This window comes from Phaseolus vulgaris, chromosome 1 (assembly GCF_051622355.1).
Source record: "Phaseolus vulgaris cultivar YP4 chromosome 1, ASM5162235v1, whole genome shotgun sequence".
NCBI lineage: Eukaryota > Viridiplantae > Streptophyta > Magnoliopsida > Fabales > Fabaceae > Phaseolus > Phaseolus vulgaris.
Window position 1 is genome coordinate 1031333 of NC_143498.1, and position 72089 is coordinate 1103421.

Genomic DNA, 72089 nt, shown 5'->3' on the forward strand with positions numbered 1-72089 from the left:
CCTTCCTTTCAGCCCTGGCAGTGATCAATAAAAAATTTATTGCCAATCTTGTGGGACGAATCTGGGCCTCAAACCTCAGCCAAAACTCAATAGACACAGTGAGGAACGTCTGGTAAAAATTTCAGACCAAAACACCCAGGGAGTAAGGCGTAGTAAGTCCCGGACCGAGAGTGAACAAAACTGGTTTTCCGAAAACAAAACGTCCTGGATTTTCTTACCCGTATCTCCTTTTTGTGATTCTTTTATGGACGTGCCTCCTTACCTGGGTGCAAACAGCATAGGGAAGTACTTGTGTGAACCTTTTCAGCGCAATACGGACCCATAATTAAAATTGCCGAAAGTAGGGCGAAATTTCACAAGTTTCGGTAGAGGATAGCCTTGGTTTGGACAAAATTTCCGAAAAATTCTCCCGAAATAGTTTTTTCCTGAAATCCCACGTAAGAATCTCCACTGAATTTGGGACAAAACGCGACAAATTTCAGGTCAAACGGATGAGTATTCACCCACGAAAAAAATCAAACAGCTTCGCACGCAAACGAACCTTCCTTTCAGCCCTTGCAGTGATCAATAAAAAATTTATTGCCAATCTTGTGGGACGAATCTGGGCCTCAAACCTAAGCCAAAACTCAATAGACACAGTAACGAACGTCTGGTAAAAATTTCTGACCAAAACACCCAGGGAGTAAGGCGTAGTAAGTCCCAGTCCGAGAGTGAACAAAACTGGTTTTCCGAAAACAAAACGTCCTGGACTTTCTTCCCCGTATCTCCTTTTTGTGATTCTTTTATGGATGTGCCTCCTTACCTGGGTGCAAACAACATAGGGAAGTACTTGTGTGAACCTTTTTAGCGCAATACGGACCCAGAATAAAAATTGCCGAAAGTAGGGCGAAATTTCACAAGTTCCGGTAGAGGATAGCCTTGGTTTGCACAAAATTTCCGAAAAATTCTCCCAAAATAGTTTTTTCCTGAAATCCCACGTAAGAATCTCCACTGAATTTGGGACAAAACGCGACAAATTTCAGGTCAAACGGATGAGTATTCACCCACGAAAAAAATCAAACAGCTTCGCACGCAAACGAACCTTCCTTTCAGCCCTGGCAGTGATCAATAAAAAATTTATTGCCAATCTTGTGGGACGAATCTGGGACTCAAACCTCAGCCAAAACTCAATAGACACAGTGACGAACGTCTGGTAAAAATATCAGGCCAAAACACCCAGGGAGTAAGGCGTAGTAAGCCCCAGACCGAGAGTGAACAAAACTGGTTTTCCGAAAACAAAACGTCCTGGATTTTCTTCCCCGTATCTCCTTTTTGTGATTCTTTTATGGACGTGCCTCCTTACCTGGGTGCAAACAGCATAGGGAAGTACTTGTGTGAACCTTTTCAGCGCAATACGGACCCAGAATAAAAATTGCCGAAAGTAGGGCGAAATTTCACAAGTTTCGGTAGAGGATAGCCCTGGTTTGCACAAAATTTCCAAAAAATTCTCCCGAAATAGTTTTTTCTGAAATCCCACGTGAGAATCTCCACTGAATTTGGGACAAAACGCGACAAATTTCAGGTCAAACGGATGAGTATTCGCCCACGAAAAAAATCAAACAGCTTCGCACACAAACGAACCTTCCTTTCAGCCCTGGCAGTGATCAATAAAAAATTTATTGCCAATCTTGTGGGACGAATCTGGGCCTCAAACCTCAGCCAAAACTCAATAGACACAGTGACGAACGTCTGGTAAAAATTTCTGACCAAAACACCCGGGGAGTAAGGCGTAATAAGTCCCAGTCCGAGAGTGAACAAAACTGGTTTTCCGAAAACAAAAAGTCCTGGACTTTCTTCCCCGGATCTCCTTTTTGTGATTCTTTTATGGACGTGCCTCCTTACCTGGGTGCAAACAACATAGGGAAGTACTTGTGTGAACCTTTTTAGCGCAATACGGACCCAGAATAAAAATTGCCGAAAGTAGGGCGAAATTTCACAAGTTCCGGTAGAGGATAGCCTTGGTTTGCACAAAATTTCCGAAAAATTCTCCCGAAATAGTTTTTTCCTGAAATCCCACGTAAGAATCTCCACTGAATTTGGGACAAAACGCGACAAATTTCAGGTCAAACGGATGAGTATTCACCCACGAAAAAAATCAAACAGCTTCGCACACAAACGAACCTTCCTTTCAGCCCTGGCAGTGATCAATAAAAAATTTATTGCCAATCTTGTGGGACGAATCTGGGCCTCAAACCTCAGCCAAAACTCAATAGACACAGTGACGAACGTCTGGTAAAAATTGCAGACCAAAACACCCAGGGAGTAAGGCGTAGTAAGTCCCAGACCGAGAGTGAACAAAACTGGTTTTCCGAAAACAAAACGTCCTGGATTTTCTTCCCCGTATCTCCTTTTTGTGATTCTTTTATGGACGTGCCTCCTTACTTGGGTGCAAACAGCATAGGGAAGTACTTGTGTGAACCTTTTCAGCGCAATACGCACCCAAAATAAAAATTGCCGAAAGTAGGGCGAAATTTCACAAGTTTCGGTAGAGGATAGCCTTGGTTTGCACAAAATTTTCGACAAATTCTCCCGAAATAGTTTTTTCCTGAAATCCCACGTAAGAATCTCCACTGAATTTGGGACAAAACGCGACAAATTTCAGGTCAAACGGATGAGTATTCGACCACGAAAAAAATCAAACAGCTTCGCACACAAACGAACCTTCCTTTCAGCCCTGGCAGTGATCAATAAAAAATTTATTGCCAATCTTGTGGGACGAATCTGGGCCTCAAACCTAAGCCAAAACTCAATAGACACAGTCACGAACGTCTGGTAAAAATTTCTGACCAAAACACCCAGGGAGTAAGGCGTAATAAGTCCCAATCCGAGAGTGAACAAAACTGGTTTTCCGAAAACAAAACGTCCTGGACTTTCTTCCCCGTATCTCCTTTTTGTGATTCTTTTATGGATGTGCCTCCTTACCTGGGTGCAAACAACATAGGGAAGTACTTGTGTGAACCTTTTTAGCGCAATACGGACCCAGAATAAAAATTGCCGAAAGTAGGGCGGAATTATCAAGTTTCGGTAGAGGATAGCCTTGGTTTTTACAAAATTTCTGAAAAATTCTTCCGGAATGGTTTTTTCCTGAAATTCCACCCAAGAATCTCCACTGAATTTGGGACAAAACGGGACAAATTTCAGGTCAAACGGATGAGTATTCACCCACGAAAAAAATCAAACAGTTTCACACACAGACGAACCTTCCTTTCAGTCCTGGCAGTGACAAATAAAAAATTTATTGCCAATCTTGTGGGACGAATCTGGGGCTCAAACCTCAGCCAAAACTCAATAGACACAGTGACGAGTGTCTGGTAAAAATTTCAGACCAATATACCCAAGGAGTAAGGCGCAGTAAGTCCCAGACCGAGAGTGAACAAAACCGGTTTTCCGAAAACAAAACGTCCTGACTTTTCTTCCCCGTATCTTCATTTAGGGGTTCGTTTATGGACGTTCCTCCTTGCCTGGGTGCAAACAACATACGAAAGTGCTTTTGTGAATTTTTTTCAGTGCAGTACGGACCCAGAATGAAATTGCAGAAATTAGGCCGGAATTTCACAAGTTTCGGTAGGGGATAGCCTTGGTTTTTACAAAATTTCTAAAAAATTCTTCCGGAATGGTTTTTTCCTGAAATTCCACCCAAGAATCTCCACTGAATTTGGGACAAAACGGGACAAATTTCAGGTCAAACGGATGAGTATTCACCCACGAAAAAAATCAAACAGTTTCACACACAGACTAACCTTCCTTTCAGCCCTGGCAGTGACAAATAAAAAATTTATTGCCAATCTTGTGGGACGAATCTGGGGCTCAAACCTCAGCCAAAACTCAATAGACACAGTGACGAGTGTATGGTATAAATTTCAGACCAAAATACCCAAGGAGTAAGGCGCAGTAAGTCCCAGACCGAGAGTGAACAAAACCGGTTTTCCGAAAACAAAACGCTTTTCTTCCCCGTATCTTCTTTTTGTTGTTCGTTTATGGACGTTCCTCTTTGCCTGGGTGGAAACAACATACCAAAGTGCTTGTGTGAATTTTTTTCAGCGCAGTACGGACCTAGAATGAAATTGCAGAAATTAGGCCGGAATTTCACAAGTTTCGGTAGAGGATAGTCTTGGTTTTTACAAAATTTCTGAAAAATTCTTCCGGAATGGTTTTTTGCTGAAATTCCACCCAAGAATCTCCACTGAATTTGGGACAAAATGGGACAAATTTTAGGTCAAACGGATGAGTATTCACTCACGAAAAAAATCAAACAGTTTCACCCACAGACGAACCTTCCTTTCAGCCCTGGCAGTGACGAATAAAAAATTTATTGCCAATCTTGTGGGACGAATCTGGGGCTCATACCTCAGCCAAAACTCAATAGACACAGTGACGAGTGTCTGGTAAAAATTTCAGACCAATATACCCAAGGAGTAAGGCGCAGTAAGTCCCAGACCGAGAGTGACCAAAACCGGTTTTCCGAAAACAAAACGTCCTGGCTTTTCTTCCCCGTATCTTCATTTAGTGGTTCGTTTATGGACGTTCCTCCTTGCCTGGGTGCAAACAACATACGAAAGTGCTTGTGTGAATTTTTTTCAGCGCAGTACGGACCCAGAATGAAATTGCAGAAATTCGGCCGGAATTATCAAGTTTCGGTAGAGGATAGCCTTGGTTTTTACAAAATTTCTGAAAAATTCTTCCGGAATGGTTTTTTCCTGAAATTCCACCCAAGAATCTCCACTGAATTTGGGACAAAACGGGACAAATTTCAGGTCAAACGGATGAGTATTCACCCACGAAAAAAATCAAACAGTTTCACACACAGACGAACCTTCCTTTCAGCCCTGGCAGTGACGAATAAAAAATTTATTGCCAATCTTGTGGGACGAATCTGGGGCTCAAACCTCAGCCAACACTCAATAGACACAGTGACGAGTGTCTGGTAAAAATTTCAGACCAAAATACCCAAGGAGTAAGGCGCAGTAAGTCTCAGACAGAGAGTGAACAACAACGGTTTTCCGAATACAAAACGTCCTGGCTTTTCTTCCCCGTATCTTCATTTAGTGGTTCGTTTATGGACGTTCCTCCTTGCCTGGGTGCAAACAACATACGAAAGTGCTTGTGTGAATTTTTTTCAGCGCAGTACGGACCCAGAATGAAATTGCAGAAATTCGGCCGGAATTATCAAGTTTCGGTAGAGGATAGCCTTGGTTTTTACAAAATTTCTGAAAAATTCTTCCGGAATGGTTTTTTCCTGAAATTCCACCCAAGAATCTCCACTGAATTTGGGACAAAACGGGACAAATTTCAGGTCAAACGGATGAGTATTCACCCACGAAAAAAATCAAACAGTTTCACACACAGACGAACCTTCCTTTCAGCCCTGGCAGTGACGAATAAAAAATTTATTGCCAATCTTGTAGGACGAATCTGGGGTTCAACCCTCAGCCAAAACTCAATAGACACAGTGACGAGTGTCTGGTAAAAATTTCAGACCAAACTACCCAAGGAGTAAGGCGCAGTAAGTCCCAGACCGAGAGTGAACAAAACCAGTTTTCCGAAAACAAAACGTCCTGGCTTTTCTTCCCCGTATCTTCATTTAGTGGTTCGTTTATGGACGTTCCTCCTTGCCTGGGTGCAAACAACATACGAAAGTGCTTGTGTGAATTTTTTTCAGCGCAGTACGGACCCAGAATGAAATTGCAGAAATTAGGCCGGAATTTCACAAGTTTCGGTAGAGGATAGCCTTGGTTTTTACAAAATTTATGAAAAATTCTTCTGGAATGGTTTTTTCCTGAAATTCCACCCAAGAATCTCCACTGAATTTGGGAAAAAACGGGACAAATTTCAGGTCAAACGGATGAGTCTTCACCCACGAAAAAAATCAAACAGTTTCACACACAGACGAACCTTCCTTTCAGCCCTGGCAGTGACGAATAAAAAATTTATTGCCAATCTTGTGGGACGAATCTGGGGCTCAAACCTCAGCCAAAACTCAATAGACACAGTGACGAGTGTCTGGTAAACATTTCAGACCAAACTACCCAAGGAGTAAGGCGCAGTAAGTCCCAGACCGAGAGTGAACAAAACCGGTTTTCTGAAAACAAAACGTCCTGGCTTTTCTTCCCCGTATCTTCATTTAGTGGTTCGTTTATGGACGTTCCTCCTTGCCTGGGTGCAAACAACATACGAAAGTGCTTGTGTGAATTTTTTTCAGCGCAGTACGGACCCAGAATGAAATTGCAGAAATTAGGCCGGAATTTCACAAGTTTCGGTAGAGGATAGCCTTGGTTTTTACAAAATTTCTGAAAAATTCTTCCGGAATGGTTTTTTCCTGAAATTCCACCCAAGAATCTCCACTGAATTTGGGACAAAACGGGACAAATTTCAGGGCAAACGGATGAGTATTCACCCACGAAAAAATCCAAACAGTTTCACACACTGACGAACCTTCCTTTCAGCCCTGGCAGTGACGAATAAAAAATTTATTGCCAATCTTGTGGGACGAATCTGGGGTTCAACCCTCAGCCAAAACTCAATAGACACAGTGAGGAGTGTCTGGTAAAAATTTCAGACCAAAATACCCAAGGAGTAAGGCGCAGTAAGTCCCAGACCGAGAGTGAACAAAACCGGTTTTCCGAAAACAAAACTTCCTGGCTTTTCTTCCCCGTATCTTCATTTAGTGGTTCGTTTATGGACGTTCCTCCTTGCCTGGGTGCAAACAACATACCAAAGTGCTTGTGTGAATTTTTTTCAGCGCAGTACGGACCCAGAATGAAATTGCAGAAATTAGGCCGGAATTTCACAAGTTTCGGTAGAGGATAGACTTGGTTTTTACAAAATTTCTGAAAAATTCTTCCGGAATGGTTTTTTCCTGAAATTCCACCCAAGAATCTCCTCTGAATTTGGGACAAAACGGTACAAATTTCAGGTCAAACGGATGAGTCTTCACCCACGAAAAAAATCAAACAGTTTCACACACAGACGAACCTTCCTTTCAGCCCTGGCAGTGACGAATAAAAAATTTATTGCCAATCTTGTGGGACGAATCTGGGGCTCAAACCTCAGCCAAAACTCAATAGACACAGTGACGAGTGTCTGGTAAAAATTTCAGACCAAACTACCCAAGGAGTAAGGCGCAGTAAGTCCCAGACCGAGAGTGAACAAAACCGGTTTTCTGAAAACAAAACGTCCTGGCTTTTCTTCCCCGTATCTTCATTTAGTGGTTCGTTTATGGACGTTCCTCCTTGCCTGGGTGCAAACAACATACGAAAGTGCTTGTGTGAATTTTTTTCAGCGCAGTACGGACCCAGAATGAAATTGCAGAAATTAGGCCGGAATTTCACAAGTTTCGGTAGAGGATAGCCTTGGTTTTTACAAAATTTCTGAAAAATTCTTCCGGAATGGTTTTTTCCTGAAATTCCACCCAAGAATCTCCTCTGAATTTGGGACAAAACGGGACAAATTTCAGGTCAAACGGATGAGTATTCACCCACGAAAAAATCCAAACAGTTTCACACACAGACGAACCTTCCTTTTAGCCCTGGCAGTGACGAATAAAAAATTTATTGCCAATCTTGTGGGACGAATCTGGGGCTCAAACCTCAGCCAAAACTCAATAGACACAGTGACGAGTGTCTGGTAAAAATTTCAGACCAAAATACCCAAGGAGTAAGGCGCAGTAAGTCCCAGACCGAGAGTGAAGAAAACTGGTTTTCCGAAAACAAAACTTCCTGGCTTTTCTTCCCCGTATCTTCTTTTTGTGGTTCGTTTATGGACGTTCCTCCTTGCCTGGTTGCAAACAACATACGAAAGTGCTTGTGTGAATTTTTTTCAGCGCAGTACGAACCCAGAATGAAATTGCAGAAATTAGGCCGGAATTTCACAAGTTTCGGTAGAGGATAGCCTTGGTTTTTACAAAATTTCTGAAAAATTCTTCCGGAATGGTTTTTTCCTGAAATTCAACCCAAGAATCTCCACTGAATTTGGGAAAAAACGAGACAAATTTCAGGTCAAACGGATGAGTGTTCACCCACGAAAAAAATCAAACAGTTTAACACACAGACGAACCTTCCTTTCAGCCCTGGCAGTGACGAATAAAAAATTTATTTCCAATCTTGTGGGACGATTCTGGGGCTCAAACCTCAGCCAAAACTCAATAGACACAGTGACGAGTGTCTGGTAAAAATTTCAGACCAAAATACCCAAGGAGTAAGGCGCAGTAAGTCCCAGACCGAGACTGAACAAAACCAGTTTTCCGAAAACAAAACGTCCTGGCTTTTCTTCCCCGTATCTTCTTTTTGTGGTTCGTTTATGGACGTTCCTCCTTGCCTGGGTGCAAACAACATACGAAAGTGCTTGTGTGAATTTTTTTCAGCGCAGTACGGACCCAGAATGAAATTGCAGAAATTAGGCTGGAATTTCACAAGTTTCGGTAGAGGATAGCCTTGGTTTTTACAAAATTTATGAAAAATTCTTCCGGAATGGTTTTTTCATGAAATTCCACCCAAGAATCTCCACTGAATTTGGGACAAAACGGGACAAATTTCAGGTCAAACGGATGAGTCTTCACCCACGAAAAAAATCAAACAGTTTCACACACAGACGAACCTTCCTTTCAGCCCTGGCAGTGACGAATAAAAAATTTATTGCCAATCTTGTGGGACGAATCTGGGGCTCAAACCTCAGCCAAAACTCAATAGACACAGTGACGAGTGTCTGGTAAAAATTTCAGACCAAACTACCCAAGGAGTAAGGCGCAGTAAGTCCCAGACCGAGAGTGAACAAAACCGGTTTTCTGAAAACAAAACGTCCTGGCTTTTCTTCCCCGTATCTTCATTTAGTGGTTCGTTTATGGACGTTCCTCCTTGCCTGGGTGCAAACAACATACGAAAGTGCTTGTGTGAATTTTTTTCAGCGCAGTACGGACCCAGAATGAAATTGCAGAAATTAGGCCGGAATTTCACAAGTTTCGGTAGAGGATAGCCTTGGTTTTTACAAAATTTATGAAAAATTCTTCCGGAATGGTTTTTTCCTGAAATTCCACCCAAGAATCTCCACTGAATTTGGGACAAAACGGGACAAATTTCAGGTCAAACGGATGAGTCTTCACCCACGAAAAAAATCAAACAGTTTCACACACAGACGAACCTTCCTTTCAGCCCTGGCAGTGACGAATAAAAAATTTATTGCCAATCTTGTGGGACGAATCTGGGGCTCAAACCTCAGCCAAAACTCAATAGACACAGTGACGAGTGTCTGGTAAAAATTTCAGACCAAACTACCCAAGGAGTAAGGCGCAGTAAGTCCCAGACCGAGAGTGAACAAAACCGGTTTTCTGAAAACAAAACGTCCTGGCTTTTCTTCCCCGTATCTTCATTTAGTGGTTCGTTTATGGACGTTCCTCCTTGCCTGGGTGCAAACAACATACGAAAGTGCTTGTGTGAATTTTTTTCAGCGCAGTACGGACCCAGAATGAAATTGCAGAAATTAGGCCGGAATTTCACAAGTTTCGGTAGAGGATAGCCTTGGTTTTTACAAAATTTCTGAAAAATTCTTCCGGAATGGTTTTTTCCTGAAATTCCACCCAAGAATCTCCTCTGAATTTGGGACAAAACGGGACAAATTTCAGGGCAAACGGATGAGTATTCACCCACGAAAAAATCCAAACAGTTTCACACACAGACGAACCTTCCTTTCAGCCCTGGCAGTGACGAATAAAAAATTTATTGCCAATCTTGTGGGACGAATCTGGGGTTCAACCCTCAGCCAAAACTCAATAGACACAGTGAGGAGTGTCTGGTAAAAATTTCAGACCAAAATACCCAAGGAGTAAGGCGCAGTAAGTCCCAGACCGAGAGTGAACAAAACCGGTTTTCCGAAAACAAAACTTCCTGGCTTTTCTTCCCCGTATCTTCATTTAGTGGTTCGTTTATGGACGTTCCTCCTTGCCTGGGTGCAAACAACATACGAAAGTGCTTGTGTGAATTTTTTTCAGCGCAGTACGGACCCATAATGAAATTGCAGAAATTAGGCCGGAATTTCACAAGTTTCGGTAGAGGATAGACTTGGTTTTTACAAAATTTCTGAAAAATTCTTCCGGAATGGTTTTTTCCTGAAATTCCACCCAAGAATCTCCTCTGAATTTGGGACAAAACGGTACAAATTTCAGGTCAAACGGATGAGTCTTCACCCACGAAAAAAATCAAACAGTTTCACACACAGACGAACCTTCCTTTCAGCCCTGGCAGTGATGAATAAAAAATTTATTGCCAATCTTGTGGGACGAATCTGGGGCTCAAACCTCAGCCAAAACTCAATAGACACAGTGACGAGTGTCTGGTAAAAATTTCAGACCAAACTACCCAAGGAGTAAGGCGCAGTAAGTCCCAGACCGAGAGTGAACAAAACCGGTTTTCTGAAAACAAAACGTCCTGGCTTTTCTTCCCCGTATCTTCATTTAGTGGTTCGTTTATGGACGTTCCTCCTTGCCTGGGTGCAAACAACATACGAAAGTGCTTGTGTGAATTTTTTTCAGCGCAGTACGGACCCAGAATGAAATTGCAGAAATTAGGCCGGAATTTCACAAGTTTCGGTAGAGGATAGCCTTGGTTTTTACAAAATTTATGAAAAATTCTTCCGGAATGGTTTTTTCCTGAAATTCCACCCAAGAATCTCCACTGAATTTGGGACAAAACGGGACAAATTTCAGGTCAAACGGATGAGTCTTCACCCACGAAAAAAATCAAACAGTTTCACACACAGACGAACCTTCCTTTCAGCCCTGGCAGTGACGAATAAAAAATTTATTGCCAATCTTGTGGGACGAATCTGGGGCTCAAACCTCAGCCAAAACTCAATAGACACAGTGACGAGTGTCTGGTAAAAATTTCAGACCAAACTACCCAAGGAGTAAGGCGCAGTAAGTCCCAGACCGAGAGTGAACAAAACCGGTTTTCTGAAAACAAAACGTCCTGGCTTTTCTTCCCCGTATCTTCATTTAGTGGTTCGTTTATGGACGTTCCTCCTTGCCTGGGTGCAAACAACATACGAAAGTGCTTGTGTGAATTTTTTTCAGCGCAGTACGGACCCAGAATGAAATTGCAGAAATTAGGCCGGAATTTCACAAGTTTCGGTAGAGGATAGCCTTGGTTTTTACAAAATTTCTGAAAAATTCTTCCGGAATGGTTTTTTCCTGAAATTCCACCCAAGAATCTCCTCTGAATTTGGGACAAAACGGGACAAATTTCAGGGCAAACGGATGAGTATTCACCCACGAAAAAATCCAAACAGTTTCACACACAGACGAACCTTCCTTTCAGCCCTGGCAGTGACGAATAAAAAATTTATTGCCAATCTTGTGGGACGAATCTGGGGTTCAACCCTCAGCCAAAACTCAATAGACACAGTGAGGAGTGTCTGGTAAAAATTTCAGACCAAAATACCCAAGGAGTAAGGCGCAGTAAGTCCCAGACCGAGAGTGAACAAAACCGGTTTTCCGAAAACAAAACTTCCTGGCTTTTCTTCCCCGTATCTTCATTTAGTGGTTCGTTTATGGACGTTCCTCCTTGCCTGGGTGCAAACAACATACGAAAGTGCTTGTGTGAATTTTTTTCAGCGCAGTACGGACCCATAATGAAATTGCAGAAATTAGGCCGGAATTTCACAAGTTTCGGTAGAGGATAGACTTGGTTTTTACAAAATTTCTGAAAAATTCTTCCGGAATGGTTTTTTCCTGAAATTCCACCCAAGAATCTCCTCTGAATTTGGGACAAAACGGTACAAATTTCAGGTCAAACGGATGAGTCTTCACCCACGAAAAAAATCAAACAGTTTCACACACAGACGAACCTTCCTTTCAGCCCTGGCAGTGATGAATAAAAAATTTATTGCCAATCTTGTGGGACGAATCTGGGGCTCAAACCTCAGCCAAAACTCAATAGACACAGTGACGAGTGTCTGGTAAAAATTTCAGACCAAACTACCCAAGGAGTAAGGCGCAGTAAGTCCCAGACCGAGAGTGAACAAAACCGGTTTTCTGAAAACAAAACGTCCTGGCTTTTCTTCCCCGTATCTTCATTTAGTGGTTCGTTTATGGACGTTCCTCCTTGCCTGGGTGCAAACAACATACGAAAGTGCTTGTGTGAATTTTTTTCAGCGCAGTACGGACCCAGAATGAAATTGCAGAAATTAGGCCGGAATTTCACAAGTTTCGGTAGAGGATAGCCTTGGTTTTTACAAAATTTCTGAAAAATTCTTCCGGAATGGTTTTTTCCTGAAATTCCACCCAAGAATCTCCTCTGAATTTGGGACAAAACGGGACAAATTTCAGGTCAAACGGATGAGTATTCACCCACGAAAAAATCCAAACAGTTTGACACACAGACGAACCTTTCTTTTAGCCCTGGCAGTGACGAATAAAAAATTTATTGCAAATCTTGTGGGACGAATCTGGGGCTCAAACCTCAGCCAAAACTCAGTAGACACAGTGACGAGTGTCTGGTAAAAATTTCAGACCAAAATACCCAAAGAGTAAGGCGCAGTAAGTCCCAGACCGAGAGTAAACAAAACCGGTTTTCCGAAAACAAAACTTCCTGGCTTTTCTTCCCCGTATCTTCATTTAGTGGTTCGTTTATGGACGTTCCTCCTTGCCTGGGTGCAAACAACATACCAAAGTGCTTGTGTGAATTTTTTTCAGCGCAGTACGGACCCAGAAGGAAATTGCAGAAATTAGGCCGGAATTTCACAAGTTTCGGTAGAGGATAGCCTTGGTTTTTACAAAATTTCTGAAAAATTCTTCCGGAATGGTTTTTTCCTGAAATCCCACCCAAGAATCTCCACTGAATTTGGGACAAAACGGGACAAATTTCAGGTCAAACGGATGAGTATTCACCCACGAAAAAAATCAAACAGTTTCACACACAGACGAACCTTCCTTTCAGCCCTGGCAGTGACGAATAAAAAATTTATTGCCAATCTTGTGGGACGAATCTGGGGCTCAACCCTCAGCCAAAACTCAATAGACACAGTGAGGAGTGTCTGGTAAAAATTTCAGACGAAAATACCCAAGGAGTAAGGCGCAGTAAGTCCCAGAACGAGACTGAACAAAACCGGTTTTCCGAAAACAAAACGTCCTGGCTTGTCTTCCCCGTATCTTCTTTTTGTGGTTCGTTTATGGACGTTCCTCCTTGCCTGGGTGCAAACAACATACCAAAGTGATTGTGTGAATTTTTTTCAGCGCAGTACGGACCCAGAATGAAATTGCAGAAATTAGGCCGGAATTTCACAAGTTTCGGTAGAGGATAGCCTTGGTTTATACAAAATTTCTGAAAAATTCTTCCGGAATGGTTTTTTCCTGAAATCCCACCCAAGAATCTCCACTGAATTTGGGACAAAACGGGACAAATTTCAGGTCAAACGGATGAGTATTCACCCACGAAAAAAATCAAACAGTTTCACACAGAGACGAACCTTCCTTCCAGCCCTGGCAGTGACGAATAAAAAATTTATTGCCAATCTTGTGGGACGAATCTGGGGCTCAACCCTCAGCCAAAACTCAATAGACACAGTGAGGAGTGTCTGGTAAAAATTTCAGACGAAAATACCCAAGGAGTAAGGCGCAGTAAGTCCCAGACCGAGAGTGAACAAAACCGGTTTTCCGAAAACAAAACTTCCTGGCTTTTCTTCCCCGTATCTTCATTTAGTGGTTCGTTTATGGACGTTCCTCCTTGCCTGGGTGCAAACAACATACCAAAGTGCTTGTGTGAATTTTTTTCAGCGCAGTACGGACCCAGAATGAAATTGCAGAAATTAGGTCGAAATTTCACAAGTTTCGGTAGAGGATAGCCTTGGTTTTTACAAAATTTCTGAAAAATTCTTCCGGAATGGTTTTTTCCTGAAATTCCACCCAAGAATCTCCTCTGAATTTGGGACAAAACGGGACAAATTTCAGGTCAAACGGATGAGTATTCACCCACGAAAAAATCCAAACAGTTTGACACACAGACGAACCTTCCTTTTAGCCCTGGCAGTGACGAATAAAAAATTTATTGCAAATCTTGTGGGACGAATCTGGGGCTCAAACCTCAACCAAAACTCAGTAGACACAGTGACGAGTGTCTGGTAAAAATTTCAGACCAAAATACCCAAGGAGTAAGGCGCAGTAAGTCCCAGACCGAGAGTGAACAAAACCGGTTTTCCGAAAACAAAACGTCCTGGCTTTTCTTCCCCGTATCTTCATTTAGTGGTTCGTTTATGGACGTTCCTCGTTGCCTGGGTGCAAACAACATACGAAAGTGCTTGTGTGAATTTTTTTCAGCGCAGTACGGACCCAGAATGAAATTGCAGAAATTAGGCCGGAATTTCACAAGTTTCGGTAGAGGATAGCCTTGGTTTTTACAAAATTTCTGAAAAATTCTTCCGGAATGGTTTTTTCCTGAAATTCCACCCAAGAATCTCCTCTGAATTTGGCACAAAACGGGACAAATTTCAGGTCAAACGGATGAGTATTCACCCACGAAAAAAATCAAATAGTTTCACACACAGACGAACCTTCCTTTCAGCCCTGGCAGTGACGAATAAAAAATTTATTGCCAATCTTGTGGGACGAATCTGGGGCTCAAACCTCAGCCAAAACTCAATAGACACAGTGACGAGTGGCTGGTAAAAATTTCAGACCAAAAGACCCAAGGAGTAAGGCGCAGTAAGTCCCAGACCGAGAGTGAACAAAACCGGTTTTCCGAAAACAAAACGTCCTGGCTTTTCTTCCCCGTATCTTCATTTAGTGGTTCGTTTATGGACGTTCCTCCTTGCCTGGGTGCAAACAACATACGAAAGTGCTTGTGTGAATTTTTTTCAGCGCAGTACGGACCCAGAATGAAATTGCAGAAATTAGGCCGGAATTTCACAAGTTTCGGTAGAGGATAGCCTTGGTTTTTACAAAATTTCTGAAAAATTCTTCCGGAATGGTTTTTTCCTGAAATTCCACCCAAGAATCTCCACTGAATTTGGGACAAAACGGGACAAATTTCAGGTCAAACGGATGAGTATTCACCCACGAAAAAATCCAAACAGTTTCACACACAGACGAACCTTCCTTTCAGCCCTGGCAGTGACGAATAAAAAATTTATTGCCAATCTTGTGGGACGAATCTGGGGCTCAAACCTCAGCCAAAACTCAGTAGACACAGTGACGAGTGTCTGGTAAAAATTTCAGACCAAAATACCCAAGGAGTAAGGCGCAGTAAGTCCCAGACCGAGAGTGAACAAAACCGGTTTTCCGAAAACAAAACTTCCTGGCTTTTCTTCCCCGTATCTTCATTTAGTGGTTCGTTTATGGACGTTCCTCCTTGCCTGGGTGCAAACAATATACCAAAGTGCTTGTGTGAATTTTTTTCAGCGCAGTACGGACCCAGAATGAAATTGCAGAAATTAGGCCGGAATTTCACAAGTTTCCGTAGATGATAGCCTTGGTTTCTACAAAATTTCTGAAAAATTCTTCCGGAATGGTTTTTTCCTGAAATCCCACCCAAGAATCTCCACTGAATTTTGGACAAAACGGGACAAATTTAAGGTCAAACAGTTTCACACACAGACGAACCTTCCTTTCAGCCCTGGCAGTGACGAATAAAAAATTTATTGCCAATCTTGTGGGACGAATCTGGGGCTCAAACCTCAGCCAAAACTCAATAGACACAGTGAGGAGTGTCTGGTAAAAATTTCAGACCAAAATACCCAAGGAGTAAGGCGCAGTAAGTCCCAGACCGAGAGTGAACAAAACCGGTTTTCCGAAAACAAAACGTCCTGGCTTTTCTTCCCCGTATCTTCATTTAGTGGTTCGTTTATGAACGTTCCTCCTTGCCTGGGTGCAAACAACATACGAAAGTGCTTGTGTGAATTTTTTTCAGCGCAGTACGGACCCAGAATGAAATTGCAGAAATTAGGCCGGAATTTCACAAGTTTCGGTAGAGGATAGCCTTGGTTTTTACAAAATTTCTGAAAAATTCTTCCGGAATGGTTTTTTCCTGAAATTCCACCCAAGAATCTCCACTGAATTTGGGAAAAAACGGGACAAATTTCAGGTCAAACGGATGAGTATTCACCCACGAAAAAATCCAAACAGTTTGACACACAGACGAACCTTCCTTTTAGCCCTGGCAGTGACGAATAAAAAATTTATTGCAAATCTTGTGGGACGAATCTGGGGCTCAAACCTCAACCAAAACTCAGTAGACACAGTGACGAGTGTCTGGTAAAAATTTCAGACCAAAATACCCAAGGAGTAAGGCGCAGTAAGTCCCAGACCGAGAGTGAACAAAACCGGTTTTCCGAAAACAAAACGTCCTGGCTTTTCTTCCCCGTATCTTCATTTAGTGGTTCGTTTATGGACGTTCCTCCTTGCCTGGGTGCAAACAACATACCAAAATGCTTGTGTGAATTTTTGTTAGCGCAGTACGGACCCAGAATGAAATTGCAGAAATTAGGCCGGAATTTCACAAGTTTCGGTAGAGGATAGCCTTGGTTTTTACAAAATTTCTGAAAAATTCTTCCGGAATGGTTTTTTCCTTAAATTCCACCCAAGAATCTCCACTGAATTTGGGAAAAAACGGGACAAATTTCAGGTCAAACGGATGAGTATTCACCCACGAAAAAAATCAAACAGTTTCACACACAGCCGAACCTTCCTTTCAGCCCTGGCAGTGACGAATACAAAATTTATTGCCAATCTTGTGGGACGAATCTGGGGCTCAAACCTCAGCCAAAACTCAATAGACACAGTGACGAGTGTCTGGTAAAAATTTCAGACCAAAATACCCAAGGAGTAAGGCGCAGTAAGTCCCAGACCGAGACTGAAATAAACCGGTTTTCCGAAAACAAAACGTCCTGGCTTTTCTTCCCCGTATCTTTATTTAGTGGTTCGTTTATGGACGTTCCTCCTTGCCTGGGTGCAAACAACATACGAAAGTGCTTGTGTGAATTTTTTTCAGCGCAGTACGGACCCAGAACGAAATTGCAGAAATTAGGCCGGAATTTCACAAGTTTCGGTAGAGGATAGCCTTGGTTTTTACAAAATTTCTGAAAAATTCTTCCGGAATGGTTTTTTCCTGAAATTCCACCCAAGAATCTCCACTGAATTTGGGACAAAACGGGACAAATTTCAGGTCAAACGGCCCACGAAAAAAATCAAACAGTTTCACACACAGACGAACCTTACTTTCAGCCCTGACAGTGACGAATAAAAAATTTATTGCCAATCTTGTGGGACGAATCTGGGGTCAAACCTCAGCCAAAACTCAATAGACACAGTGACGAGTGTCTGGTAAAAATTTCAGACCAAAATACCCAAGGAGTAAGGCGCAGTAAGTCCCAGACCGAGAGTGAACAAAACCGGTTTTCCGAAAACAAAACTTCCTGGCTTTTCTTCCCCGTATCTTCATTTAGTGGTTCGTTTATGGACGTTCCTCCTTGCCTGGGTGCAAACAACATACGAAAGTGCTTTTGTGAATTTTTTTTCAGCGCAGTATGGACCCAGAACGAAATTGCAGAAATTAGGCCGGAATTTCACAAGTTTCGGTAGGAAATAGCCTTGGTTTTTACAAAATTTCTGAAAATTTTTTCTGGAATGGTTTTTTCCTGAAATTCCACCCAAGAATCTCCACTGAATTTGGGACAAAACGGGACAAATTTCAGGTCAAACGGATGAGTATTCACCCACGAAAAAAATCAAACAGTTTCACACACAGACGAACTTTCCTTTCAGCCCTGGCAATAACGAATAAAAAATTTATTGCCAATCTTGTGGGACGAATCTGGGGCTCAACCCTCAGCCAAAACTCAATAGACACAGTGACTAGTGTCTGGTAAAAATTTCAGACCAAAATACCCAAGGAGTAAGGCGCAGTAAGTCCCAGACCGAGACTGAACAAAACCGGTTTTCCGAAAACAAAACGTCCTGGCTTTTCTTCCCCTTATCTTCATTTAGTGGTTCGTTTATGGACGTTCCTCCTTGCCTGGGTGCAAACAACATACGAAAGTGCTTGTGTGAATTTTTTTCAGCGCAGTACGGACCCAGAATGAAATTGCAGAAATTAGGCCGGAATTTCACAAGTTTCGGTAGAGGATAATAGCCTTGGTTTTTACAAAATTTCTGAAAAATTTTTCCGGAATGGTTTTTTCCTGAAATTCCACCCAAGAATCTCCACTGAATTTGGGACAAAACGGGACAAATTTCAGGTCAAACGGATGAGTATTCACCCACGAAAAAAATCAAACAGTTTCACACACAGACGAACCTTCCTTTCAGCCCTGGCAATGACGAATAAAAAATTTATTGCCAATCTTGTGGGACGAATCTGGGGTCAAATCTCAGCCAAAACTCAATAGACACAGTGAGGAGTGTCTGGTAAAAATTTCAGACCAAAATACCCAAGGAGTAAGGCGCAGTAAGTCCCAGACCGAGAGTGAACAAAACCGATTTTCCGAAAACAAAACTTCCTGGCTTTTCTTCCCCGTATCTTCTTTTTGTGGTTCGTTTATGGACGTTCCTCCTTGCCTAGGTGCAAACAACATACGAAAGTGCTTGTGTGAATTTTTTTCAGCGCAGTACGGACCCAGAATGAAATTGCAGAAATTAGGCCGGAATTTCACAAGTTTCGGTAGAGGATAGCCTTGGTTTTTACAAAATTTCTGAAAAATTCTTCCGGAATGGTTTTTTCCTGAAATTCCACCCAAGAATCTCCACTGAATTTGGGACAAAACGGGACAAATTTCAGGTCAAACGGCCCACGAAAAAAATCAAACAGTTTCACACACAGACGAACCTTACTTTCAGCCCTGACAGTGACGAATAAAAAATTTATTGCCAATCTTGTGGGACGAATCTGGGGCTCAAACCTCAGCCAAAACTCAATAGACACAGTGACGAGTGTCTGGTAAAAATTTCAGACCAAAATACCCAAGGAGTAAGGCGCAGTAAGTCCCATACCGAGACTGAACAAAACTGGTTTTCCGAAAACAAAACGTCCTGGCTTTTCTTCCCCGTATCTTCTTTTTGTGGTTCGTTTATGGACGTTCCTCCTTGCCTGCGTGCAAACAACATACGAAAGTGCTTGTGTGAATTTTTTCAGCGCAGTACGGACCCATAATGAAATTGCAGAAATTAAGCCGGAATTTCACAAGTTTCGGTAGAGGATAGCCTTGGTTTTTACAAAATTTCTGAAAAATTCTTCCGGAATGGTTTTTTCCTGAAATTCTACCCAAGAATCTCCACTGAATTTGGGACAAAACGGGACAAATTTCAAGTCAAACGGATGAGTATTCACCCACGAAAAAAATCAAACAGTTTCACACACAGACGAACCTTCCTTTCAGCCCTGGCAGTGACGAATAAAAAATTTATTGCCAATCTTGTGGGACGAATCTGGGGCTCAAACCTCAACCAAAACTCAATAGACACAGTGAGGAGTGTCTGGTAAAAATTTCAGACCAAAATACCCAAGGAGTAAGGCGCAGTAAGTCCCAGACTGAGAGTGAACAAAACCGGTTTTCCGAAAACAAAACGTCCTGGCTTTTCTTCCCCGTATCTTCATTTAGTGGTTCGTTTATGGACGTTCCTCCTTGCCTGGGTGCAAACAACATACCAAAGTGCTTGTGTGAGTTTTTTTCAACGCAGTACGGACCCAGAATGAAATTGCAGAAATTAGGCCGGAATTTCACAAGTTTCGGTAGAGGATAGCCTTGGTTTTTACAAAATTTTTGAAAAATTCTTCCGGAATGGTTTTTTCCTGAAATTCCACCCAAGAATCTCCACTGAATTTGGGACAAAACGGGACAAATTTCAGGTCAAACGGATGAGTATTCACCCACGAAAAAAATCAAACAGTTTCACACACAGACGAAACTTCCTTTCAGCCCTGGCAGTGACGAATAAAAAATTTATTGCCAATCTTGTGGGACGAATCTGGGGCTCAAACCTCAGCCAAAACTCAATAGACACAGTGAGGAGTTTCTGGTAAAAATTTCAGACCAAAATACCCAAGGAGTAAGGCGCAGTAAGTCCCAGACTGAGAGTGAACAAAACCGGTTTTCCGAAAACAAAACGTCCTGGCTTTTCTTCCCCGTATCTTCATTTATTGGTTCGTTTATGGACGTTCCACCTTGCCTGGGTGCAAACAACATACGAAAGTGCTTGTGTGAATTTTTTTCAGCGCAGTACGGACCCAGAATGAAATTGCAGAAATTAGGCCGGAATTTCACAAGTTTCGGTAGAGGATAATAGCCTTGGTTTTTACAAAATTTCTAAAAAATTCTTCCGGAATGGTTTTTTCCTGAAATTCCACCCAAGAATCTCCACTGAATTTGGGACAAAACGGGACAAATTTCAGGTCAAACGGATGAGTATTCACCCACGAAAAAAATCAAACAGTTTCACACACAGACGAACCTTCCTTTCAGCCCTGGCAGTGACGAATAAAAAATTTATTGCCAATCTTGTGGGACGAATCTGGGGTCAAACCTCAGCCAAAACTCAATAGACACAGTGAGGAGTGTCTGGTAAAAATTTCAGACCAAAATACCCAAGGAGTAAGGCGCAGTAAGTCCCAGACCGAGTGTGAGCAAAACCGGTTTTCCGAAAACAAAACTTCCTGGCTTTTCTTCCCCGTATCTTCTTTTTGTGGTTCGTTTATGGACGTTCCTCCTTGCCTGGGTGCAAACAACATACCAAAGTGCTTGTGTGAATTTTATTCAGCGCAGTACGAACCCAGAATGAAATTGCAGAAATTAGGCCGGAATTTCACAAGTTTCGGTAGAGGATAGCCTTGGTTTTTACAAAATTTCTGAAAAATTCTTCCGGAATGGTTTTTTCCTGAAATTCCACCCAAGAATCTCCACTGAATTTGGGACAAAACGGGACAAATTTCAGGTCAAACGGATGAGTATTCACCCACGAAAAAAATCAAACAGTTTCACACACAGACGAACCTTCCTTTCAGCCCTGGCAGTGACGAATAAAAAATTTATTGCCAATCTTGTGGGACGAATCTGGGGCTCAAACCTCAGCCAAAACTCAATAGACACAGTGAGGAGTGTCTGGTAAAAATTTCAGACCAAAATACCCAAGGAGTAAGGCGCAGTAAGTCCCAGACCGAGAGTGAACAAAACCGGTTTTCCGAAAACAAAACGTCCTGGCTTTTCTTCCCCGTATCTTCATTTAGTGGTTCGTTTATGGACGTTCCTCCTTGCCTTGGTGCAAACAACATACGAAAGTGCTTGTGTGAATTTTTTTCAGCGCAGTACGGACCCAGAATGAAATTGCAGAAATTAGGCCGGAATTTCACAAGTTTCGGTAGAGGATAATAGCCTTGGTTTTTACAAAATTTCTGAAAAATTCTTCCGGAATGGTTTTTTCCTGAAATTCCACCCAAGAATCTCCACTGAATTTGGGACAAAACGGGACAAATTTCAGGTCAAACGGATGAGTATTCACCCACGAAAAAAATCAAACAGTTTCACACACAGACGAACCTTCCTTTCAGCCCTGGCAGTGACGAATAAAAAATTTATTGCCAATCTTGTGGGACGAATCTGGGGCTCAAACCTCAGCCAAAACTCAATAGACACAGTGAGGAGTGTCTGGTAAAAATTTCAGACCAAAATACCCAAGGAGTAAGGCGCAGTAAGTCCCAGACCGAGAGTGAACAAAACCGGTTTTCCGAAAACAAAACAACCTGGCTTTTCTTCCCCGTATCTTCATTTAGTGGTTCGTTTATGGATGTTCCTCCTTGCCTGGGTGCAAACAACATACGAAAGTGCTTGTGTGAATTTTTTTCAGCGCAGTACGGACCCAGAATGAAATTGCAGAAATTAGGCCGGAATTTCACAAGTTTCGGTAGAGGGCCTTGGTTTTTACAAAATTTCTGAAAAATTCTTCCGGAATGGTTTTTTCCTGAAATTCCACCCAAGAATCTCCACTGAATTTGGGACAAAACGGGACAAATTTCAGGTCAAACGAATGAGTATTCACCCACGAAAAAAATCAAACAGTTTCACACACAGACGAACCTTCCTTTCAGCCCTGGCAGTGACGAATAAAAAATTTATTGCCAATCTTGTGGGACGAATCTGGGACTCAAACCTCAGCCAAAACTCAATAGACACAGTGAGGAGTGTCTGGTAAAAATTTCAGACCAAAATACCCAAGGAGTAAGGCGCAGTAAGTCCCAGACCGAGAGTGAACAAAACCGGTTTCCCGAAAACAAAACGTCCTGGCTTTTCTTCCCCGTATCTTTATTTAGTGGTTCGTTTATGGACGTTCCTCCTTGCCTGGGTGGAAACAACATACCAAAGTGCTTGTGTGAATTTTTTTCAGTGCAGTACGGACCCAGAATGAAATTGCAGAAATTAGGCCGGAATTTCACAAGTTTCGGTAGATATCGCCTTGGTTTTTACAAAATTTCTGAAAAATTCTTCCGGAATGGTTTTTTCCTGAAATTCCACCCAAGAATCTCCACTGAATTTGGGACAAATTTCAGGTCAAACGGATGAGTATTCACCCACGAAAAAAATCAAACAGTTTCACACACAGACGAACCTTCCTTTCAGCCCTGGCAGTGACGAATAAAAAATTTATTGCCAATCTTGTGGGACGAATCTGGGGCTCAAACCTCAGCCAAAACTCAATAGACACAGTGAGGAGTGTCTGGTAAAAATTTCAGACCAAAATACCCAAGGAGTAAGGCGCAGTAAGTCCCAGACCGAGAGTGAACAAAACCGGTTTTCCGAAAACAAAACGTCCTGGCTTTTCTTCCACGTATCTTCATTTAGTGGTTCGTTTATGGACGTTCCTCCTTGCCTGGGTGCAAACAACATACGAAAGTGCTTGTGTGAATTTTTTTCAGCGCAGTACGGACGGACCCAGAATGAAATTGCAGAAATTAGGCCGGAATTTCACAAGTTTCGGTAGAGGATAGCCTTGGTTTTTACAAAATTTCTGAAAAATTCTTCCGGAATGGTTTTTTCCTGAAATTCCACCCAAGAATCTCCACTGAATTTGGGACAAAACGGGACAAATTTCAGGTCAAACAGATAAGTATTCACCCATGAAAAAAATCAAACAGTTTCACACACAGACGAACCTTCCTTTCAGCCCTGGCAGTGACGAATAAAAAATTTATTGCCAATCTTGTGGGACGAATCTGGGGCTCAAACCTCAGCCAAAACTCAATAGACACAGTGAGGAGTGTCTGGTAAAAATTTCAGACCAAAATACCCAAGGAGTAAGGCGCAGTAAGTCCCAGACCGAGAGTGAACAAAACCGGTTTTCCGAAAACAAAACGTCCTGGCTTTTCTTCCACGTATCTTCATTTAGTGGTTCGTTTATGGACGTTCCTCCTTGCCTGGGTGCAAACAACATACGAAAGTGCTTGTGTGAATTTTTTTCAGCGCAGTACGGACCCAGAATGAAATTGCAGAAATTAGGCCGGAATTTCACAAGTTTCGGTAGAGGATAGCCTTGGTTTTTACAAAATTTCTGAAAAATTCTTCCGGAATGGTTTTTTCCTGAAATTCCACCCAAGAATCTCCACTGAATTTGGGACAAAACGGGACAAATTTCAGGTCAAACGGATGAGTATTCACCCACGAAAAAAATCAAACAGTTTCACACACAGACGAACCTTCCTTTCAGCCCTGGCAGTGACGAATAAAAAATTTATTGCCAATCTTGTGGGACGAATCTGGGGCTCAAACCTCAGCCAAAACTCAATAGACACAGTGAGGAGTGTCTGGTAAAAATTTCAGACCAAAATACCCAAGGAGTAAGGCGCAGTAAGTCCCAGACCGAGAGTGAAAAAAACCGGTTTTCCGAAAACAAAACGTCCTGGCTTTTCTTCCACGTATCTTCATTTAGTGGTTCGTTTATGGACGTTCCTCCTTGCCTGGGTGCAAACAACATACGAAAGTGCTTGTGTGAATTTTTTTCAGCGCAGTACGGACCCAGAATGAAATTGCAGAAATTAGGCCGGAATTTCACAAGTTTCGGTAGAGGATAGCCTTGGTTTTTACAAAATTTCTGAAAAATTCTTCCGGAATGGTTTTTTCCTGAAATTCCACCCAAGAATCTCCACTGAATTTGGGACAAAACGGGACAAATTTCAGGTCAAACGAATGAGTATTCACCCACGAAAAAAATCAAACAGTTTCACACACAGACGAACCTTCCTTTCAGCCCTGGCAGTGACGAATAAAAAATTTATTGCCAATCTTGTGGGACGAATCTGGGGCTCAAACCTCAGCCAAAACTCAATAGACACAGTGAGGAGTGTCTGGTAAAAATTTCAGACCAAAATACCCAAGGAGTAAGGCGCAGTAAGTCCCAGACCGAGAGTGAAAAAAACCGGTTTTCCGAAAACAAAACGTCCTGGCTTTTCTTCCACGTATCTTCATTTAGTGGTTCGTTTATGGACGTTCCTCCTTGCCTGGGTGCAAACAACATACGAAAGTGCTTGTGTGAATTTTTTTCAGCGCAGTACGGACCCAGAATGAAATTGCAGAAATTAGGCCGGAATTTCACAAGTTTCGGTAGAGGATAGCCTTGGTTTTTACAAAATTTCTGAAAAATTCTTCCGGAATGGTTTTTTCCTGAAATTCCACCCAAGAATCTCCACTGAATTTGGGACAAAACGGGACAAATTTCAGGTCAAACGAATGAGTATTCACCCACGAAAAAAATCAAACAGTTTCACACACAGACGAACCTTCCTTTCAGCCCTGGCAGTGACGAATAAAAAATTTATTGCCAATCTTGTGGGACGAATCTGGGACTCAAACCTCAGCCAAAACTCAATAGACACAGTGAGGAGTGTCTGGTAAAAATTTCAGACCAAAATACCCAAGGAGTAAGGCGCAGTAAGTCCCAGACCGAGAGTGAACAAAACCGGTTTCCCGAAAACAAAACGTCCTGGCTTTTCTTCCCCGTATCTTTATTTAGTGGTTCGTTTATGGACGTTCCTCCTTGCCTGGGTGCAAACAACATACCAAAGTGCTTGTGTGAATTTTTTTCAGTGCAGTACGGACCCAGAATGAAATTGCAGAAATTAGGCCGGAATTTCACAAGTTTCGGTAGATATCGCCTTGGTTTTTACAAAATTTCTGAAAAATTCTTCCGGAATGGTTTTTTCCTGAAATTCCACCCAAGAATCTCCACTGAATTTGGGACAAATTTCAGGTCAAACGGATGAGTATTCACCCACGAAAAAAATCAAACAGTTTCACACACAGACGAACCTTCCTTTCAGCCCTGGCAGTGACGAATAAAAAATTTATTGCCAATCTTGTGGGACGAATCTGGGGCTCAAACCTCAGCCAAAACTCAATAGACACAGTGAGGAGTGTCTGGTAAAAATTTCAGACCAAAATACCCAAGGAGTAAGGCGCAGTAAGTCCCAGACCGAGAGTGAACAAAACCGGTTTTCCGAAAACAAAACGTCCTGGCTTTTCTTCCACGTATCTTCATTTAGTGGTTCGTTTATGGACGTTCCTCCTTGCCTGGGTGCAAACAACATACGAAAGTGCTTGTGTGAATTTTTTTCAGCGCAGTACGGACGGACCCAGAATGAAATTGCAGAAATTAGGCCGGAATTTCACAAGTTTCGGTAGAGGATAGCCTTGGTTTTTACAAAATTTCTGAAAAATTCTTCCGGAATGGTTTTTTCCTGAAATTCCACCCAAGAATCTCCACTGAATTTGGGACAAAACGGGACAAATTTCAGGTCAAACAGATGAGTATTCACCCAAGAAAAAAATCAAACAGTTTCACACACAGACGAACCTTCCTTTCAGCCCTGGCAGTGACGAATAAAAAATTTATTGCCAATCTTGTGGGACGAATCTGGGGCTCAAACCTCAGCCAAAACTCAATAGACACAGTGAGGAGTGTCTGGTAAAAATTTCAGACCAAAATACCCAAGGAGTAAGGCGCAGTAAGTCCCAGACCGAGAGTGAACAAAACCGGTTTTCCGAAAACAAAACGTCCTGGCTTTTCTTCCACGTATCTTCATTTAGTGGTTCGTTTATGGACGTTCCTCCTTGCCTGGGTGCAAACAACATACGAAAGTGCTTGTGTGAATTTTTTTCAGCGCAGTACGGACGGACCCAGAATGAAATTGCAGAAATTAGGCCGGAATTTCACAAGTTTCGGTAGAGGATAGCCTTGGTTTTTACAAAATTTCTGAAAAATTCTTCCGGAATGGTTTTTTCCTGAAATTCCACCCAAGAATCTCCACTGAATTTGGGACAAAACGGGACAAATTTCAGGTCAAACAGATGAGTATTCACCCAAGAAAAAAATCAAACAGTTTCACACACAGACGAACCTTCCTTTCAGCCCTGGCAGTGACGAATAAAAAATTTATTGCCAATCTTGTGGGACGAATCTGGGGCTCAAACCTCAGCCAAAACTCAATAGACACAGTGAGGAGTGTCTGGTAAAAATTTCAGACCAAAATACCCAAGGAGTAAGGCGCAGTAAGTCCCAGACCGAGAGTGAACAAAACCGGTTTTCCGAAAACAAAACGTCCTGGCTTTTCTTCCACGTATCTTCATTTAGTGGTTCGTTTATGGACGTTCCTCCTTGCCTGGGTGCAAACAACATACGAAAGTGCTTGTGTGAATTTTTTTCAGCGCAGTACGGACCCAGAATGAAATTGCAGAAATTAGGCCGGAATTTCACAAGTTTCGGTAGAGGATAGCCTTGGTTTTTACAAAATTTGTGAAAAATTCTTCCGGAATGGTTTTTTCCTGAAATTCCACCCAAGAATCTCCAATGAATTTGGGACAAAACGGGACAAATTTCAGGTCAAACGGATGAGTATTCACCCACGAAAAAAATCAAACAGTTTCACACACAGACGAACCTTCCTTTCAGCCCTGGCAGTGACGAATAAAAAATTTATTGCCAATCTTGTGGGACGAATCTGGGGCTCAAACCTCAGCCAAAACTCAATAGACACAGTGAGGAGTGTCTGGTAAAAATTTCAGACCAAAATACCCAAGGAGTAAGGCGCAGTAAGTCCCAGACCGAGAGTGAACAAAACCGGTTTTCCGAAAACAAAACGTCCTGGCTTTTCTTCCCCGTATCTTCATTTAGTGGTTCGTTTATGGACGTTCCTCCTTGCCTGGGTGCAAACAACATACGAAAGTGCTTGTGTGAATTTTTTTCAGCGCAGTACGGACCCAGAATGAAATTGCAGAAATTAGGCCGGAATTTCACAAGTTTCGGTAGAGGATAGCCTTGGTTTTTACAAAATTTCTGAAAAATTCTTCCGGAATGGTTTTTTCCTGAAATTCCACCCAAGAATCTCCACTGAATTTGGGACAAATTTCAGGTCAAACGGATGAGTATTCACCCACGAAAAAAATCAAACAGTTTCACACACAGACGAACCTTCCTTTCAGCCCTGGCAGTGACGAATAAAAAATTTATTGCCAATCTTGTGGGACGAATCTGGGGCTCAAACCTCAGCCAAAACTCAATAGACACAGTGAGGAGTGTCTGGTAAAAATTTCAGACCAAAATACCCAAGGAGTAAGGCGCAGTAAGTCCCAGACCGAGAGTGAACAAAACCGGTTTTCCGAAAACAAAACGTCCTGGCTTTTCTTCCCCGTATCTTCATTTAGTGGTTCGTTTATGGACGTTCCTCCTTGCCTGGGTGCAAACAACATACGAAAGTGCTTGTGTGAATTTTTTTCAGCGCAGTACGGACCCAGAATGAAATTGCAGAAATTAGGCCGGAATTTCACAAGTTTCGGTAGAGGATAGCCTTGGTTTTTACAAAATTTCTGAAAAATTCTTCCGGAATGGTTTTTTCCTGAAATTCCACCCAAGAATCTCCACTGAATTTGGGACAAAACGGGACAAATTTCAGGTCAAACGGATGAGTATTCACCCACGAAAAAAATCAAACAGTTTCACACACAGACGAACCTTCCTTTCAGCCCTGGCAGTGACGAATAAAAAATTTATTGCCAATCTTGTGGGACGAATCTGGGGCTCAAACCTCAGCCAAAACTCAATAGACACAGTGAGGAGTGTCTGGTAAAAATTTCAGACCAAAATACCCAAGGAGTAAGGCGCAGTAAGTCCCAGACCGAGAGTGAACAAAACCGGTTTTCCGAAAACAAAACTTCCTGGCTTTTCTTCCCCGTATCTTCTTTTTGTGGTTCGTTTATGGACGTTCCTCCTTTCCTGGGTGCAAACAACATACGAAAGTGCTTGTGTGAATTTTTTTCAGGGCAGTACGGACCCATAATGAAATTGCAGAAATTAGGCCGGAATTTCACAAGTTTCGGTAGAGGATAGCCTTGGTTTTTACAAAATTTCTGAAAAATTCTTCCAGAATGGCTTTTTCCTGAAATTCCACCCAAGAATCTCCACTGAATTTGGGACAAAACGGGACAAATTTCAGGTCAAACGGATGAGTATTCACCCACGAAAAAAATCAAACAGTTTCACACACAGAAGAACCTTCCTTTCAGCCCTGGCAGTGACGAATAAAAAATTTATTGCCAATCTTGTGGCACGAATCTGGGGCTCAAACCTCAGCCAAAACTCAATAGACACAGTGAGGAGTGTCTGGTAAAAATTTCAGACCATAATACCCAAGGAGTAAGGCGCAGTAAGTCCCAGACCGAGAGTGAACAAAACCGGTTTTCCGAAAACAAAACTTCCTGGCTTTTCTTCCCCGTATCTTCTTTTTGTGGTTCGTTTATGGACGTTCCTCCTTGCCTGGGTGCAAACAACATACGAAAGTGCTTGTGTGAATTTTTTTCAGGGCAGTACGGACCCAGAATGAAATTGCAGAAATTAGGCCGGAATTTCACAAGTTTCGGTAGAGGATAGCCTTGGTTTTTACAAAATTTCTGAAAAATTCTTCCGGAATGGTTTTTTCCTGAAATTCCACCCAAGAATCTCCACTGAATTTGGGACAAAACGGGACAAATTTCAGGTCAAACGGATGAGTATTCACCCACGAAAAAAATCAAACAGTTTCACACACAGACGAACCTTCCTTTCAGCCCTGGCAGTGACGAATAAAAAATTTATTGCCAATCTTGTGGGACGAATCTGGGGCTCAAACCTCAGCCAAAACTCAATAGACACAGTGAGGAGTGTCTGGTAAAAATTTCAGACCAAAATACCCAAGGAGTAAGGCGCAGTAAGTCCCAGACCGAGAGAGAACAAAACCGGTTTTCCGAAAACAAAACGTCCTGGCTTTTCTTCCCCGTATCTTCATTTAGTGGTTCGTTTATGGACGTTCCTCCTTGCCTGGGTGCAAACAACATACGAAAGTGCTTGTGTGAATTTTTTTCAGCGCAGTACGGACCCAGAATGAAATTGCAGAAATTAGGCCGGAATTTCACAAGTTTCGGTAGAGGATAGCCTTGCTTTTTACAAAATTACTGAAAAATTCTTCCGGAATGGTTTTTTCCTGAAATTCCACCCAAGAATCTCCACTGAATTTGGGACAAAACGGGACAAATTTCAGGTCAAACGGATGAGTATTCACCCACGAAAAAAATCAAACAGTTTCACACACAGACGAACCTTCCTTTCAGCCCTGGCAGTGACGAATAAAAAATTTATTGCCAATCTTGTGGGACGAATCTGGGGCTCAAACCTCAGCCAAAACTCAATAGACACAGTGAGGAGTGTCTGGTAAAAATTTCAGACCAAAATACCCAAGGAGTAAGGCGCAGTAAGTCCCAGACCGAGAGTGAACAAAACCGGTTTTCCGAAAACAAAACGTCCTGGCTTTTCTTCCCCGTATCTTCATTTAGTGGTTCGTTTATGGACGTTCCTCCTTGCCTGGGTGCAAACAACATACCAAAGTGCTTGTGTGAATTTTTTTCAGCGCAGTACGGACCCAGAATGAAATTGCAGAAATTAGGCCGGAATTTCACAAGTTTCGGTAGATATCGCCTTGGTTTTTACAAAATTTCTGAAAAATTCTTCCGGAATGGTTTTTTGCTGAAATTCCACCCAAGAATCTCCACTGAATTTGGGACAAAACGGGACAAATTTCAGGTCAAACGGATGAGTATTCACCCACGAAAAAAATCAAACAGTTTCACACACAGACGAACCTTCCTTTCAGCCCTGGCAGTGACGAATAAAAAATTTATTGCCAATCTTGTGGGACGAATCTGGGGCTCAAACCTCAGCCAAAACTCAATAGACACAGTGAGGAGTGTCTGGTAAAAATTTCAGACCAAAATACCCAAGGAGTAAGGCGCAGTAAGTCCCAGACCGAGAGTGAACAAAACCGGTTTTCCGAAAACAAAACTTCCTGGCTTTTCTTCCCCGTATCTTCTTTTTGTGGTTCGTTTATGGACGTTCCTCCTTGCCTGGGTGCAAACAACATACGAAAGTGCTTGTGTGAATTTTTTTCAGGGCAGTACGGACCCAGAATGAAATTGCAGAAATTAGGCCGGAATTTCACAAGTTTCGGTAGAGGATAGCCTTGGTTTTTACAAAATTTCTGAAAAATTCTTCCGGAATGGTTTTTTCCTGAAATTCCACCCAAGAATCTCCACTGAATTTGGGACAAAACGGGACAAATTTCAGGGCAAACGGATGAGTATTCACCCACGAAAAAAATCAAACAGTTTCACACACAGACGAACCTTCCTTTCAGCCCTGGCAGTGACGAATAAAAAATTTATTGCCAATCTTGTGGGACGAATCTGGGGCTCAAACCTCAGCCAAAACTCAATAGACACAGTGAGGAGTGTCTGGTAAAAATTTCAGACCAAAATACCCAAGGAGTAAGGCGCAGTAAGTCCCAGACCGAGAGAGAACAAAACCGGTTTTCCGAAAACAAAACGTCCTGGCTTTTCTTCCCCGTATCTTCATTTAGTGGTTCGTTTATGGACGTTCCTCCTTGCCTGGGTGCAAACAACATACGAAAGTGCTTGTGTGAATTTCTTTCAGCGCAGTACGGACCCAGAATGAAATTGCAGAAATTAGGCCGGAATTTCACAAGTTTCGGTAGAGGATAGCCTTGGTTTTTACAAAATTTCTGAAAAATTCTTCCGGAATGGTTTTTTCCTGAAATTCCACCCAAGAATCTCCACTGAATTTGGGACAAAACGGGACAAATTTCAGGTCAAACGGATGAGTATTCACCCACGAAAAAAATCAAACAGTTTCACACACAGACGAACCTTCCTTTCAGCCCTGGCAGTGACGAATAAAAAATTTATTGCCAATCTTGTGGGACGAATCTGGGGCTCAAACCTCAGCCAAAACTCAATAGACACAGTGAGGAGTGTCTGGTAAAAATTTCAGACCAAAATACCCAAGGAGTAAGGCGCAGTAAGTCCCAGACCGAGAGTGAACAAAACCGGTTTTCCGAAAACAAAACGTCCTGGCTTTTCTTCCCCGTATCTTCATTTAGTGGTTCGTTTATGGACGTTCCTCCTTGCCTGGGTGCAAACAACATACCAAAGTGCTTGTGTGAATTTTTTTCAGCGCAGTACGGACCCAGAATGAAATTGCAGAAATTAGGCCGGAATTTCACAAGTTTCGGTAGATATCGCCTTGGTTTTTACAAAATTTCTGAAAAATTCTTCCGGAATGGTTTTTTGCTGAAATTCCACCCAAGAATCTCCACTGAATTTGGGACAAAACGGGACAAATTTCAGGTCAAACGGATGAGTATTCACCCACGAAAAAAATCAAACAGTTTCACACACAGACGAACCTTCCTTTCAGCCCTGGCAGTGACGAATAAAAAATTTATTGCCAATCTTGTGGGACGAATCTGGGGCTCAAACCTCAGCCAAAACTCAATAGACACAGTGAGGAGTGTCTGGTAAAAATTTCAGACCAAAATACCCAAGGAGTAAGGCGCAGTAAGTCCCAGACCGAGAGTGAACAAAACCGGTTTTCCGAAAACAAAACTTCCTGGCTTTTCTTCCCCGTATCTTCTTTTTGTGGTTCGTTTATGGACGTTCCTCCTTGCCTGGGTGCAAACAACATACGAAAGTGCTTGTGTGAATTTTTTTCAGGGCAGTACGGACCCAGAATGAAATTGCAGAAATTAGGCCGGAATTTCACAAGTTTCGGTAGAGGATAGCCTTGGTTTTTACAAAATTTCTGAAAAATTCTTCCGGAATGGTTTTTTCCTGAAATTCCACCCAAGAATCTCCACTGAATTTGGGACAAAACGGGACAAATTTCAGGTCAAACGGATGAGTATTCACCCACGAAAAAAATCAAACAGTTTCACACACAGACGAACCTTCCTTTCAGCCCTGGCAGTGACGAATAAAAAATTTATTGCCAATCTTGTGGGACGAATCTGGGGCTCAAACCTCAGCCAAAACTCAATAGACACAGTGAGGAGTGTCTGGTAAAAATTTCAGACCAAAATACCCAAGGAGTAAGGCGCAGTAAGTCCCAGACCGAGAGTGAACAAAACCGGTTTTCCGAAAACAAAACGTCCTGGCTTTTCTTCCCCGTATCTTCATTTAGTGGTTCGTTTATGGACGTTCCTCCTTGCCTGGGTGCAAACAACATACCAAAGTGCTTGTGTGAATTTTTTTCAGCGCAGTACGGACCCAGAATGAAATTGCAGAAATTAGGCCGGAATTTCACAAGTTTCGGTAGATATCGCCTTGGTTTTTACAAAATTTCTGAAAAATTCTTCCGGAATGGTTTTTTGCTGAAATTCCACCCAAGAATCTCCACTGAATTTGGGACAAAACGGGACAAATTTCAGGTCAAACGGATGAGTATTCACCCACGAAAAAAATCAAACAGTTTCACACACAGACGAACCTTCCTTTCAGCCCTGGCAGTGACGAATAAAAAATTTATTGCCAATCTTGTGGGACGAATCTGGGGCTCAAACCTCAGCCAAAACTCAATAGACACAGTGAGGAGTGTCTGGTAAAAATTTCAGACCAAAATACCCAAGGAGTAAGGCGCAGTAAGTCCCAGACCGAGAGTGAACAAAACCGGTTTTCCGAAAACAAAACTTCCTGGCTTTTCTTCCCCGTATCTTCTTTTTGTGGTTCGTTTATGGACGTTCCTCCTTGCCTGGGTGCAAACAACATACGAAAGTGCTTGTGTGAATTTTTTTCAGGGCAGTACGGACCCAGAATGAAATTGCAGAAATTAGGCCGGAATTTCACAAGTTTCGGTAGAGGATAGCCTTGGTTTTTACAAAATTTCTGAAAAATTCTTCCGGAATGGTTTTTTCCTGAAATTCCACCCAAGAATCTCCACTGAATTTGGGACAAAACGGGACAAATTTCAGGTCAAACGGATGAGTATTCACCCACGAAAAAAATCAAACAGTTTCACACACAGACGAACCTTCCTTTCAGCCCTGGCAGTGACGAATAAAAAATTTATTGCCAATCTTGTGGGACGAATCTGGGGCTCAAACCTCAGCCAAAACTCAATAGACACAGTGAGGAGTGTCTGGTAAAAATTTCAGACCAAAATACCCAAGGAGTAAGGCGCAGTAAGTCCCAGACCGAGAGTGAACAAAACCGGTTTTCCGAAAACAAAACTTCCTGGCTTTTCTTCCCCGTATCTTCTTTTTGTGGTTCGTTTATGGACGTTCCTCCTTGCCTGGGTGCAAACAACATACGAAAGTGCTTGTGTGAATTTTTTTCAGGGCAGTACGGACCCAGAATGAAATTGCAGAAATTAGGCCGGAATTTCACAAGTTTCGGTAGAGGATAGCCTTGGTTTTTACAAAATTTCTGAAAAATTCTTCCGGAATGGTTTTTTCCTGAAATTCCACCCAAGAATCTCCACTGAATTTGGGACAAAACGGGACAAATTTCAGGTCAAACGGATGAGTATTCACCCACGAAAAAAATCAAACAGTTTCACACACAGACGAACCTTCCTTTCAGCCCTGGCAGTGACGAATAAAAAATTTATTGCCAATCTTGTGGGACGAATCTGGGGCTCAAACCTCAGCCAAAACTCAATAGACACAGTGAGGAGTGTCTGGTAAAAATTTCAGACCAAAATACCCAAGGAGTAAGGCGCAGTAAGTCCCAGACCGAGAGTGAACAAAACCGGTTTTCCGAAAACAAAACTTCCTGGCTTTTCTTCCCCGTATCTTCTTTTTGTGGTTCGTTTATGGACGTTCCTCCTTGCCTGGGTGCAAACAACATACGAAAGTGCTTGTGTGAATTTCTTTCAGCGCAGTACGGACCCAGAATGAAATTGCAGAATTTCTGAAAAATTCTTCCGGAATGGTTTTTTCCTGAAATTTCACCCAAGAATCTCCACTGAATTTGGGACAAAACGGGACAAATTTCAGGTCAAACGGATGAGTCTTCACCCACGAAAAAAATCAAACAGTTTCACACACAGACGAACCTTCCTTTCAGCCCTGGCAGTGACGAATAAAAAATTTATTGCCAATGTTGTGGGACGAATCTGGGGCTCAAACCTCAGCCAAAACTCAATAGACACAGTGAGGAGTGTCTGGTAAAAATTTCAGACCAAAATACCCAAGGAGTAAGGCGCAGTAAGTCCCAGACCGAGAGTGAACAAAACCGGTTTTCCGAAAACAAAACGTCCTGGCTTTTCTTCCCCGTATCTTCATTTAGTGGTTCGTTTATGGACGTTCCTCCTTGCCTGGGTGCAAGCAACATACGAAAGTGCTTGTGTGAATTTTTTTCAGCGCAGTACGGACCCAGAATGAAATTGCAGAAATTAGGCCGGAATTTCACAAGTTTCGGTAGAGGATAGCCTTGGTTTTTACAAAATTTCTGAAAAATTCTTCAGGAATGGTTTTTTCCTGAAATTCCACCCAAGAATGATGGAGATCAAGCCCAAGAGAACATGGAGGCCACTCATCAAGCTCAAGAAGAGGTGGAGGCACAAATGGAGGACGCCCGTGGAGGTCAAAGTCCACCTCAAAGGATTACAAGAAGCATGTTCAAAGCTTTGGGAGCTAGAGGACATTTATTTTCTCTTTTTGTAGTTTCTTTAGTTGAAGGTGCTTAGAGGGAAACCTTAGAAACCTCTTTTGTTATAGCATCTTTTAGGCTTTAGTTAGGAGCTTTAGGGGGGTGTATTAGTAGATAGGTGTAGGAGTAGAATAGGGGGTGCCAAAGTGAAGGAAAGGATCACACCTTCCTTGCTTTGCAAATAGGCGCCGGTTCTAGTTTGATTTGGAGGGAATTTTGAATTGTTTTAGCTTTCATTTTTCAGCACCTTAGGCTATAAATAGAGGTGCCTTCCTTGTAAATTTCAGATTTGAATTTATCTAAAGAAACTATACTCAAAATTGGAGTGAGCATTTGGAGAGCTTTTGAGCCTTCTACTCTAGTCTTATCTTGAAGGACCATGGTTTCCTCAAGTGGCGGCTTGCACACTCCTCTAGGAGCATCCATACTTCTAGTGGCGTGATCATCCAACCATTCTTCCATCTTCATGAGCATTCTCTTCTCCTTCCTTTCTTCTTCTTCCATTGTTCATGTTGCCTTGTGTTTTGAGTTGTTGTTAGTTTCGGTTCTTCCAATTTCCAGCACCTATATTCTGTTTTTGTTTCTTAATTCTGTTCGGTACAATTGTTTGTGGTTTATTTCTGTTCGGTCTTCTCTTTTTTAGTTTCCTTTGTTGATTCAATTTGACAATATTTGGTTCATCCAAATGAGTTTGGGATTTGCTACTTGTTATTGGTGAGTTCTTGACTTAGAACCATGATCCAACTCTAAGAAAGTGCCTCTATATTTTCCAGCTCAAGGTGATTCCTAAAAATGTCAAGAATCTTGTTCTATGTGGCTATTGGAATCACATCAAAGAATCTCCACTGAATTTGGGACAAAACGGGACAAATTTCAGGTCAAACGGATGAGTATTCACCCACGAAAAAAATCAAACAGTTTCACACACAGACGAACCTTCCTTTCAGCCCTGGCAGTGACGAATAAAAAATTTATTGCCAATCTTGTGGGACGAATCTGGGGCCCAAACCTCAGCCAAAACTCAATAGACACAGTGACGAGTGTCTGGTAAAAATTTCAGACCAAAATACCCAAGGAGTAAGGCGCAGTAAGTCCCAGACCGAGAGTGAACAAAACCGGTTTTCCGAAAACAAAACGTCCTGGCTTTTCTTCCCCGTATCTTCATTTAGTGGTTCGTTTATGGACGTTCCTCCTTGCCTGGGTGCAAACAACATACGAAAGTGCTTGTGTGAATTTTTTTCAGCGCAGTACGGACCCAGAATGAAATTGCAGAAATTAGGCCGGAATTTCACAAGTTTCGGTAGAGGAGATAGCCTTGGTTTTTACAAAATTTCTGAAAAATTCTTCCGGAATGGTTTTTTCCTGAAATTCCACCCAAGAATCTCCACTGAATTTGGGACAAAATGGGACAAATTTCAGGTCAAACGGATGAGTATTCACCCACGAAATAAATCAAACAGTTTCACACACAGACGAACCTTCCTTTCAGCCCTGGCAGTGACGAATAAAAAATTTATTGCCAATGTTGTAGGACGAATCTGGGGCTCAAACCTCAGCCAAAACTCAATAGACACAGTGACGAGTGTCTGGTAAAAATTTCAGACCAAAATACCCAAGGAGTAAGGCGCAGTAAGTCCCAGACCGAGAGTGAACAAAACCGGTTTTCCGAAAACAAAACTTCCTGGCTTTTCTTCCCCGTATCTTCTTTTTGTCGTTCGTTTATGGACGTTCCTCCTTGCCTGGGTGCAAACAACAAACGAAAGTGCGTGTGTGAATTTCTTTCAGCACAGTACGGACCCAGAATGAAATTGCAGAAATTAGGCCGGAATTTCACAAGTTTCGGTAGAGGATAGCCTTGGTTTTTACAAAATTTCTGAAAAATTCTTCCGGAATGGTTTTTTCCTGATATTCCACCGAAGAATCTCCACTGAATTTGGGACAAAACGGGACAAATTTCAGGTCAAACGGATGATTATTCACCCACGAAAAAAATCAAACAGTTTCACACACAGACGAACCTTCCTTTCAGCCCTGGCAGTGACGAATAAAAAATTTATTGCCAATCTTGTGGGACGAATCTTGGGCCCAAACCTCAGCCAAAACTCAATAGACACAGTGACGAGTGTCTGGTAAAAATTTCAGACCAAAATACCCAAGGAGTAAGGCGCAGTAAGTCCCAGACCGAGAGTGAACAAAACCGGTTTTCCGAAAACAAAACGTCCTAGCTTTTCTTCCCCGTATCTTCATTTAGTGGTTCGTTTATGGACGTTCCTCCTTGCCTGGGTACAAACAACATACGAAAGTGCTTGTGTGAATTTTTTTCAGCGCAGTACGGACCCAAAATGAAATTGCGGAAATTAGGCCGGAATTTCACAAGTTTCGGTAGAGGAGATAGCCTTGGTTTTTACAAAATTTCTGAAAAATTCTTCTGGAATGATTTTTTCCTGAAATTCCACCCAAGAATCTCCACTGAATTTGGGACAAAACGGGAGAAATTTCAGGTCAAACGGATGAGTATTCACCCACGAAATAAATCAAACAGTTTCACACACAGACGAACCTTCCTTTCAACCCTGACAGTGACGAATAAAAAATTTATTGCCAATCTTGTGGGACGAATCTAGGGCTCAAACCTCAGCCAAAACTCAATAGACACAGTGAGGAGTGTCTGGTTAAAATTTCAGACCAAAATACCCAAGGAGTAAGGCGCAGTAAGTCCCAGACCGAGAGTGAACAAAACCGGTTTTCCGAAAACAAAACTTCCTGGCTTTTCTTCCCCGTATCTTCATTTAGTGGTTCGTTTATGGACGTTCCTCCTTGCCTGGGTGCAAACAACATACGAAAGTGCTTGTGTGAATTTTTTTCAGCGCAGTACGGACCCAGAATGAAATTGCAGAAATTAGGCTGGAATTTCACAAGTTTCGGTAGAGGATAGCCTTGGTTTTTACAAAATTTCTGAAAAATTCTTCCGGAATGGTTTTTTCCTGAAATTCCACCCAAGAATCTCCACTGAATTTGGGACAAAACGGGACAAATTTCAGGTCAAACGGATGAGTATTCACCCACGAAAAAAATCAAACAGTTTCACACACAGACGAACCTTCCTTTCAGCCCTGGCAGTGACGAATAAAAAATTTATTGCCAATCTTGTGGGACGAATCTGGGGCTCAAACCTCAGCCAAAACTCAATAGACACAGTGACGAGTGTCTGGTAAAAATTTCAGACCAAAATACCCAAGGAGTAAGGCGCAGTAAGTCCCAGACCGAGAGTGAACAAAACCGGTTTTCCGAAAACAAAACGTCCTGGCTTTTCTTCCCCGTATCTTCATTTAGTGGTTCGTTTATGGACGTTCCTCCTTGCCTGGGTGCAAACAACATACGAAAGTGCTTGTGTGAATTTTTTTCGCGCAGTACGGACCCAGAATGAAATTGCAGAAATTAGGCCGGAATTTCACAAGTTTCGGTAGAGGAGATAGCCTTGGTTTTTACAAAATTTCTGAAAAATTCTTCCGGAATGGTTTTTTCCTGAAATTCCACCCAAGAATCTCCACTGAATTTGGGACAAAACGGGACAAATTTCAGGTCAAACGGATGAGTATTCACCCACGAAAAAAATCAAACAGTTTCACACACAGACGAACCTTCCTTTCAGCCCTGGCAGTGACGAATAAAAAATTTATTGCCAGTCTTGTGGGACGAATCTGGGGCTCAAACCTCAGCCAAAACTCAATAGACACAGTGACGAGTGTCTGGTAAAAATTTCAGACCAAAATACCCAAGGAGTAAGGCGCAGTAAGTCCCAGACCGAGAGTGAACAAAACCGGTTTTCCGAAAACAAAACGTCCTGGCTTTTCTTCCCCGTATCTTCATTTAGTGGTTCGTTTATGGACGTTCCTCCTTGCCTGGGTACAAACAACATACGAAAGTGCTTGTGTGAATTTTTTTCAACGCAGTACGGACCCATTATGAAATTGCAGAGATTAGGCCGGAATTTCACAAGTTTCGGTAGAGGAGATAGCCTTGGTTTTTACAAAATTTCTGAAAAATTCTTCCGGAATGGTTTTTTCCTGAAATTCCACCCAAGAATCTCCACTGAATTTGGGACAAAACGGGACAAATTTCAGGTCAAACGGATGAGTATTCACCCACGAAAAAAATCAAACAGTTTCACACACAGACGAACCTTCCTTTCAGCCCTTGCAGTGACGAATAAAAAATTTATTGCCAATCTTGTGGGACGAATCTGGGGCTCAAACCTCAGCCAAAACTCAATAGACACAGTGAGGAGTGTCTGGTAAAAATTTCAGACCAAAATACCCAAGGAGTAAGGCGCAGTAAGTCCCAGACCGAGAGTGAACATAACCGGTTTTCCGAAAACAAAACGTCCTAGCTTTTCTTCCCCGTATCTTCATTTAGTGGTTCGTTTATGGACGTTCCTCCTTGCCTGGGTGCAAACAACATACGAAAGTGCTTGTGTGAATTTTTTTCAGCGCAGTACGGACCCAGAATGAAATTGCAGAAATTAGGCCGGAATTTCACAAGTTTCGGTAGAGGATAGCCTTGGTTTTTACAAAATTTCTGAAAAATTCTTCCAGAATGGTTTTTTCCTGAAATTCCACCCAAGAATCTCCACTGAATTTGGGACAAATATGGGCAAATTTCAGGTCAAACGGATGAGTATTCACCCACGAAAAAAATCAAACAGTTTCACACACAGACGAACCTTCCTTTCAGCCCTGGCAGTGACGAATAAAAAATTTATTGCCAATCTTGTGGGACGAATCTGGGGCTCAACCCTCAGCCAAAACTCAATAGACACAGTGAAGAGTGTCTGGTAAAAATTTCAGACCAAAATACCCAAGGAGTAAGGCGCAGTAAGTCCCAGACCGAGAGTGAACAAAACCAGTTTTCCGAAAACAAAACGTCCTGGCTTTTCTTCCCCGTATCTTCATTTAGTGGTTCGCTTATGGACGTTCTTCCTTGCCTGGGTGCAAACAACATACGAAAGTGCTTGTGTGAATTTTTTTCAGCGCAGTACGGACCCAGAATGAAATTGCAGAAATTAGGCCGGAATTTCACAAGTTTCGGTAGTGGATAGCCTTGGTTTTTACAAAATTTCTGAAAAATTCTTCCGAAATGGTTTTTTCCTGAAATTCCACCCAAGAATCTCCACTGAATTTGGGACAAAACGGGACAAGTTTCAGGTCAAACGGATGAGTATTCACCCACGAAAAAAATCAAACAGTTTCACACACAGACGAACCTTCCTTTCAGCCCTGGCAGTGACGAATAAAAAATTTATTGCCAATCTTGTGGGACGAATCTGGGGCTCAAACCTCAGCCAAAACTCAATAGACACAGTGAAGAGTGTCTGGTAAAAATTTCGGACCAAAATACCCAAGGAGTAAGGCGCAGTAAGTCCCAGACCGAGAGTGAAGCAAACCGGTTTTCCGAAAACAAAACGTCCTGGCTTTTCTTCCCCGTATCTTCATTTAGTGGTTCGCTTATGGACGTTCTTCCTTGCCTGGGTGCAAACAACATACGAAAGTGCTTGTGTGAATTTTTTTCAGCGCAGTACGGACCCAGAATGAAATTGCAGAAATTAGGCTGGAATTTCACAAGTTTCAGTAGAGGATAGCCTTGGTTTTTACAAAATTTCTGAAAAATTCTTCCAGAATGGTTTTTTCCTGAAATTCCACCCAAGAATCTCCACTGAATTTGGGACAAAATGGGACAAATTTCAGGTCAAACAGATGAGTATTCACCCACGAAAAAAATCAAACAGTTTCACACACAGACGAACCTTCCTTTCAGCCCTGGCAGTGACGAATAAAAAATTTATTGCCAATCTTGTGGGACGAATCTGGGGCTCAACCCTCAGCCAAAACTCAATAGACACAGTGAAGAGTGTCTGGTAAAAATTTCAGACCAAAATACCCAAGGAGTAAGGCGCAGTAAGTCCCAGACCGAGAGTGAAGCAAACCGGTTTTCCGAAAACAAAACGTCCTGGCTTTTATTCCCCGTATCTTCATTTAGTGGTTCGTTTATGGACGTTCCTCCTTGCCTGGGTGCAAACAACATACGAAAGTGCTTGTGTGAATTTTTTTCAGCGCAGTACGGACCCAGAATGAAATTGCAGAAATTAGGCTGGAATTTCACAAGTTTCGGTAGAGGATAGCCTTGGTTTTTACAAAATTTCTGAAAAATTCTTCCAGAATGGTTTTTTCCTGAAATTCCACCCAAGAATCTCCACTGAATTTGGGACAAAACTGGGCAAATTTCAGGTCAAACGGATGAGTATTCACCCACGAAAAAAATCAAACAGTTTCACACACAGACGAACCTTCCTTTCAGCCCTGGCAGTGACGAATAAAAAATTTATTGCCAATCTTGTGGGACGAATCTGGGGCTCAACCCTCAGCCAAAACTCAATAGACACAGTGAAGAGTGTCTGGTCAAAATTTCAGACCAAAATACCCAAGGAGTAAGGCGCAGTAAGTCCCAGACCGAGAGTGAACAAAACCAATTTTCCGAAAACAAAACGTCCTGGCTTTTCTTCCCCGTATCTTCATTTAGTGGTTCGCTTATGGACGTTCTTCCTTGCCTGGGTGCAAACAACATACGAAAGTGCTTGTGTGAATTTTTTTCAGCGCAGTACGGACACATAATGAAATTGCAGAAATTAGGCCGGAATTTCACAAGTTTCGGTAATGGATAGCCTTGGTTTTTACAAAATTTCTGAAAAATTCTTCCGAAATGGTTTTTTCCTGAAATTCCACCCAAGAATCTCCACTGAATTTGGGACAAAACGGGACAAGTTTCAGGTCAAATGGATGAGTATTCACCCACGAAAAAAATCAAATAGTTTCACACACAGACGAACCTTCCTTTCAGCCCTGGCAATGACGAATAAAAAATTTATTGCCAATCTTGTGGGACGAATCTGGGGCTCAAACCTCAGCCAAAACTCAACAGACACAGTGAAGAGTGTCTGGTAAAAATTTCGGACCAAAATACCCAAGGAGTAAGGCGCAGTAAGTCCCAGACCGAGAGTGAACCAAACCGGTTTTCCGAAAACAAAACGTCCTGGCTTTTATTCCCCGTATCTTCATTTAGTGGTTCGTTTATGGACGTTCCTCCTTGCCTGGGTGCAAACAACATACGAAAGTGCTTGTGTGAATTTTTTACAGCGTAGTACGGACCCAGAATGAAATTGCAGAAATTAGGCAGGAATTTCACAAGTATCGGTAGAGGATAGCCTTGGTTTTTACAAAATTTTTGAAAAATTCTTCCAGAATGGTTTTTTCCTGAAATTCCACCCAAGAATCGCCACTGAATTTGGGACAAAACGGGACAAATTTCAGGTCAAACGGATGAGTATTCACCCACGAAAAAAATCAAACAGTTTCACACACAGACGAACCTTCCTTTCAGCCCTGGCAGTGACGAATAAAAAATTTATTGCCAATCTTGTGGGACGAATCTGGGCTCAACCCTCAGCCAAAACTCAATAGACACAGTGAAGAGTGTCTGGTAAAAATTTCGGACCAAAATACCCAAGGAGTAAGGCGCAGTAAGTCCCAGACCGAGAGTGAACAAAACCGGTTTTTCGAAAACAAAACGTCCTGGCTTTTCTTCCCCGTATCTTCATTTAGTGGTTCGTTTATGGACGTTCCTCCTTGCCTGGGTGCAAACAACATACGAAAGTGCTTGTGTGAATTTTATTCAGCGCAGTACGGACCCAGAATGAAATTGTAGAAATTAGGCCGGAATTTCACAAGTTTCGGTAGAGGATAACCTTGGTTTTTTCAAAATTTCGGACACAGTGAACAGTGTCTGGTAAAAATTTCGGACCAAAATACCCAAGGAGTAAGGCGCAGTAAGTCCCAGACCGAGAGTGAACAAAACCGGTTTTCCGAAAACAAAACGTCCTGGCTTTTCTTCCCCGTATCTTCATTTAGTGGTTCGTTTATGGACGTTCCTCCTTGCCTGGGTGCAAACAACATACGAAAGTGCTTGTGTGAATTTTATTCAGCGCAGTACGGACGCAGAATGAAATTGTAGAAATTAGGCCGGAATTTCACAAGTTTCGGTAGAGGATAACCTTGGTTTTTTCAAAATTTCTGAAAAATTCTTCCGGAATGGTTTTTTCCTGAAATTCCACCCAAGAATCTCCACTGAATTTGGGACAAAACGGGACAAATTTCAGGTCAAACGGATGAGTATTCACCCACGAAAAAAATCAAACAGTTTCACACACAGACGAACCTTCCTTTCAGCCCTGGCAGTGACGAATAAAAAATTTATTCCCAATCTTGTCGGACGAATCTGGGGCTCAAACCTCAGCCAAAACTCAATAGACACAGTGAAAAGTGTCTGGTAAAAATTTCGGACCAAAATACCCAAGGAGTAAGGCGCAGTAAGTCCCAGACCGAGAGTGAACCAAACCGGTTTTCCGAAAACAAAACGTCCTGGCTTTTATTCCCCGTATCTTCATTTAGTGGTTCGTTTATGGACGTTCCTCCTTGCCTGGGTGCAAACAACATACGAAAGTGCTTGTGTGAATTTTTTTCAGCGCAGTACGGACCCAGAATGAAATTGCAGAAATTAGGCTGGAATTTCACAAGTATCGGTAGAGGATAACCTTGGTTTTTACAAAATTTCTGAAAAATTCTTCCAGAATGGTTTTTTCCTGAAATTCCACCCAAGAATCGCCACTGAATTTGGGACAAAACGGGACAAATTTCAGGTCAAACGGATGAGTATTCACCCACGAAAAAAATCAAACAGTTTCACACACAGACGAACCTTCCTTTCAGCCCTGGCAGTGACGAATAAAAAATTTATTGCCAATCTTGTGGGACGAATCTGGGGCTCAACCCTCAGCCAAAACTCAATAGACACAGTGAAGAGTGTCTGGTAAAAATTTCGGACCAAAATACCCAAGGAGTAAGGCGCAGTAAGTCCCAGACCGAGAGTGAACAAATCCGGTTTTCCGAAAACAAAACGTCCTGGCTTTTCTTCCCCGTATCTTCATTTAGTGGTTCGCTTATGGACGTTCTTCCTTGCCTGGGTGCAAACAACATACGAAAGTGCTTGTGTGAATTTTTTTCAGCGCAGTACGGACCCAGAATGAAATTGCAGAAATTAGGCCGGAATTTCACAAGTTTCGGTAGTGGATAGCCTTGGTTTTTACAAAATTTCTGAAAAATTCTTCCGAAATGGTTTTTTCCTGAAATTCCACCCAAGAATCTCCACTGAATTTGGGACAAAACGGAACAAATTTCATGTCAAACGGATGAGTATTCACCCACGAAAAAAATCAAACAGTTTCACACACAGACGAACCTTCCTTTCAGCCCTGGCAGTGACGAATAAAAAATTTATTGTCAGTCTTCTGGGACGAATCTGGGGCTCAACCCTCAGCCAAAACTCAATAGACACAGTGACGAGTGTCTGGTAAAATTTCAGACCAAAATACCCAAGGAGTAAGGCGCAGTAAGTCCCAGACCGAGAGTGAACAAAACCGGTTTTCCGAAAACAAAACGTCCTGGCTTTTCTTCCCCGTATCTTCATTTAGTGGTTCGTTTATGGACGTTCCTCCTTGCCTGGGTGCAAACAACATACGAAAGTGCTTGTGTGAATTTTTTTCAGCGCAGTACGGACCCATAATGAAATTGGAGAAATTAGGCCGGAATTTCACAAGTTTCGGTAGAGGATAGCCTTGGTTTTTACAAAATTTCTGAAAAATTCTTCCGAAATGGTTTTTTCCTGAAATTCCACCCAAGAATCTCCACTGAATTTGGGACAAAACGGGACAAATTTCAGGTCAAACGGATGAGTATTCACCCACGAAAAAAATCAAACAGTTTCACACACAGACGAACCTTCCTTTCAGCCCTGGCAGTGACGAATAAAAAATTTATTGCCAATCTTGTGGGACGAATCTGGGGCTCAAACCTCAGCCAAAACTCAGCAGACACAGTGACGAATGTCTGGTAAAAATTTCAGACCAAAATACCCAAGGAGTAAGGCGCAGTAAGTCCCAGACCGAGAGTGAACAAAACCGGTGTTCCGAAAACAAAACGTCCTGGCTTTTCTTCCCCGTATCTTCTTTTTGTGATTCGTTTATGGAAGTTCCTCCTTGCCTGAGTGCAAACATCATACGAAAGTTCTTGTGCTAATTTTTTTCAGCGCAGTACGGACCCAGAATGAAATTGCAGAAATTAGGCCGGTATTTCACAAGTTTCGGTAGAGGATAGCCTTGGTTTTTAAAAAATTTCTGAAATATTTTTCCGGAATGGTTTTTTCCTGAAATTCCACCCAAGAATCTCCACTGAATTTGGGACAAAACGGGACAAATTTCAGGTCAAACGGATGAGTATTCACCCACGAAAAGAACCAAACAGTTTCACACACACACGAACCTTCCTTTCAGCCCTGGCAGCGACGAATAAAAAATTTATTGCCAATCCTGTGGGACGAATCTGGGGCTCAAACCTCAGCCAAAACTCAGCAGACACAGTGACGAATGTCTGGTAAAAATTTCAGACCAAAATACCCAAGGAGTAAGGCGCAGTAAGTCCCAGACCGAGAGTGAACAAAACCGGTGTTCCGAAAACAAAACGTCCTGGCTTTTCTTCCCCGTATCTTCTTTTTGTGATTGGTTTATGGACGTTCCTCCTTGCCTGGGTGCAAACAACATACGAAAGTGGTTGTGTGAATTTTTTTCAGCGCAGTACGGAGCCAGAATGAAATTGCAGAAATTAGGCCGGAATTTCATAAGTTTCGGTAGAGGATAGCCTTGGTTTTCACAAAATTTCTGAAAAATTCTTCCGGAATGGTTTTTTCCTGAAATTCCACCCAAGAATCTCCACTGAATTTGAGACAAAACGGGACAAATTTCAGGTCAAACGGATGAGTATTCACCCACGAAAAGAACCAAACAGTTTCACACACAAACGAACCTTCCTTTCAGCCCTGGCAGTGACGAATAAAAAATTTATTGCCAATCCTGTGGGACGAATCTGGGGCTCAAACCTCAGGCAAAACTCAGCAGACACAGTGACGAATGTCTGGCAAAAATTTCAGACCAAAATACCCAAGGAGTAAGGCGCAGTAAGTCCCAGACCGAGAGTGAACAAAACCGGTTTTCCGAAAACAAAACGTCCTGGCTTTTCTTCCCCGTATCTTCTTTTTCTGATTCGTTTATGGACGTTCCTCCTTGCCTGGGTGCAAACAACATACGAAAGTTCTTGTGCTAATTTTTTTCAGCGCAGTACGGACCCAGAATGAAATTGCAGAAATTAGGCCGGAATTTCACAAGTTTCGGTAGAGGATAGCCTTGGTTTTTAAAAAATTTCTGAAATATTCTTCCAGAATGGTTTTTTCCTGAAATTCCACCCAAGTATCACCACTGAATTTGGGACAAAACGGGACAAATTTCAGGTCAAACGAATGAGTATTCACCCACGAAAAGAATCAAACAGTTTCACACAGAAACGAACATTCCTTTCAGCCCTGGCAGTGACGAATAAAAAATTTATTGCCAATCCTGTGGGACGAATCTGGGGCTCAAACTTCAGCCAAAACTCAGCAGACACAGTGACGAATGTCTGGTAAAAATTTCAGACCAAAATACCCAAGGAGTAAGGCGTAGTAAGTCCCAGACCGAGAGTGAACAAAACCGGTGTTCCGAAAACAAAACGTCCTGGCTTTTCTTCCCCGTATCTTCTTTTTGTGATTGGTTTATGGACGTTCCTCCTTGCCTGGGTGCAAACAACATACGAAAGTGGTTGTGTGAATTTTTTTCAGCGCAGTACGGACCCAGAATGAAATTGCAGAATTTAGGCCGGAATTTCACAAGTTTCGGTAGAGGATAGCCTTCGTTTTTACAAAATTTCTTAAAAATCCTTCCGGAATGGTTTTTTCCTGACATTCCACACAAGAATCTCCACTGAATTTGGGACAAAACAGGACAAATTTCAGGTCAAACGGATGAGTATTCACCCACGAAAAGAACCAAACAGTTTCACACACAAACGAACCTTCCTTTCAGCCCTGGCAGTGACGAATAAAAAATTTATTGGCAATCCTCTGGGACGAATCTGGGGCTCAAACCTCAGCCAAAACTCAGCAGACACAGTGACGAATGTCTGGTAAAAATTTCAGACCAAAATACCCAAGGAGTAAGGCGCAGTAAGTCCCAGACCGAGAGTGAACAAAACCGGTTTTCCGAAAACAAAACGTCCTGGCTTTTCTTCCCCGTATCTTCTTTTTCTGATTCGTTTATGGACGTTCCTCCTTGCCTGGGTGCAAACAACATACGAAAGTTCTTGTGCTAATTTTTTTCAGCGCAGTACGGACCCAGAATGAAATTGCAGAAATTAGGCCGGAATTTCACAAGTTTCGGTAGAGGATAGCCTTGGTTTTTAAAAAATTTCTGAAATATTCTTCCAGAATGGTTTTTTCCTGAAATTCCACCCAAGTATCACCACTGAATTTGGGACAAAACGGGACAAATTTCAGGTCAAACGAATGAGTATTCACCCACGAAAAGAATCAAACAGTTTCACACAGAAACGAACATTCCTTTCAGCCCTGGCAGTGACGAATAAAAAATTTATGGCCAATCCTGTGGGACGAATCTGGTGCTCAAACCTCAGCCAAAACTCAGCAGACACAGTGACGAATGTCTGGTAAAAATTTCAGACCAAAATACCCAAGGAGTAAGGCGCAGTAAGTCCCAGACCAAGAGTGAACAAAACCGGTTTTCCAAAAACAAAACGTCCTGGCTTTTCTTCCCCGTATCTTCTTTTTGTGATTCGTTTATGGACGTTCCTCCTTGCCTGGGTGCAAAGAACATACGAAAGTTCCTGTGCTAATTTTTTTCAGCACAGTACGGACCCAGAATGAAATTGCAGAAATTAGGCCGGAATTTCACAAGTTTCGGTAGACGACAGCCTTGATTTTTATAAAATTTCTGAAAAATTCTTCCGGAATGGTTTTTTCCTGAAATTCCACCCAAGAATCTCCACTGAATTTGGGACAAAACGGGACAAATTTCAGGTCAAACGGATGAGTATTCACCCACGAAAAGAACTAAACAGTTTCACACACAAACGAACCTTCCTTTCAGCCCTGGCAGTGACGAATAAAAAATTTATTGCCAATCCTGTGGCACGAATCTGGGGCTCAAACCTCAACCAAAACTCAGCAGACACAGTGACGAATGTCTGGTAAAAATTTCAGACCAAAATACCCAAGGAGTAAGGCGCAGTAAGTCCCAGACCGAGAGTGAACAAAACCGGTTTTCCGAAAACAAAACGTCCTGGCTTTTCTTCCCCGTATCTTCTTTTTGTGATTCGTTTATGGACGTTCCTCCTTGCCTGGGTGCAAACAACATACGAAAGTTCCTGTGCTAATTTTTTTCAGCACAGTACGGACCCAGAATGAAATTGCAGAAATTAGGCCGGAATTTCACAAGTTTCGGTAGAGGATAGCCTTGGATTTCAAAAAATTTCTGAAAAATTCTTCCGAAATGGTTTTTTCCTGAAATTCCACCCAAGAATCTCCACTGAATTGGGGACAAAACGGGACAAATTTCAGGTCAAACGGATGAGTATTCACCCACGAAAAGAACCAAACAGTTTCATACACAAACGAACCTTCGTTTCAGCCCTGGCAACGACGAATAAAAAATTTATTGCCAATCCTGTGGGAGGAATCTGGGGCTCAAACCTCAGCCAAAACTCAGCAGACACAGTGACGAATGTCTGGTAAAAATTTCAGACCAAAATACCCAAGGAGTAAGGCGCAGTAAGTCCCAGACCGAGAGTGAACAAAACCGGTTTTCCAAAAACAAAAACTTCCTGGCTTTTCTTCCCCGTATCTTCTTTTTGTGATTCGTTTATGGACGTTCCTCCTTGCCTGGGTGCAAACAACATACGAAAGTTCCTGTGCTAATTTTTTTCAGCACAGTACGGACCCAGAATGAAATTGCATAAATTAGGCCGGAATTTCACAAGTTTCGGTAGAGGATAGCCTTGGTTTTTACAAAATTTCTGAAAAATTCTTCTGGAATGGTTTTTTCCTGAAATTCCACCCAAGAATCTCAACTGAATTTGGGACAAAACGGGACAAACTTCAGGTCAAACGGATGAGTATTCCCCCACGAAAAGAACCAAACAGTTTCACACACAAACGAACCTTCCTTTCAGCCCTGGCAGTGACGAATAAAAAATTTATGGCCAATCCTGTGGGACGAATCTGGGGCTCAAACCTCAGCCAAAACTCAGCAGACACAGTGACGAATGTCTGGTAAAAATTTCAGACCAAAATACCCAAGGAGTAAGGCGCAGTAAGTCCCAGACCGAGAGTGAACAAAACCGGTTTTCCGAAAACAAAACGTCCTGGCTTTTCTTCCCCGTATCTTCTTTTTCTGATTCGTTTATGGACGTTCCTCCTTGCCTGAGTGCAAACATCATACGAAAGTTCCTGTGCTAATTTTTTTCAGCACAGTACGGACCCAGAACGAAATTGCAGAAATTAGGCCGGAATTTCACAAGTTTCGGTAGAGGATAGCCTTGGTTTTTAAAAAATTTCTGAAAAATTCTTCCGGAATGGTTTTTTCCTGAAATTCCACCCAAGAATCTCCACTGAATTGGGGACAAAACGGGACAAATTTCAGGTCAAACGGATGAGTATTCACCCACGAAAAGAACCAAACAGTTTCAGACACAAACGAACCTTCGTTTCAGCCCTGGCAGTGACGAATAAAAAATTTATTGCCAATCCTGTGGGACGAGTCTGGGGCTCAAACCTCAGCCAAAACTCAGCAGACACAGTGACGAATGTCTGGTAAAAATTTCAGACCAAATTACCCAAGGAGTAAGGCGCAGTAAGTCCCAGACCGAGAGTGAACAAAACCGGTTTTCCGAAAACAAAACGTCCTTGCTTTTCTTCCCCGTATCTTCTTTTTGTGATTCGTTTATGGACGTTCCTCCTTGCCTGGGTGCAAACAACATACGAAAGTGGTTGTGTGAATTTTTTTCAGCGCAGTACGGAGCCAGAATGAAATTGCAGAAATTAGGCCGGAATTTCATAAGTTTCGGTAGAGGATAGCCTTGGTTTTTACAAAATTTCTGAAAAATTCTTCCGGAATGGTTTTTTTCTGAAATTCCACCCAAGAATCTCCACTGAATTTGAGACAAAACGGGACAAATTTCAGGTCAAACGGATGAGTATTCACCCACGAAAAGAACCAAATAGTTTCACACACAAACGAACCTTCCTTTCAGCCCTGGCAGTGACGAATAAAAAATTTATTGCCAATCCTGTGGGACGAATCTGGGGCTCAAACCTCAGCCAAAACTCAGCAGACACAGTGACGAATGTCTGGCAAAAATTTCATACCAAAATACCCAAGGAGTAAGGCGCAGTAAGTCCCAGACCGAGAGTGAACAAAACTGGTTTTCCGAAAACAAAACGTCCTGGCTTTTCTTCCCCGTATCTTCTTTTTCTGATTCGTTTATGGACGTTCCTCCTTGCCTGGGTGCAAACAACATACGAAAGTTCTTGTGCTAATTTTTTTCAGCGCAGTACGGACCCAGAATGAAATTGCAGAAATTAGGCCGGAATTTCACAAGTTTCGGTAGAGGATAGCCTTGGTTTTTAAAAAATTTCTGAAATATTCTTCCGGAATGGTTTTTTCCTGAAATTCCACCCAAGAATCTCCACTGAATTTGGGACAAACGGGACAAATTTCAGGTCAAACGGATGAGTATTCACCCACGAAAAGAATCAAACAGTTTCAAACACAAACGAACCTTCCTTTCAGCCCTGGCAGTGACGAATAAAAAATTTATTGCCAATCCTGTGGGACGAATCTGGGGCTCAAACCTCAGCCAAAACTCAGCAGACACAGTGAGGAATGTCTGGTAAAAATTTCAGACCAAAATACCCAAGGAGTAAGGCGCAGTAAGTCCCAGACCGAGAGTGAACAAAACCGGTGTTCCGAAAACAAAACGTCCTGGCTTTTCTTCCCCGTATCTTCTTTTTGTGATTCGTTTATGGACGTTCCTCCTTGCCTGAGTGCAAACATCATACGAAAGTTCTTGTGCTAATTTTTTTCAGCGCAGTACGGACCCAGAATGAAATTGCAGAAATTAGGCCGGTATTTCATAAGTTTCGGTAGAGGATAGCCTTGGTTTTTAAAAAATTTCTGAAATATTTTTCCGGAATGGTTTTTTCCTGAAATTCCACCAAAGAATCTCCACTGAATTTGGGACAAAACGGGACAAATTTCAGGTCAAACGGATGAGTATTCACCCACGAAAAGAACCAAACAGTTTCACACACAAACGAACATTCCTTTCAGCCCTGGCAGCGACGAATAAAAAATTTATTGCCAATCCTGTGGGAAGAATCTGGGGTTCAAACCTCAGCAGACACAGTGACGAATGTCTGGTAAAAATTTCAGACCAAAATACCAAAGGAGTAAGGCGCAGTAAGTCCCAGACCGATACTGAACAAAATCGGTTTTCCGAAAACAAAACGTCCTGGCTTTTCTTCCCCGTATCTTCTTTTTGTGATTCGTTTATGGACGTTCCTCCTTGCCTAGGTGCAAACAACATACGAAAGTGGTTGTGTGAATTTTTTTCAGCGCAGTACGGAGCCAGAATGAAATTGCAGAAATTAGGCCGGAATTTCATAAGTTTCGGTAGAGGATAGCCTTGGTTTTTACAAAATTTCTGAAAAATTCTTCCGGAATGGTTTTTTTCTGAAATTCCACCCAAGAATCTCCACTGAATTTGAGACAAAACGGGACAAATTTCAGGTCAAACGGATGAGTATTCACCCACGAAAAGAACCAAACAGTTTCACACACAAACGAACCTTCCTTTCAGCCCTGGCAGTGACGAATAAAAAATTTATTGGCAATCCTGTGGGACGAATCTGGGGCTCAAACCTCAGGCAAAACTCAGCAGACACAGTGACGAATGTCTGGCAAAAATTTCAGACCAAAATACCCAAGGATTAAGGCGCAGTAAGTCCCAGACCGAGAGTGAACAAAACCGGTTTTCCGAAAACAAAACGTCCTGGCTTTTCTTCCCCGTATCTTCTTTTTCTGATTCGTTTATGGACGTTCCTCCTTGCCTGGGTGCAAACAACATACGAAAGTTCTTGTGCTAATTTTTTTCAGCGCAGTACGGAGCCAGAATGAAATTGCAGAAATTAGGCCGGAATTTCACAAGTTTCGGTAGAGGATAGCCTTGGTTTTTAAAAAATTTCTGAAATATTCTTCCGGAATGGTTTTTTCCTGAAATTCCACCCAAGTATCTCCACTGAATTTGGGACAAAACGGGACAAATTTCAGGTCAAACGGATGAGTATTCCCCCACGAAAAGAATCAAACAGTTTCACACACAAACGAACATTCCTTTCAGCCCTGGCAGTGACGAATAAAAAATTTATTGCCAATCCTGTGGGACGAATCTGGGGCTCAAACCTCAGCCAAAACTCAGCAGACACAGTGAGGAATGTCTGGTAAAAATTTCAGACCAAAATACCCAAGGAGTAAGGCGCAGTAAGTCCCAGACCGAGAGTGAACAAAACCGGTGTTCCGAAAACAAAACGTCCTGGCTTTTCTTCCCCGTATCTTCTTTTTGTGATTGGTTTATGGACGTTCCTCCTTGCCTGGGTGCAAACAACATACGAAAGTGGTTGTGTGAATTTTTTTCAGCGCAGTACGGAGCCAGAATGAAATTGCAGAAATTAGGCCGGAATTTCATAAGTTTCGGTAGAGGATAGCCTTGGTTTTTACAAAATTTCTGAAAAATTCTTCCTGAATGGTTTTTTCCTGAAATTCCACCCAAGAATCTCCACTGAATTTGAGACAAAACGGGACAAATTTCAGGTCAAACGGATGAGTATTCACCCACGAAAAGAACCAAACAGTTTCACACACAAACGAACCTTCCTTTCAGCCCTGGCAATGACGAATAAAAAATTTATTGCCAATCCTGTGGGACGAATCTGGGGCTCAAACCTCAGGCAAAACTCAGCAGACACAGTGACGAATGTCTGGCAAAAATTTCAGACCAAAATACCCAAGGAGTAAGGCGCAGTAAGTCACAGACCGAGAGTGAACAAAACCGGTTTTCCGAAAACAAAACGTCCTGGCTTTTCTTCCCCGTATCTTCTTTTTCTGATTCGTTTATGGACGTTCCTCCTTGCCTGGGTGCAAACAACATACAAAAGTTCTTGTGCTAATTTTTTTCAGCGCAGTACGGACCCAGAATGATATTGCAGAAATTAGGCCGGAATTTCACAAGTTTCGGTAGAGGATAGCCTTGGTTTTTAAAAAATTTCTGAAATATTCTTCCGGAATGGTTTTTTCCTAAAATTCCACCCAAGAATCTCCACTGAATTTGGGACAAAACGGGACAAATTTCAGGTCAAACGGATGAGTATTCACCCACGAAAAGAATCAAACTGTTTCACACACAAACGAACCTTCCTTTCAGCCCTGGCAGTGACGAATAAAAAATTTATTGCCAGTCCTGTGGGACGAATCTGGGGCTCAAACCTCAGCCAAAACTCAGCAGACACAGTGACGAATGTCTGGTAAAAATTTCAGACCAAAATACCCAAGGAGTAAGGCGCAGTAAGTCCCAGACCGAGAGTGAACAAAACCGGTGTTCCGAAAACAAAACGTCCTGGCTTTTCTTCCCCGTATCTTCTTTTTGTGATTGGTTTATGGACGTTCCTCCTTGCCTGAGTGCAAACAACATACGAAAGTGGTTGTGTGAATTTTTTTCAGCGCAGTACGGAGCCAGAATGAAATTGCAGAAATTAGGCCGGAATTTCATAAGTTTCGGTAGAGGATAGCCTTGGTTTTTACAAAATTTCTGAAAAATTCTTCCTGAATGGTTTTTTCATGAAATTCCACCCAAGAATCTCCACTGAATTTGAGACAAAACGGGACAAATTTCAGGTCAAACGGATGAGTATTCACCCACGAAAAGAACCAAACAGTTTCACACACAAACGAACCTTCCTTTCAGCCCTGGCAGCGACGAATAAAAAATTTATTGCCAATCCTGTGGGACGAATCTGGGGCTCAAACCTCAGCAGACACAGTGACGAATGTCTGGTAAAAATTTCAGACCAAAATACCCAAGGAGTAAGGCGCAGTAAGTCCCAGACCGAGAGTGAACAAAACCGGTGTTCCGAAAACAAAACGTCCTGGCTTTTCTTCCCCGTATCTTCTTTTTCTGATTCGTTTATGGACGTTCCTCCTTGCCTGGGTGCAAACAACATACAAAAGTTCTTGTGCTAATTTTTTTCAGCGCAGTACGGACCCAGAATGATATTGCAGAAATTAGGCCGGAATTTCACAAGTTTCGGTAGAGGATAGCCTTGGTTTTTAAAAAATTTCTGAAATATTCTTCCGGAATGGTTTTTTCCTAAAATTCCACCCAAGAATCTCCACTGAATTTGGGACAAAACGGGACAAATTTCAGGTCAAACGGATGAGTATTCACCCACGAAAAGAATCAAACAGTTTCACACACAAACGAACCTTCCTTTCAGCCCTGGCAGTGACGAATAAAAAATTTATTGCCAGTCCTGTGGGACGAATCTGGGGCTCAAACCTCAGCCAAAACTCAGCAGACACAGTGACGAATGTCTGGCAAAAATTTCAGACCAAAATACCCAAGGAGTAAGGCGCAGTAAGTCACAGACCGAGAGTGAACAAAACCGGTTTTCCGAAAACAAAACGTCCTGGCTTTTCTTCCCCGTATCTTCTTTTTCTGATTCGTTTATGGACGTTCCTCCTTGCCTGGGTGCAAACAACATACGAAAGTTCTTGTGCTAATTTTTTTCAGCGCAGTACGGACCCAGAATGATATTGCAGAAATTAGGCCGGAATTTCACAAGTTTCGGTAGAGGATAGCCTTGGTTTTTAAAAAATTTCTGAAATATTCTTCCGGAATGGTTTTTTCCTAAAATTCCCCCCAAGAATCTCCACTGAATTTGGGACAAAACGGGACAAATTTTAGGTCAAACGGATGAGTATTCACCCACGAAAAGAATCAAACGGTTTCACACACAAACGAACCTTCCTTTCAGCCCTGGCAGTGACGAATAAAAAATTTATTGCCAATCCTGTGGGACGAATCTGGGGCTCAAACCTCAGCCAAAACTCAGCAGACACAGTGACGAATGTCTGGTAAAACTTTCAGACCAAAATACCCAAGGAGTAAGGCGCAGTAAGTCCCAGACCGAGAGTGAACAAAACCGGTGTTCCGAAAACAAAACGTCCTGGCTTTTCTTCCCCGTATCTTCTTTTTGTGATTCGTTTATGGACGTTCCTACTTGCCTGAGTGAAAACATCATACGAAAGTTCTTGTGCTAATTTTTTTCAGCGCAGTACGGACCCAGAATGAAATTGCAGAAATTAGGCCGGTATTTCACAAGTTTCGGTAGAGGATAGCCTTGGTTTTTAAAAAATTTCTGAAATATTTTTCCGGAATGGTTTTTTCCTGAAATTCCACCCAAGAATCTCCACTGAATTTGGGACAAAACGGGACAAATTTCAGGTCAAACGGATGAGTATTCACCCACGAAAAGAACCAAACAGTTTCACACACAAACGAACCTTCCTTTCAGCACTGGCAGCGACGAATAAAAAATTTATTCCCAATTCTGTGGGACGAATCTGGGGCTCAAACCTCAGCCAAAACTCAGCAGACACAGTGACGAATGTCTGGTAAAAATTTCAGACCAAAATACCCAAGGAGTAAGGCGCAGTAAGTCCCAGACCGAGAGTGAACAAAACCGGTGTTCCGAAAACAAAACGTCCTGGCTTTTCTTCCCCGTATCTTCTTTTTGTGATTGGTTTATGGACGTTCCTCCTTGCCTGGGTGCAAACAACATACGAAAGTGGTTGTGTGAATTTTTTTCAGCGCAGTACGGAGCCAGAATGAAATTGCAGAAATTAGGCCGGAATTTCATAAGTTTCGGTAGAGGATAGCCTTGGTTTTTACAAAATTTCTGAAAAATTCTTCCGGAATGGTTTTTTCCTGAAATTCAACCCAAGAATCTCCACTGAATTTGAGACAAAAAGGGACAAATTTCAGGTCAAACGGATGAGTATTCACCCACGAAAAGAACCAAACAGTTTCACACACAAACGAACCTTCCTTTCAGCCCTGGCAGTGACGAATAAAAAATTTATTGGCAATCCTGTGGGACGAATCTGGGGCTCAAACCTCAGGCAAAACTCAGCAGACACAGTGACGAATGTCTGGCAAAAATTTCAGACCAAAATACCCAAGGAGTAAGGCGCAGTAAGTCCCAGACCGAGAGTGAACAAAACCGGTTTTCCGAAAACAAAACGTCCTGGCTTTTCTTCCCCGTATCTTCTTTTTCCGATTCGTTTACGGACGTTCCTCCTAGCCTGGGTGCAAACAACATACGAAAGTTCTTGTGCTAATTTTTTTCAGCGCAGTACGGACCCAGAATGAAATTGCAGAAATTAGGCCGGTATTTCACAAGTTTCGGTAGAGGATAGCCTTGGTTTTTAAAAAATTTCTGAAATATTCTTCCGGAATGGTTTTTTCCTGAAATTCCACCCAAGAATCTCCACTGAATTTGGGACAAAACGGGACAAATTTCAGGTCAAACGGATGAGTATTCACCCACGAAAAGAACCAAACAGTTTCACACACAAACGAACCTTCCTTTCAGCCCTGGCAGCGACGAATAAAAAATTTATTGCCAATCCTGTGGGACGAATCTGGGGCTCAAACCTCAGCAGACACAGTGACGAATGTCTGGTAAAAATTTCAGACCAAAATACCCAAGGAGTAAGGCGCAGTAAGTCCCAGACCGATAGTGAACAAAACCGGTTTTCCGAAAACAAAACGTCCTGGCTTTTCTTCCCCGTATCTTCTTTTTGTGATTCGTTTATGGACGTTCCTCCTTGCCTGGGTTTAAAAAACATACGAAAATTCTTGTGCTAATTTTTTTCAGCGCAGTAAGTACCAGAATGAAATTGCAGAAATTAGGCCGGAATTTCACAAGTTTCGGTAGAGGATAGCCTTGGTTTTTACAAAAGGAATGGTTTTTTCCTGAAATTCCACCCAAGAATCTCCACTGAATTTCGAACAAAACGGGACAAATTTCAGGTCAAACGGATGAGTATTCACCCACGAAAAGAACCAAACAGTTTCACACACAAACGAACCTTCCTTTCAGCTCTGGCAGACACAGTGACGAATGTGTGGTAAAACTTTGAGACCAATATACCCAAGGAGAAAGGCGCAGTTAGTCCCAGACCGAGAGTGAACAAAACCGGTTTTCCGAAAACAAAACGTCCTGGCTTTTCTTCCCCGTATCTTCTTTTTGTGATTCGTTTATGGACGTTCTTCCTTGCCTGGGTGCAAACAACATAAGAAAGTGCTTGTGCGATTTTTTTTCAGCGCAGTACGGACCCAGAATTAAATTGCAGAAATTAGGCCGGAATTTCACAAGTTTTGGTAGAGGATAGCCTTGGTTTTTACAAAATTTCTGAAAAATTCTTCCGGAATGGTTTTTTCCTGAAATTCCACCCAAGAATCTCCACTGAATTTGGGACAAAACGGGACAAATTTTAGGTCAAACGGATGAGTATTCACCCACGAAAAGAACCAAACAGTTTCACACACAAACGAACCTTCCTTTCAGCCCTGGCAGTGACGAATAAAAAATTTATTGCCAGTCCTGTGTGACGAATCTGGGGCTCAAACCTCAGCCAAAACTCAGCAGACACAGTGACGAATGTCTGGCAAAAATTTCAGACCAAAATACCCAAGGAGTAAGGCGCAGTAAGTCCCAGACCGAGAGTGAACAAAACCGGTTTTCCGAAAACAAAACGTCCTGGCTTTTCTTCCCCGTATCTTCTTTTTCTGATTCGTTTATGGACGTTCCTCCTTGCCTGGGTGCAAACAACATACGAAAGTTCTTGTGCTAATTTTTTTCAGCGCAGTACGGACCCAGAATTAAATTGCAGAAATTAGGCCGGAATTTCACAAGTTTCGGTAGAGGATAGCCTTGGTTTTTAAAAAATTTCTGAAATATTCTTCCGGAATGGTTTTTTCCTGAAATTCCACCCAAGAATCTCCACTGAATTTGGTACAAAACGGGACAAATTTCAGGTCAAACGGATGAGTATTCACCCACGAAAAGAATCAAACAGTTTCACACACAAACGAACCTTCCTTTCAACCCTGGCAGTGACGAATAAAAAATTTATTGCCAGTCCTGTGGGACGAATCTGGGGCTCAAACCTCAGCCAAAACTCAGCAGACATAGTGACGAATGTCTGGTAAAACTTTCAGACCAAAATACCCAAGGAGTAAGGCGCAGTAAGTCCCAGACCGAGAGTGAACAAAACCGGTGTTCCGAAAACAAAACGTCCTGGCTTTTCTTCCCCGTATCTTCTTTTTGTGATTCGTTTATGGACGTTCCTACTTGCCTGAGTGAAAACATCATACGAAAGTTCTTGTGCTAATTTTTTTCAGCGCAGTACGGACCCAGAATGAAATTGCAGAAATTAGGCCGGTATTTCACAAGTTTCGGTAGAGGATAGCCTTGGTTTTTAAAAAATTTCTGAAATATTTTTCCGGAATGGTTTTTTCCTGAAATTCCACCCAAGAATCTCCACTGAATTTGGGACAAAACGGGACAAATTTCAGGTCAAACGGATGAGTATTCACCCACGAAAAGAACCAAACAGTTTCACACACAAACGAACCTTCCTTTCAGCACTGGCAGCGACGAATAAAAAATTTATTCCCAATTCTGTGGGACGAATCTGGGGCTCAAACCTCAGCCAAAACTCAGCAGACACAGTGACGAATGTCTGGTAAAAATTTCAGACCAAAATACCCAAGGAGTAAGGCGCAGTAAGTCCCAGACCGAGAGTGAACAAAACCGGTGTTCCGAAAACAAAACGTCCTGGCTTTTCTTCCCCGTATCTTCTTTTTGTGATTGGTTTATGGACGTTCCTCCTTGCCTGGGTGCAAACAACATACGAAAGTGGTTGTGTGAATTTTTTTCAGCGCAGTACGGAGCCAGAATGAAATTGCAGAAATTAGGCCGGAATTTCATAAGTTTCGGTAGAGGATAGCCTTGGTTTTTACAAAATTTCTGAAAAATTCTTCCGGAATGGTTTTTTCCTGAAATTCAACCCAAGAATCTCCACTGAATTTGAGACAAAAAGGGACAAATTTCAGGTCAAACGGATGAGTATTCACCCACGAAAAGAACCAAACAGTTTCACACACAAACGAACCTTCCTTTCAGCCCTGGCAGTGACGAATAAAAAATTTATTGGCAATCCTGTGGGACGAATCTGGGGCTCAAACCTCAGGCAAAACTCAGCAGACACAGTGACGAATGTCTGGCAAAAATTTCAGACCAAAATACCCAAGGAGTAAGGCGCAGTAAGTCCCAGACCGAGAGTGAACAAAACCGGTTTTCCGAAAACAAAACGTCCTGGCTTTTCTTCCCCGTATCTTCTTTTTCCGATTCGTTTACGGACGTTCCTCCTAGCCTGGGTGCAAACAACATACGAAAGTTCTTGTGCTAATTTTTTTCAGCGCAGTACGGACCCAGAATGAAATTGCAGAAATTAGGCCGGTATTTCACAAGTTTCGGTAGAGGATAGCCTTGGTTTTTAAAAAATTTCTGAAATATTCTTCCGGAATGGTTTTTTCCTGAAATTCCACCCAAGAATCTCCACTGAATTTGGGACAAAACGGGACAAATTTCAGGTCAAACGGATGAGTATTCACCCACGAAAAGAACCAAACAGTTTCACACACAAACGAACCTTCCTTTCAGCCCTGGCAGCGACGAATAAAAAATTTATTGCCAATCCTGTGGGACGAATCTGGGGCTCAAACCTCAGCAGACACAGTGACGAATGTCTGGTAAAAATTTCAGACCAAAATACCCAAGGAGTAAGGCGCAGTAAGTCCCAGACCGATAGTGAACAAAACCGGTTTTCCGAAAACAAAACGTCCTGGCTTTTCTTCCCCGTATCTTCTTTTTGTGATTCGTTTATGGACGTTCCTCCTTGCCTGGGTTTAAAAAACATACGAAAATTCTTGTGCTAATTTTTTTCAGCGCAGTAAGTACCAGAATGAAATTGCAGAAATTAGGCCGGAATTTCACAAGTTTCGGTAGAGGATAGCCTTGGTTTTTACAAAAGGAATGGTTTTTTCCTGAAATTCCACCCAAGAATCTCCACTGAATTTCGAACAAAACGGGACAAATTTCAGGTCAAACGGATGAGTATTCACCCACGAAAAGAACCAAACAGTTTCACACACAAACGAACCTTCCTTTCAGCTCTGGCAGACACAGTGACGAATGTGTGGTAAAACTTTGAGACCAATATACCCAAGGAGAAAGGCGCAGTTAGTCCCAGACCGAGAGTGAACAAAACCGGTTTTCCGAAAACAAAACGTCCTGGCTTTTCTTCCCCGTATCTTCTTTTTGTGATTCGTTTATGGACGTTCTTCCTTGCCTGGGTGCAAACAACATAAGAAAGTGCTTGTGCGATTTTTTTTCAGCGCAGTACGGACCCAGAATTAAATTGCAGAAATTAGGCCGGAATTTCACAAGTTTTGGTAGAGGATAGCCTTGGTTTTTACAAAATTTCTGAAAAATTCTTCCGGAATGGTTTTTTCCTGAAATTCCACCCAAGAATCTCCACTGAATTTGGGACAAAACGGGACAAATTTTAGGTCAAACGGATGAGTATTCACCCACGAAAAGAACCAAACAGTTTCACACACAAACGAACCTTCCTTTCAGCCCTGGCAGTGACGAATAAAAAATTTATTGCCAGTCCTGTGTGACGAATCTGGGGCTCAAACCTCAGCCAAAACTCAGCAGACACAGTGACGAATGTCTGGCAAAAATTTCAGACCAAAATACCCAAGGAGTAAGGCGCAGTAAGTCCCAGACCGAGAGTGAACAAAACCGGTTTTCCGAAAACAAAACGTCCTGGCTTTTCTTCCCCGTATCTTCTTTTTCTGATTCGTTTATGGACGTTCCTCCTTGCCTGGGTGCAAACAACATACGAAAGTTCTTGTGCTAATTTTTTTCAGCGCAGTACGGACCCAGAATTAAATTGCAGAAATTAGGCCGGAATTTCACAAGTTTCGGTAGAGGATAGCCTTGGTTTTTAAAAAATTTCTGAAATATTCTTCCGGAATGGTTTTTTCCTGAAATTCCACCCAAGAATCTCCACTGAATTTGGTACAAAACGGGACAAATTTCAGGTCAAACGGATGAGTATTCACCCACGAAAAGAATCAAACAGTTTCACACACAAACGAACCTTCCTTTCAACCCTGGCAGTGACGAATAAAAAATTTATTGCCAGTCCTGTGGGACGAATCTGGGGCTCAAACCTCAGCCAAAACTCAGCAGACATAGTGACGAATGTCTGGTAAAAATTTCATACCAAATTACCCAAGGAGTAAGGCGCAGTAAGTCCCAGACCGAGAGTGAAAAAAATCGGTTTTCAGAAAACAAAACGTCCTGGCTTTTCTTCCCCGTATCTTCTTTTTATGATTGACGTTCCTCCTTGCCTGGGTGCAAAAACCATACGAAAATGCTTGTGCGAATTTTTTTCAGCGCAGTACGGACCCAGAATGAAATTGCAGAAATTAGGCTGGAATTTCACAAGTTTCGGTGAAGGATAGCCTTGGTTTTTACAAAATTTCTGAAAAATTCTTCCGAAATGGTTTTTTCCTAAAATTCCACTCAAGAATCTCCACTGAATTTGGGACAAAATGGGACAAATTTCAGGTCAAACGGATGAGTATTCACCCACGAAAAGAACCAAACAGTTTCACACACAAACAAACCTTCCTTTCAGCTCTGGCAGACACAGTGACGAATGTGTGGTAAAACTTTGAGACCAATATACCCAAGGAGTAAGGCGCAGTAAGTCCCAGACCGAGAGTGAACAAAACCGGTTTTCCGAAAACAAAACGTCCTGGCTGTTCTTCCCCGTATCTTCTTTTTGTGATTCGTTTAAGGACGTTCTTCCTTTCCTGGGTGCAAACAACATAAGAAAGTGCTTGTGCGATTTTTTTTCAGCGCAGTACGGACCCATAATGAAATTGCAGAAATTAGGCCGGAATTTCATAAGTTTCGGTAGAGGATAGCCTTGGTTTTTACAAAATTTCTGAAAAATTCTTCCGGAATGGTTTTTTCCTGAAATTCCACCCAAGAATCTCCACTGAATTTGAGACAAAACGGGACAAATTTCAGGTCAAACGGATGAGTATTCACCCACGAAAAGAACCAAACAGTTTCACACACAAACGAACCTTCCTTTCAGCCCTGGCAGTGACGAATAAAAAATTTATTGCCAGTCCTGTGGGACGAATCTGGGGCTCAAACCTCAGCCAAAACTCAGCAGACATAGTGACGAATGTCTGGTAAAAATTTCAGACCAAATTACCCAAGGAGTAAGGCGCAGTAAGTCCCAGACCGAGAGTGAACAAAACCGGTTTTCCGAAAACAAAACGTCCTGGCTTTTCTTCCCCGTATCTTCTTTTTATGATTGACGTTCCTCCTTGCCTGGGTGCAAAAAACATACGAAAATGCTTGTGCGAATTTTTTTCAGCGCAGTACGGACCCAGAATGAAATTGCAGAAATTAGGCCGGAATTTCACAAGTTTCGGTGAAGGATAGCCTTGGTTTTTACAAAATTTCTGAAAAATTCTTCCGAAATGGTTTTTTCCTAAAATTCCACCCAAGAATCTCCACTGAATTTGGGCCAAAATGAGACAAATTTCAGGTCAAACGGATGAGTATTCACCCACGAAAAGAACCAAACAGTTTCACACACAAACGAACCTTCCTTTCACCCCTGACAGTGACGAATAAAAAATTTATTGTCAATCCTGTGGGACGAATCTGGGGCTCAAACCTCAGCCAAAACTCAACAGACACAGTGACGAATGTTTGGTAAAAATTTCAGACTAAAATACCCAATGAGTAAGGCGCAGTAAGTCCCAGACCGAGAGTGAACAAAACCGGTTTTCCGAAAAAAAACGTCCTGGCTTTTCTTCCCCCTATCTTCTTTTTGTGATTCGTTTATGGACGTTCCTCCTTGCCTGGGTGCAAACAACATACGAAAGTGCTTGTGGGAATTTTTCAGCGCAGTACGGACCCACAATGAAATTGCAGAAATTAGGCCGGAATTTCACAAGTTTCGGTAGAGGAAAGCCTTGGTTTTTAAAAAATTTCTGAAAAATTCTTCCGGAATGGTTTTTTCCTGAAATTCCACCCAAGAATCTCCACTGAATTTGGGACAAAACGGGACAAATTTCAGGTCAAACGGATGAGTATTCACCCACGAAAAGAACCAAACAGTTTCACACACAAACGAACCTTCCTTTCAGCCCTGGCAGTGACGAATAATAAATTTATTGCCAATCCTGTGGGACGAATCTGGGGCTCAAACCTCAGCCAAAACTCAACAGACACAGTGACGAATGTCTGGTAAAAATTTCAGACCAAAATACCCAAGGAGTAAGGCGCACCAAGTCCCAGACCGAGAGTGAACAAAACCGGTTTTCCGAAAACAAAACGACCTGGCTTTTCTTCCCCGTATCTTCTTTTTGTGATTCGTTTATGGACGTTCCTCCTTGCCTGGGTGCAAACAGCATACGAAAGTGCTTGTACGAATTTTTTTCAGCGCAGTACGGAGCCATAATGAAATTGCAGAAATTAGGCCGGAATTTCATAAGTTTCGGTAGAGGATAGCCTTGGTTTTTACAAAATTTCTGAAAAATTCTTCCGGAATGGTTTTTTCCTGAAATTCCACCCAAGAATCTCCACTGAATTTGAGACAAAACGGGACAAATTTCAGGTCAAACGGATGAGTATTCACCCACGAAAAGAACCAAACAGTTTCACACACAAACGAACCTTCCTTTCAGCCCTGGCAGTGACGAATAAAAAATTTATTGGCAATCCTGTGGGACGAATCTGGGGCTCAAACCTCAGGCAAAACTCAGCAGACACAGTGACGAATGTCTGGCAAAAATTTCAGACCAAAATACCAAGGAGTAAGGCGCAGTAAGTCCCAGACCGAGAGTGAACAAAACCGGTTTTCCGAAAACAAAACGTCCTGGCTTTTCTTCCCCGTATCTTCTTTTTGTGATTGGTTTATGGACGTTCCTCCTTGCCTGGGTGCAAACAACATACGAAAGTGGTTGTGTGAATTTTTTTCAGCGCAGTACGGAGCCAGAATGAAATTGCAGAAATTAGGCCGGAATTTCATAAGTTTCGGTAGAGGATAGCCTTGGTTTTTACAAAATTTCTGAAAAATTCTTCCGGAATGGTTTTTTCCTGAAATTCCACCCAAGAATCTCCACTGAATTTGAGACAAAAAGGGACAAATTTCAGGTCAAACGGATGAGTATTCACCCACGAAAAGAACCAAACAGTTTCAGACACAAACGAACCTTCGTTTCAGCCCTGGCAGTGACGAATAAAAAATTTATTGCCAATCCTGTGGGACGAGTCTAGGGCTCAAACCTCAGCCAAAACTCAGCAGACACAGTGACGAATGTCTGGTAAAAATTTCAGACCAAAATACCCAAGGAGTAAGGCGCAGTAAGTCCCAGACCGAGAGTGAACAAAACCGGTTTTCCGAAAACAAAACGTCCTGGCTTTTCTTCCCCGTATCTTCTTTTTATGATTGACGTTCCTCCTTGCCTGGGTGCAAAAAACATACGAAAATGCTTGTGCGAATTTTTTTCAGCGCAGTACGGACCCAGAATGAAATTGCAGAAATTAGGCCGGAATTTCACAAGTTTCGGTGAAGGATAGCCTTGGTTTTTACAAAATTTCTGAAAAATTCTTCCGAAATGGTTTTTTCCTAAAATTCCACCCAAGAATCTCCACTGAATTTGGGCCAAAATGGGACAAATTTCAGGTCAAACGGATGAGTATTCACCCACGAAAAGAACCAAAAATTTTCACACACAAACAAACCTTCCTTTCAGCCTTGGCAGTGACGAATAAAAAATTTATTGCCAATCCAGTGGGACGAATCTGGGGCTCAAACCTCAGCCAAAACTCAGCAGACACAGTGACGAATGTTTGGTAAGAATTTCAGACCAAAATACCCAAGGAGTAAGGCGCAGTGAGTCCCAGACCGAGAGTGAACAAAACCGGTTTTCCGAAAACAAAACGTCCTGGCTTTTCTTCCCCGTATCTTCTTTTTGTGATTGACATTCCTCCTTGCCTGGGTGCAAACAACATACGAAAGTGCTTGTGCGAATTTTTTTCAGCACAGTACGGACCCAGAATGAAATTGCAGAAATTAGACCGGAATTTCACAAGTTTCGGTAGAGATAGCCTTGGTTTTTACAAAATTTCTGAAAAATTCATTCGGAATGGTTTTTTCCTGAAATTCCACCCAAGAACCTCCACTGAATTTGGGATAAAACGGGACAAATTTCAGGTCAAACGGATAAGTATTCACCCACGAAAAGAACCAAACAGTTTGACACACAAACGAACCTTCCTTTCAGCCCCCTGGCAGTGACGAATAAAAAATTTATTGCCAATCCTGTGGGACGAATCTGGGGCTCAAACCTCAGCCAAAACTCAACAGACACAATGACGAATGTCTGGTAAAAATTTCAGACCAAAATACCCAAGGAGTAAGGCGCAGTAAGTCCCAGACCGAGAGTGAACAAAACCGGTTTTCCGAAAACAAAACGTCCTGCCTTTTCTTCCCCGTATCTTCTTTTTGTGATTCGTTTATGGACGTTCCTCCTTGCCTGGGTGCAAACAACATACGAAAGTGCTTGTGCGAATTTTTTTCAGCGCAGTACGGACCCAGAATGAAATTGCAGAAATTAGGCCGGAATTTCACAAGTTTCGGTAGAGGATAGCATTGGTTTTTAAAAAATTTCTGAAAAATTCTTCCGGAATGGTTTTTTCCTGAAATTCCACGCAAGAATCTCCACTGAATTTGGGACAAAACGGGACAAAGATCAGGTCAAACGGATGAGTATTCACCCACGAAAAGAACCAAACAGTTTCACACACAAACGAACCTTCCTTTCAGCCCTGGCAGTGACGAATAAAAAAATTATTGCCAATCCTGTGAGACGAATATGGGGCTCAAACCTCAGCCAAAACTCAACAGACACAGTGACGAATGTCTGGTAAAAATTTCAGACCAAAATACCCAAGGAGTAAGGCGCAGTAAGTCCCAGACCGACAGTGAACAAAACCGGTTTTCCGAAAACAAAACGTCCTGGCTTTTCTTCCCCGTATCTTCTTTTTATGATTGACGTTCCTCCTTGCCTGGGTGCAAAAAACATACAAAAATGCTTGTGCGAATTATTTTCAGCGTAGTACGGACCCAGAATGAAATTACAGAAATTAGGCCGGAATTTCACAAGTTTCGGTAGAGAATAGCCTTGGTTTTTACAAAATTTCTGAAAAATTCTTCCGGAATGGTTTTTTCCTGAAATTCCACCCAAGAATCTCCACTGAATTTGGGACAAAACGGGAGAAATTTCAGGTCAAACAGATGAGTATTCACCCATGAAAAGAACCAAACAGTTTCACACACAAACGAACCTTCCTTTCACCCCTGGCAGTGACGAATAAAAAATTTATTGTCAATCCTGTGGGACGAATCTGGGGCTCAAACCTCAGCCAAAACTCAACAGACACAGTGACGAATGTCTGGTAAAAATTTCAGACCAAAATACCCAAGGAGTAAGGCGCAGCAAGTCCCAGACCGAGAGTCAACAAAACCGGTTTTCCGAAAACAAAACGACCTGGCTTTTCTTCCCCGTATCTTCTTTTTGTGATTCGTTTATGGACGTTCCTCCTTGCCTGGGTGCAAACAGCATACGAAAGTGCTTGTACGAATTTTTTTCAGCGCAGTACGGACCCAGAATTAAATTGCAGAAATTAGGCCGAAATTTCACAAGTTTCGGTAGAGGATAGCCTTGGTTTTTACAAAATTTCTGAAAAATTCTTCCGGGATGGTTTTTTCCTGAAATTCCACACAAGAATCTGCACTGAATTTGGGACAAAACGGGACAAATTTTAGGTAAAACGGATGAGTATTCACCCACGAAAAGAACCAAACAGTTTCACACACAAACGAACCTTCCTTTCAGCCCTGACAGTGACGAATAAAAAATTTATTGCCAATCCTGGGGTACGAATCTGGGACTCAAACCTCAGCCAACACTCAGCAGACACAGTGACGAATGTCTGGTAAAAATTTCAGACTAAAATACCCAAGGAGTAAGGCGCAGTAAGTCCCAGACCGAGAGTGAACAAAACCGATTTTCCGAAAACAAAACGTCCTGGCTTTTCTTCCCCCTATCTTGTTTTTGTGATTCGTTTATGGACGTTCCTCCTTGCCTGGGTGCAAACAACATACGAAAGTGCTTGTGGGAATTTTTCAGCGCAGTACGGACCCACAATGAAATTGCAGAAATTAGGCCGGAATTTCACAAGTTTCGGTAGAGGATAGCCTTGGTTTTAACAAAATTTCTGAAAAATTCTTCTGGAATGGTTTTTTCCTGAAATTCCACCCAAGAATCTCCACTGAATTTGGACAAAACGGGACAAATTTCAGGTCAAACGGATGAGTATTCACGCACGAAAAGAACCAAAAATTTTCACACACAAACAAACCTTCCTTTCAGCCTTGGCAGTGACGAATAAAAAATTTATTGCCAATCCAGTGGGACGAATCTGGGGCTCAAACCTCAGCCAAAACTCAACAGACACAGTGACGAATGTCTGGTAAAAATTTCAGATCAAAATACCCAAGGAGTAAGGCGCAGTAAGTCCCAGACCGAGAGTGAACAAAACCGGTTTTCCGAAAACAAAATGTCCTGACTTTTCTTCCCCGTATCTTCTTTTTATGATTGACGTTCCTCCTTGCCTGGGTGCAAAAAACATACGAAAATGCTTGTGCGAATTTTTTTCAGCGTAGTACGGACCCAGAATGAAATTACAGAAATTAGGCCGGAATTTCACAAGTTTCGGTAGAGGATGATAGCCTTGGTTTTTAAAAAATTTCTGAAAAATTCTTCCGGAATGGTTTTTTCCTGAAATTCCACCCAAGAATCTCCACTGAATTTGGGACAAAACGGGAGAAATTTCAGGTCAAACAGATGAGTATTCACCCATGAAAAGAACCAAACAGTTTCACACTCAAACGAACCTTCCTTTCAGCTCTGGCAGTGACGAATAAAAAATTTACTGCCAATCCTGTGGGACGAATCTGGGGCTCAAACCTCAGCCAAAACTCAACAGACACAGTGACGAATGTCTGGTAAAAATTTCAGACCAAAATACCCAAAAAGTAAGGCGCAGTAAGTCCCAGACCGAGAGTGAACAAAACCGGTTTTTCGAAAACAAAACGTCCTGGCTTTTCTTCCCCGTATCTTCTTTTTGTGATTCGTTTATGGACGTTCCTCCTTGCCTGGGTGCAAACAACATACCAAAGTTCTAGTGCTAAATTTTTTCAGCGCAGTACGGACCCAGTATGAAATTCCAGAAATTAGGCCGGAATTTCACAAGTTTCGGTAGAGGATAGCCTTGGTTTTTACAAAATTTCTGAAAAATTCTTCCGGAATGGTTTTTTCCTGAAATTCCACCCAAGAATATCACCTGAATTTGGGACAAACCGGGACAAATTTCAGGTCAAACAGATGAGTATTCACCCACGAAAAGAATCAAACAGTTTCACACACAAACGAACCTTCATTTCAGCCCTGGCAGTGACGAATAAAAAATTTATTGCCAATCCTGCGAGACGAATCTGGGGCTCAAACCTCAGCCAAAACTCAGCAGACACAGTGACGAATGTCTGGTAAAAATTTCAGACCAAAATACCCAAGGAGTAAGGCGCAGCAAGTCCCAGACCGAGAGTCAACAAAACCGGTTTTCCGAAAACAAAACGACCTGGCTTTTCTTCCCCGTATCTTCTTTTTGTGATTCGTTTATGGACGTTCCTCCTTGCCTGGGTGCAAACAGCATACGAAAGTGCTTGTACGAATTTTTTTCAGCGCAGTACGGACCCAGAATTAAATTGCAGAAATTAGGCCGAAATTTCACAAGTTTCGGTAGAGGATAGCCTTGGTTTTTACAAAATTTCTGAAAAATTCTTCCGGGATGGTTTTTTCCTGAAATTCCACCCAAGAATCTCCACTGAATTTGGGACAAAACGGGACAAATTTTAGGTAAAACGGATGAGTATTCACCCACGAAAAGAACCAAACAGTTTCACACACAAATGAACCTTCCTTTCAGCCCTGACAGTGACGAATAAAAAATTTATTGCCAATCCTGTGGGACGAATCTGGGGCTCAAACCTCAGCCAAAACTCAACAGACACAGTGACGAATGTTTGGTAAAAATTTCAGACTAAAATACCCAAGGAGTAAGGCGCAGTAAGTCCCAGACCGAGAGTGAACAAAACCGGTTTTCCGAAAACAAAACGTCCTGGCTTTTCTTCCCCCTATCTTGTTTTTGTGATTCGTTTATGGACGTTCCTCCTTGCCTGGGTGCAAAAAACATACGAAAGTGCTTGTGGGAATTTTTCAGCGCAGTACGGACCCACAATGAAATTGCAGAAATTAGGACGGAATTTCACAAGTTTCGGTAGAGGATACCCTTGGTTTTTACAAAATTTCTGAAAAATTCTTCTGGAATGGTTTTTTCCTGAAATTCCACCCAAGAATCTCCACTGAATTTGGACAAAACGGGACAAATTTCAGGTCAAACGGATGAGTATTCACCCACGAAAAGAACCAAAAATTTTCACACACAAACAAACCTTCCTTTCAGCCTTGGCAGTGACGAATAAAAAATTTATTGCCAATCCAGTGGGACGAATCTGGGGCTCAAACCTCAGCCAAAACTCAACAGACACAGTGATGAATGTCTGGTAAAAATTTCAGACCAAAATACCCAAGGAGTAAGGCGCAGTAAGTCCCAGACCGAGAGTGAACAAAACCGGTTTTCCGAAAACAAAATGTCCTGGCTTTTCTTCCCCGTATCTTCTTTTTATGATTGACGTTCCTCCTTGCCTGGGTGCAAAAAACATACGAAAATGCTTGTGTGAATTTTTTTCAGCGCAGTACGGACCCATAATGAAATTGCAGAAATTAGGCCGGAATTTCACAAGTTTCGGTAGTGGATAGCCTTGGTTTTTAAAAAATTTCTGAAAAATTCTTCCGGAATGGTTTTTTCCTGAAATTCCACCCAAGAATCTCCACTGAATTTGGGACAAAACGGGAGAAATTTCAGGTCAAACAGATGAGTATTCACCCAAGAAAAGAACCAAACAGTTTCACACTCAAACGAACCTTCCTTTCAACTCTGGCAGTGACAAATAAAAAATTTACTGCCAATCCTGTGGGACGAATCTGGGGCTCAAACCTCAGCCAAAACTCAACAGACACAGTGACGAATGTCTGGTAAAAATTTCAGACCAAAATACCCAAAAAGTAAGGCGCAGTAAGTCCCAGACCGAGAGTGAACAAAACCGGTTTTCCGAAAACAAAACGTCCTGGCTTTTCTTCCCCGTATCTTCTTTTTGTGATTCGTTTATGGACATTCCTCCTTGCCTGGGTGCAAACAACATACCAAAGTTCTAGTGCTAAATTTTTTCAGCGCAGTACGGACCCAGTATGAAATTCCAGAAATTAGGCCGGAATTTCACAAGTTTCGGTAGAGGATAGCCTTGGTTTTTACAAAATTTCTGAAAAATTCTTCCGGAATGGTTTTTTCCTGAAATTCCACCCAAGAATATCACCTGAATTTGGGACAAACTGGGACAAATTTCAGGTCAAACAGATGAGTATTCACCCACGAAAAGAATCAAACAGTTTCACACACAAACGAACCTTCCTTTCAGCCCTGGCAGTGACGAATAAAAAATTTATTGCCAATCCTGCGGGACGAATCTGGGGCTCAACCCTCAGCCAAAACTCAGCAGACACAGTGACGAATGTCTGGTAAGAATTTCAGACCAAAATACCCAAGGAAGAAGGCGCAATAAGTCCCAGACCGAGAGTGAACAAAACCGGTTTTCCGAAAGCAAAACGTCCTGGCTTTTCTTCCTCGTATCTTCTTTTTGTGATTCGTTTATGGACGTACCTCCTTGCCTGGGTGCAAACAGCATGCGAAAGTGCTTGTGCGAATTTTTTTCAGCGCAGTACGGACCCAGAATGAAATTGCAGAAATTAGGCCGGAATTTCACAAGTTTCGGTAGAGGATAGCCTTGGTTTTAACAAAATTTCTGAAAAATTCTTCTGGAATGGTTTTTTTCTGAAATTCCACCCAAGAATATCCTCTGAATTTGGGACAAAACGGGACAAATTTCAGGTCAAACGGATGAGTATAAACCCACGAAAAGAATCAAACAGTTTCACACACAAACGAACCTTCCTTTCACCCGTGGCAGTGACGAATAAAAAATTTATTGCCAATCCTGCGGGACGAATCTGGGGCTCAAACCTCAGCCAAAACTCAGCAGACACAGTGACGACTGTCTGGTAAAAATTTCAGACCAAAATACCCAAGAAGTAAGGCGCAGTAAGTCCCAGACCGAGAGTGAACAAAACCGGTTTTCCGAAAACAAAACGTCTTGGCTTTTCTTCCCCGTATCTTCTTTTTGTGATTCGTTTATGGACGTTCCTCCTTGCCTGGGTGCAAACAGCATACGAAAGTGCTTGTGCGAATTCTTTTCAGCGCAGTACGGACCCATAATGAAATTGCAGAAATTATGCCGGAATTTCACAAGTTTCGGTAGAGGATAGCCTTGGTTTTTACAAAATTTCTGAAAAATTCTTCCGGAATGGTTTTTTCCTGAAATTCCACCCAAGAATGTCCACTGAATTTGGGACAAAACGGGACAAATTTCAGGTCAAACGGATGAGTATTCACCCACGAAAAGAATCAAACAGTTTCACACACAAACGAACCTT